Genomic DNA, 72089 nt, shown 5'->3' with positions numbered 1-72089 from the left:
AAGAACTGAAAATTCAGGACAGCCACCACACATTGCTGAAACCCCAGGTGATCTAAAATAACATAGCAACCAGGGAGGTAAGCTATACATTAGTTCACAGTGACATCATTGGCAGTGGAGAACACACATCCGTTCCATTTACAACAGGGCTTCAAATTACACACCATTTCTCTTCAGCATTAACGTCCTGACTCAGTCTACTGTGTCACCAGTTCTAATTCTGGAACATGGGACATTTCATTATCCTACTTCCAAAAAAAAGAACATTCTTGGGCGACTCTCTGTATCAGCTGGTTAATTCAATGCTTTCTCCGTCCACAACATTTGACGAGGGACTTCACCATTTACTGGACTCACTTTCAAGGACTCTTCACGTTGCTTATTTATTAATTATTATTATTAATTTCTATTTGCACAGCCTGTTGTCTTTTGCACACTGGTTGAACACGCACGTTGGTGCGGTCTGTCATTGAAATATTATGGTTATTATACTATCCTGGATTTACTGAGTATGCCCACAAGAAAATGGATCTCGGTTGTATACGGCGGCATGTATGTACTTTGAAAATAAATTTGCTTTGAACTTTGAACTTTTCAAAAACCACTTGATACTAGAATCAGAATCAGGTTTACTATCAGTGGCATACTTTGTGAAATTTGTTGCTTTGCGACAGCAGCACTTTGTAATAACTAATAATAAAAGCTATACATTTTTATTAGAGTACTGTGCTCAGTTCTGGTCACCTCACTAGAGAAAGGATGTGGAAGCCATAGAAAGGGTACAGAAGAGACTTACAAAGATGTTGCCTGGATTGGGGAGCATGCCTTACGAGAATAGGTTGCGTGAATTCAGTCTTTTCTCCTTGGAGCGACGGAGGATGAGAGGTGACCTGATAGGGGTGTATAAGATAATGAGAGGCATTGTTCGTGTGGATAGTCAGAGGCTTTTTCCCAGGGCTGAAATGGCTAACACGAGAGGTCACAGTTTTAAGGTGCTTGGGAGTAGGTACAGAGGAGATGTCAGGGGTAAGTTTTTCACACAGAGAGTGGTGAGTGCGTGGAATGGGCTGCCGGCAACAGTGGTGGAGGTGGATACAATAGGGTCTTTTAAGACACTTCTGAATAGGTACATGGAGCTTAGAAAAATAGGAGATGGGTAACCCTTAGTAATTTCCAAGGTAAGGACATGTTCGGCACAGCATTGTGGGCCGACGGGCCTGTATTGTGCTGTAGGTTTTCTATGTTTCTATAATAAGAAGTATATATAAAAAAATCAAATAAGGCATGCAAAAAGAGAGATAGTGTTCATGGATTCAATGTCTGTTCAGAAATCTGATGGCGGAGAGGAAGTTGTCCTTAAACTGTTGAGTGTGTGTTTTCGGGCTTCGGTACATCCTCCCTGCCGGTAGTAATGAGAAGAGGGCAAGTCCTGGATGGTGAGGGGGCTGAATGATGGAAACCACTTTCTTGAGGCACTACTTTTTGAAGATGCTCTCGATGCTGGGTAGGCTCGTGCCCATGATGGAGTTGGCTGAGATTTACAAACATAGGTCGCTTATTTTGATCCTATGCTGTGCCCCCTCCCCCTCCACACCAGACGGTGATACAACCAGACAGAATGCTCTCCACGGTACACCTGTAGAAATTTACGGAAGTCTTTGGTGACGTTCCAAATCTCCTCAAACTCCGAATGACGTAGAGCCACTGGTGAACCTTTTATATGTGCCTTCTGGGCCTAGGTTTGATCTCAAAGTTCAAAAGTTCAAATTAAAACTTATTGTCACAGGACATACTTGTCACCACATACAACCCTGAGATTCGTTTTCTGTGGGTATACTTAGCAAATCTATAGAGTAGTAAATGTAAACAGGGTCAATGGACAACAACCCGTACAAACGCAAATATAAATAAATAACAATAAATAACAAGCACGAAATAACCAGATGAAGAGTCTTTAAAGGAAACGGAGAGTCTGCAGAGAGACTTGGATAGATTGGAAGAATGGGCAGAGAAGTGGCAAATGAAGTACAATGTTGGAAAGTGTATGATTATGCACTTTGGCAGAAAAAATAAATGGACAGACTATTATTTAAATGGGGAAAGAATTCAAAGTTCTGAGATGCAACGGGACTTGGGAGTCCTCGTACAGGATACCCTTAAAGTTAACCTCCCGGTTGAGTCAGTAGTGAAGGAGGCGAATGCAATGTTGGCACTCATTTCTAGAGGAATAGAGTATAGGAGCAGGGCTGTGATGTTGAGGCTCTATAAGGCACTGGTGAGACCTCACTTGGAGTACTGTGGGCAGTTTTGGTTTCCTTATTTAAGAAAGGATGTGCTGACGTTGGAGAGGGTACAGAGAAGATTCACGAGAATGATTCCGGGAATGAGAGGGTTAACATATGAGGAACGTTTGTCCAATCTTGGACTGGATTCCTTGGAGTTTAGAAGAATGAGGGGAGACCTCATAGAAACATTTCAAATGTTAAAAGGCATGGACAGAGTGGATGTGCAAAGTTCTTTACCATGATGGGAGAGTCTAGTACGAGAGGGCATGACTTCAGGATTGAAGGGCGCCCTTTCAGAACAGAAATGCGAAGAAATTATTTTAGTCAGAGGGTGGTGAATCTATGGAATTTGTTGCCACGGGCAGCAGTGGAGGCCAAGTCATTGGGTGTATTTAAGGCAGAAATTGATAGGTATCTGAGTAGCCAGGGCATCAAAGGTTATGGTGAGAAGGCGGGGCAGTGGGACTAAATAGGATAAAATGGATCAGCTCATGATAAAATGGCGGAGCAGACTTGATGGGCCGAATGGCCTACTTCTGCTCCTTGGTCTTATGGTCTTATGGTCTAAAGTGGGATCATTGGTTGTGGGAACACCAGAAGTAGAATGTGTAGTTATCCCCTTTTGTTCTAGAGCCTGATGGTTGAGGGGTAGTAACTGTTCTTGAATCTGGTGGTGTGAGTCCTGAGGCTCCTGTACCTTCTACCTGATGACGGCAGCGAGAAAAGAGCCTGGCCTGGGTGGTGAGGATTTTTGGTGATGGATGCTGCTTTTTGATGGCAACATTTCATGCAGATGTGCTCAGTGGGTCTTTAGAATGATCTTCAGAGACGCCGATGCCCTGCAACCTGAAACTTCTCAAATGGATTTTACAAAACCTCCCTGATGATAGTTGATGAAAACATAGGTAATTCAGTACAAACACCTGACACATCACTGAAAGCCCAAAAAGCAGAGTTTTGGACTTGAAGATCAAAAACAAACTGAAGATACTGGATATCAAAAGTAGAACATAGGACATAGAATAGTGCAGTATGGGAAAAGGCCTTTCAACCCACAATGTCTATGCCAACCACGATGCCAAATTAAACTAGATCCCTTCTGCCTGTACATGATCCATCAGGTAGGAGGTACAGAAGACTGAAGACATACACTCAGCGATTCAGGAACAGCTTCTTCCCTTCTGCCATCCGATTCCTAAATGGACATTTTGTACTCTTGCACACTACCTCACTTATTTTAATATATAGATCACACTTCTTCCCCATTCAGACATTTGAACCTCTTGACCATGTCTGCATGCTTTTATGCATTGTGTTGCCGCCACATAATTATGTTGATTAGATATTTGCATTAACGAGCAGGTGTACAGGTGTATCTAATAAAGTGGTTGCTAGGTGTATGTAAACTATAAACACAAGAGATTCAGAAGATGCTGGAAATTCAGAGCCACATACACAAAATGCTGAAGGAACTCAGCAGGTCAGGCAGCATCTATGGAAAGGGCACCTTTCCCCTTCTAGTCCTGGTGAAGGGTCTCAGCACGAAATGTCGACTGTTTATTCCTCTCTGTAGATGCTGCCTGACCTGCTGAGTTCCTCCAGCATTTTGTGTGTGTCGCATACTCCATGGATGTGATGTGACCTGCAGGTTTCCAGACCATGGATGGTCGGTGAGTCAGCCTCACATGGATACAGTTCTTTTCGAATTGGGTTCTTTCTTCAGGAAGTTGTGTTTAATTTCTGTTTTTCATGTGAATGCTGCTTATCTGACGCTGCTGACGTGCAGACATGGACCAGTGCAGATGACAGGGAACTCCACCGTGACTCGGTATTGAAACTCACTTACCCCACACTAGACTTTGACCTGTGCATTCAATTTCAACACACTCCGTGTAAGGAACCTACTTATGATAGTCATTCAGCACTACAGCACAGAAATTAGCCCTTCAGCCCATCTAGTCCATACTGAACTGTTATTCTGTCTAGTTTCATCGACCCACATCTGGGCCATAGTGCTCCATACCCCTCCCATCCGTGTGCTTATCCAAACTCCTCTTAAATATTGAAATTGAACCCGCATCCACCTCTCCTGCTGGCAGCTCATTCCACTCTCTGAGTGAAGAAGTTTCTCCTCAGATTCTTCTTAAATATTTCACCTGTCACCCTTAACCCATGACCTTTAGCTGCAGTCTCACCCAACCTCAGTGGAAAAGCCTGCTTGCATTTACTCTAATTATCATCATCATCATTAGGTGCCATGCCCAGTTTGAGCTTTGACTGCCATGGCCCACACACTCCTGTATTGGGTCAAGTGGATCAATTCATTGGTATTCATTTCCAGTTATCTGACTGCTGTCTCCATCATCATTTGTCTTTGTCTTCCTTTTGCTTTCTTCCCTTCAATCTTTCCCATAATAACCGTGCATTCTAACTCCTCTTTTCTAATCACATGTCCAATGAAGTCACATTGCCCTTTCATGATCTCATACATTATTTCTCTTTTTGTGCTTGCTCTGTTCTTGATATCCTCATTAGATATTCGTTTCGTCCATGATATTCTTTGCATCGTCCTCAGAAACTACATCTCTGCTGCTTCAATTTGTTTCCTCATGTGACTAGATATTGTCCAACATTCTGAGCCATATAACATAACTGGATAAATGTAACATTTCAGCTCTGAGGCGGGTTGTCATGTCTAGTTTAGTGTTGGTCAGTATACTCTTCATTCTCGTAAAGGTGTCTTTTGCCATCCTTATTCTTCTTTTGATGTCCATGTTGCACCTGTCATCTGAAGTCACCCAGCTTCCTAAGTAGCAAAAGTTCTGTACTTGTTTTATGTCTTCCCCGTTTATTCTCAGCCTGCAGATAGGATTCTCCTTCTATTTGGATATCACCATACATTCTGTCTTTTTGCAATTGATAGATAGACCCATTTTTACACTTTCTTCAACAACTATATCAATTAAGTTTTGTAGTTCTTCCTCCGTACTTGCAATTAACACAGTGTCATCCGTATATCTAAAATTATTGGTGTTTTCACCGCCAACTTTGGTTCCCAAGATGTCTCTTATTTTTTGTAATATTGTACACATTAAACAAATCAGGGGAGAAAACACACCCTTGTCTAACGCCTCTCTTGATTTTTGGAAACTGACTCACTTCTCCATATTCTTACAGCGGCAGTTTGTTCCCAATACAGATTTCTGATTAGGTGGAGGTCTTTCGAATCTAGACCTAGAGTTTCCTGTAATATTTCAAATAACTTATTGTGCTTCACTTTATCAAATGCTTTTGAGTAGTCGATAAAACAAACAAATCTTTTTGCACTTGAATTGCTCATTCTGATAGTATCCTTAACATCAATATCGCGTTTCTTGTACCTTTGTCTTCCACAAAACCACATTGTTCTTTACCTATCTCAGGTTGTATCTTACTTTTAGCTCTTGTCATCAAAATTCTTATAATTATCTTGGTGATATGACTCATTAAACTTATGGTCCTATGTAATTCATATTCTATTGCTCCAGGTTTCTTAGGAAGCGTGATAAATACTGATTTTTTCATCTCTTCTGGTATTATTCCAGTCTCATAAATGTCATTGATTAAATCATTAAGTTTAACTAACGATATGCCTCATAATTTAGCAACACACATCAAAGTTGCTGGTGAACGCAGCAGGCCAGGCAGCATCTCTAGGAAGAGGTACAGTCGACGTTTCGGGCCGAGACCCTTCGTCAGGACTAACTGAAGGAAGAGTGAGTAAGGGATTTGAAAGTTGGAGGGGGAGGGGGAGATCCAAAATGATAGGAGAAGACAGGAGGGGGAGGGATGGAGCCAAGAGCTGGACAGGTGATTGGCAAAAGGGGATACGAGAGGATCATGGGACAGGAGGTCCGGGGAGAAAGACAAGGGGGGGGGACCCAGAGGATGGGCAAGAGGTATATTCAGAGGGACAGAGGGAGAAAAAGGAGAGTGAGAGAAAGAATGTGTGCATAAAAATAAGTAACAGATGGGGTACAAGGGGGAGGTGGGGTAGACATCAGTGGATAAGCTGTCTCCAGAGACAGAGACAGAAAGATCTAGAAAGGGGAGGGAGGTGTCGGAAATGGACCAGGTAAACTTGAGAGCAGACTGCATTGGCGCTGCTTCCTGCACGCATGCAGAACTCGTTGACTTTATTAACTTTGCCTCCAACTTTCACCCTGCCCTCAAGTTTACCTGGTCCATTTCCGACACCTCCCTCCCCTTTCCAGATCTTTCTGTCTCTGTCTCTGGAGACGGCTTATCCACTGATGTCTACTATAAGCCTACTGACTCTCACAGCTATCTGGACTATTCCTCTTCTCACCCTGTCTCTTGCAAAAACGCCATTCCCTTCTCGCAATTCCTCCGTCTCCGCCGCATCTGCTGTCAGGATGAGGTTTTTCATTCTAGGATGAGGGAGATGTCTTCCTTTTTTAAAGAAAGGGGCTTCCCTTCCTCCACTATCAACTCTGCTCTTAAACGTATCTCGCCCGTTTCACGTACATCTGCTCTCACTCCATCCTCCCGCCACCCCACTAGGAATAGGGTTCCCCTGGTCCTCACCTACTGACCCACCAGCCTCCGGGTCCAACATATTATTCTCCGTAACTTCCGCCACCTCCAACGGGATCCCACCACTAGGCACATCTTTTCCTCCCCACCTCTCTCTGCATTCCGTAGGGATTGCTCCCTACGCAACTCCCCTGTCCATTCGTCCCCCCCATCCCTCCCCACTGATCTCCCTCCTGGAACTTATCCGTGTAAGCGGAACAAGTGCTACACATGCCCTTACACTTCCTCCCTTACCACCATTCAGGGCCCCGAACAGTCCTTCCAGGTGAGGCAACACTTCACCTGTGAGTCGACTGGGGTGATATACTGCGACCGGTGCTCCCGATGTGGCCTTTTATATATTGGCGAGACCCGACGCAGACTGGGAGACCGCTTTGCTGAACATCTACGCTCTGTCCGCCAGAGAAAGCAGGATCTCCCAGTGGCCACACATTTTAATTCCACATCCCATTCCCATTCTGACATGTCTATCCACGGCCTCCTCTACTGTAAAGATGAAGCCACACTCAGGTTGGAGGAACAACACCTTATATTCCGTCTGGGTAGCCTCCAACCTGATGGCATGAACATCGACTTCTCTAACTTCCGCTAAGGCCCCACCTCCCCCTCGTACCCCATCTGTTACTTATTTTTATGCACACATTCTTTCTCTCACTCTCCTTTTTCTCCCTCTGTCCCTCTGAATATACCTCTTGCCCATCCTCTGGGTCCCCCCCCCTTGTCTTTCTTCCCGGACCTCCTGTCCCATGATCCTCTCGTATCTCCTTTTGCCAATCACCTGTCCAGCTCTTGGCTCCATCCCTCCCCCTCCTGTCTTCTCCTATCATTTTGGATCTCCCCCTCCCCCTCCAACTTTCAAATCCCTTACTCACTCTTCCTTCAGTTAGTCCTGATGAAGGGTCTCGGCCTGAAATGTCGACTGTACCTCTTCCTAGAGATGCTGTCTGGCCTGCTGTGTTCACCAGCAACTTTGATGTGTGTTGCTTTACAACCCTATCTACCTGTGATGCCACTTTCAAGGCAGTATGGTCCCGTATTCCCAGATCACTTTGTTCTACCAATCTCCTGCAGGCACTGCAGGAGAAGGACGTGATGGACACAGTGGGGTGGTTCCCTGAGCAGACTGTCCAGTTCATCTGGCAAAATGCCTCATCGCCAGATCTCACCAACAGGCACCAAGACCTTGCCTGGCTGGCGGTGAGAGGGGCCCTCCCAGTCAGAGTCCTCCTGTACGCCCGGAATGTCGTCCCCGCACCCCACTGCCCACGGGAGGACTGCAGTGAGGAGGAGTCTGAGTCCCACCTCTTTGCACACTGCCAGTTCGCAAAGAGGGTGTGGAGGAGGATGGACGGGCTAGTGTCACGTTTCATCCCCAGCAGCTACATAACAGAGGACTCTCTGATCTACGGGCTGTTCCCAGGGATGCACACGGAGACCAACATCCAGTGTTGCTGGCAGATCATCAACTCGGTGAAAGACGCTCTTTGGTCGGCCCGAAACTTGATGATCTACCAGCACATGGAGATGTCCGTGGGAGAATGCTGCCGACTGGCACACTCTCGGCTGCAGGAGTACGTGCTGAGGGACGCACTGAAACTTGGTGCAGCCACCGCAAGGGCCCGGTGGGGAAGGACCACAGTATAGGTTTCTCCACCCGTGGGAGTGGGAGGGGTCGGTGGGCGGGGAGTATACCCCTCAACAATGATATGCTGAGCTGAACTACTGGAGTGCCACGTGGGTGGCTATTAATACGGATATTTTACTGAGTATAATGGAAACGTATGTAAAGGATGAAAAGTTATTGAATGGTTTATTGTATATATTTATTTTTGAATAAAGTATATTTTGAAATAAAAAAAAACCAGTCTCCTCAGTGCCCTACCATTCACCGTGGAAGTCTCTCTGGCTTGTCTCTCAACATGCAACATCTCACACTTGTCTGTATAAAATTCCACCTGCAATCTTCAGCCCATCTTTCCAGGTTACCCAGATCACACTGCAAGCAATTATAGCCTTCTCACTGTCCACGGTACCCCCAATCTTGGTGTCATCTGCAAATTTGCTGATCCAGTTAACCACATTATCATCCAGATCGTTGATACAGATGACAAACAACAACAGACCCAGCACCTCTGCGGCCCTCCCCTAGTTACAGGCCTCCAGTCAGAGAGGCAAAGAGACTCTGAGCAGGGAGAACTCTCCCGTTCGGAGACGGAGACAAGTGGAGAGTGATTATCACGTGAACACCAGCTTTAACCATCTTTGCTTACAGAACAACAGGAGCAGCTGAAACAGTGAGAGCTGCAGGGAGCTTGAATATCATCAGTTCACACAGAGACACGATCCTGCAGCCACTCATATACACACAGACATTCAGACCCCCCCCCACACACACCCTTATACAGATACATACACAGACTCACACACACATACACACACACTTATACAGACACATACACAGACACACACACACACACACACACCCGCCCTTATACAGACACATACACACACACACACACACACTTATACAGACACATATACACACACACACACACACACACACGCACACAACTTATACAGACACATACACAGACACACACACACACACACACACACACACACACTTATACAGACACATGCAGACTCACACACACCCTTATACAGACACATACACAGACTCACACACACACTTATACAGACACATGCACAGACTCACACACACACCCTTATACAGACACATACACAGACTCACACACACACTTATACAGACACATGCACAGACTCACACACACACCCTTATACAGACACATACACAGACTCACACACACACTTATACAGACACATGCACAGACTCACACACACACCCTTATACAGACACATACACAGACTCACACACACACCCTTATACAGACACATACACAGACTCACACACACACTTATACAGACACATACACAGACTCACACACTCACACACACACACACACGCGGTATTCCCCGTGGCAACGGGAGGTAGTGTCCATATCAGGCAGCGGGCTGGAAGATTGCGTGGAGATGGGAAGCTCGTCAGCGGGCTGTTCGCATGGCAACCCGAGGCAGCCCTGACGGGGCCGGTGTTACCGGTGTAACGGGGAATCAATGGGGAGGTGACGTGCTGTGTGGAGAGACTCAGGTACACGGGCAGAGAGAGACTGGGGGTGTGATGGTGACGGGGAGCGGGGGGCAGGGAGCGAGAAAGGGACAGGTAGAACAATAAACAGACGTAGGGAGAATAAGAGAGAGACAGAGAGTAGAGGGAGGAGAGAAGGAGAGAAATGAGAGAGAATCACGTGGAGGAGGGAGAGGGGGACGAGACTACAAAGAAAGAGGGAGAGGGAGAGGGGGAGAGAGTTGGCCAGCTTGTCCTTTCCCCACCCCCACTTTCTTATTCTGGCTTCTTTCCAGTCCCGATGAAAGGTCTCGGCCCGAAACATTAACTCTTTATTCCTGTCCATAGGTGCTGCTTGGTTTACTGAGTTCCTCCAGCACTTTGTGTGTGTTCCTCACATTAAATGTCAGATAGCTGGGATTTTTCTTCCGGAACCACTAATGGTTACGGTGCTAGTGATCGGGGTTCTGTCTGTAAGGACATGCACATTCTCCCCATGACCATGTCCGTTTCCTCTGGCCGCGCCGGTTTTCTCCCACATCCCAAAGACATACAAGCTAGGGTTAGTTGGGGCCGGGCGTGTGGTGCCTGAAGCATTCTCGGAGTGTGTTGATCGTTGATGCAAACAGTGCATTTCACCGTATCTCTTGAAGATTCGATGTACACGTGACAATTGAAGCTAACTGACTGTAAAAGCTTTTATAGATATGTAAAAAGGAAAAGACTGGTAAAGACAAATGTAGGTCCCCTACAGACAGAAACAAGTGAATTGATTATGGGGAGCAAGGACATGGCAGACCAATTGAATAATTACTTTGGTTCTGTCTTCACTAAGGAGGACATAAATAATCTTCCAGAAATAGTAGGGGACAGAGGGTCCAGTGAGATGGAGGAACTGAGCGAAATACATGTTAGTAGGGAAGTGGTGTTAGGTAAATTGAAGGGATTAAAGGCAGATAAATCCCCAGGGCCACATGGTCTGCATCCTAGAGTGCTTAAGGAAGTAGCCCAAGAAATAGTGGATGCATTAGTGATAATTTTTCAGAACTCATTAGATTCTGGACTAGTTCCTGAGGATTGGAGGGTGGCTAATGTAACCCCACTTTTTAAAAAAGGAGGGAGAGAGAAACCGGGGAATTATAGACCGGTTAGCCTAATGTCGGTGGTGGGGAAACTGCTGGAGTCAGTTATCAAAGATGTGATAACAGCACATTTGGAAAGCGGTGAAATCATCGGACAAAGTCAGCATGGATTTGTGAAGGGAAAATCATGTCTGACGAATCTCATAGAATTTTTTGAGGATGTAACTAGTGGAGTGGATAGGGGAGAACCAGTGGATATGGTATATTTGGATTTTCAAAAGGCTTTTGACAAGGTCCCACACAAACTTAAAGCATAGGGGGTAAGGTATTGATGTGGATAGAGAATTGGTTAGCAGACAGGAAGCAAAGAGTGGGAATAAACGGGACCTTTTCAGAATGGCAGGCAGTGACTAGTGGGGTACCGCAAGGCTCAGTGCTGGGACCCCAGTTGTTTACAATATATATTAATGACTTGGATGAGGGAATTAAATGCAGCATCTCCAAGTTTGTGGATGACAGGAAGCTGGGCGGCAGTGTTAGCTGTGAGGAGGATGCTAAGAGGATGCAGGGTGACTTGGATAGGTTGGGTGAGTGGGCAAATTCATGGCAGATGCAATTTAATGTGGATAAATGTGAAGTTATCCACTTTGGTGGCAAAAATAGGAAAACAGATTATTATCTGAATGGTGGCCGATTAGGAAAAGGGGAGGTGCAACGAGACCTGGGTGTCATTATACACCAGTCATTGAAAGTGGGCATGCAGGTACAGCAGGCAGTGAAAAAGACAAATGGTATGCTGGCATTTATAGCGAGAGGATTTGAGTACAGTAGCAGGGAGGTACTACTGCAGTTGTACAAGGCCTTGGTGAGACCACACCTGGAGTATTGTGTGCAGTTTTGGTCCCCTAATCTGAGGAAAGACATCCTTGCCATAGAGGGAGTACAAAGAAGGTTCACCAGATTGATTCCTGGGACGGCAGGACTTTCATATGAAGAAAGACTGGATGAACTAGGCTTGTACTCGTTGGAATTTAGAAGATTGAGGGGGGATCTGATTGAAACATATAAAATCCTAAAGGGATTGGACAGGCTAGATGCAGGAAGATTGTTCCCGATGTTGGGGAAGTCCAGAACGAGGGGTCACAGTTTGAGGATAAAGGGGAAGCCTTTTAGGACTGAGATTAGGAAAAACTTCTTCACACAGAGAGTGGTGAATCTGTGGAATTCTCTGCCACAGGAAACAGTTGAGGCCAGTTCATTGGCTATATTTAAGAGGGAGTTAGATATGGCCCTTGTGGCTACGGGGATCAGGGGGTATGGAGGGAAGGCTGGTGCAGGGTTCTGAGTTGGATGATCAGCCATGATCATACTGAATGGCGGTGCAGGCTCAAAGAGCCGAATGGCCTACTCCTGCACCTATTTTCTATGTTTCTATGTAATCTTTAATCTTTAAACCTCCCTGTCAAGTCATTGCTAAGACCACGTTCGGAGAATTGTGAGCAGTACTGGTCCGCCCGCTATGGGAAGGATAAACGGCAACTGTTCCTCTAGCATTTTGTGTGTGTTGCTTTGGATTTCCAGCATTTGCAAAATCTCCTGTGTTTGTCATTAAGCTGGAGAACATGCAGAAAAGATTCCTGAGAATGCTACCAGGACTTCAGGGCTTGAATGATAAGGCAGCAACTGTTTTCCCTGGAGTGAAGACCTTATAAAGATTTATAAAACAATGATTTATTAAACTCTCTGGAATTCAGAAGAATGAGGAGACCTATCGAATGGTGAAAGGCTTTGATAGAGTGGATGTGGAGAGGATGTTTTCTATGGTGGGAGAGTCTTGGACCAGAGGACACAGCCTCAGAATAGAGAGGCATCCTATTAGAATGAAAATGAAGGGGAATTTCTTTAGCCAGAGACCATAAGGCCATAACACCAGAAGTAGGCCATTCGGCCCATTGAGTCTTTCAATCATGGGCTGATCCAATTCTTCCAGTCATCCCCACTCCTCTGCCTTCTCCCCATACACTTTGATACCCTGGCTAATAAAGAACTTATCTATCTCTGCCTTAAATACACCCAATGACTTGGCCTCCACAGCCGCTCATGGCAACAAATTCCACAGATTTACCACCCTCTGACTAAAGTAATTTCTCCGCATCTCAGTTCTAAATGAACATCCTTCAATCCTGAAGTTGTGCCCTCTTGTCCTGGACTCCCCTAATAAGAGGAATAGATAGAGTGGATAGCCAGCGCCTCTTCCCCAGGGCGCCACTGCTCAATACAAGCGGACATGGCTTTAAGGTACGGGGTAGGAAGTTTAAGGGGGATATTAGAGGAAGGTTTTTTACTCAGAGAGTGGTTGGTGCGTGGAATGCACTGCCTGAGTCAGTGGTGGAGGCAGATACACTAGTGAAGTTTAAGAGACTACTAGACAGGTATATGGAAGAATCTAAGGTGGGAGATTATATGGGAGGCAGGGTTTGAGGGTCAGCACAACATTGTGAGCAGAAGGGCCTGTACTGTGTTCTATGTTCTATGTTCTATGTACCATGGGAAATAACTTTGCCATATCTAATCTGTTCAGGCCTTTTAACATTCAGAATATTTCTATGAGATTCCCCCTCATTCTCTTTGAACTCCAGGGAATACAGCCCAAAAGCTGCCAGACGTTCCTCATACGGTAACCCTTTCATTCCTGGAATCATTGTTGTGAATCATCTCTGAACCCTCTCCAATGTCAGTACATCCTTTCTAAAATAGGGAGCCCAAAACTGCACACAATACTCCAAGTGTGGTCTTGCGAGTACCTTATAGAGCCTCAACATCATATCCCTGCTCTTATATTCTATACCTCTAAAAATGAATGTCAACATTGCAATGGCCTTCTTCGCCACTGACTCAACCTGGAGCGGTGACTCTGAGGAATTCTTAGCCACAGGCAGCTGTGGAGGCCAGGTCTTTATGTATATTTAAGGCAGGGGTTGATTGGTCAGGGCATGAAGGGATACGGGGTGAAGGTAGGAGATTGACACTGAGAGGTAAATTGGATCAGCCATGATGAAATGGCAGAGCAGACATGATGGAAGAAATGGCCTCATTCTGCTCCTATATCTCATGGTCTTGTGTAGATAGTCACAGTCTTTTCCCCAGGGTAGGGGAATCCGAACATAGAGGGCATAGATTCATGGTGAGACGGGAGAGATTTGAAAGATACCTGAGGGGCAACATTTTCCCTCAGAGGGAGGTCAGTAGATGGAATGAGTTACCAGAGGAAGTGGTGGAGGCAGACACAATTAAACAACACTTGGATGTGTTCATGGGTAGGAAAGGTTGAGAGGGATATGGAATAAACACAGGGAAATGGGTTTCACCCAGGTAGACATCTTGGTCAGCACAGACGGGATGCTCAGTACTTTGGGCACGGGCATTCTAAATGGGGTGCCATGTTAGCCTGGCAGCCTAAAGTCATAGGAAAGTACAGCACAGAAACAGGCCCTTTGGCCCATCTCATCTAGGCTGAACCATTTCAATTGCCTACCCTCGTTCAGTTCCGGCGTCCATAAGACCACAAGGTATAGGAGCAGAATTAGGCCATTCAGCCCATCGAGTCCGCTTTGCTATTCCATCACGGCCGATCCCGGATCCCACCCAACCCCATACACCTGCCTTCTCCCCATATCCTTTGATGTCCTGACCAATCAGGAAACTATCAACTTCCGCCTTGAATATACCTACAGACTTGGCCTCCACTGCAGTCTGCAGCAGAGCATTCCACAGTTCCACTAATCTTTGGCTGAAAAAATCCTCCTTACCTCTGTTCTAAAAGGACACCCCTCAATTTTGAGGCTATGTCCTCTAGTTCTGGACACCCCACCATATTGTTCCATTGTTTAAAAAGGGTTCTAAGAGTAAACCTAGCCATTATCGGCCTGTGAATTTGATGTCAGTGATGGGTAAAATGATGGAAAGTATTCTTAGAGATGGTATATATAATTATCTGGATAGACAGGGTCTGATTAGGAACAGTCAACATGGATTTGTGCGTGGAAGTTCATGTTTGACAAATCTTATTGAATTTTTTGATGAGGTTACTAGGAAAGTTGTCGAGGGTAAAGCGGTGGATGTTGTCTATATGGACTTCAGTAAGGCCTTTGACAAGGTTCCACATGGAAGGTTAGTTGGGAAGGTAAAATCATTAGGTATTAATATCAAAGAAGTAAAATGGATTCAGCAGTGGCTGGATGGGAGATGCCAGAGAGTAGCGGTGGATAACTGTGTATCAGATTGGAGGACGGTGTGTAGCAGTGTGCCTCAGGGATCTGTACTGGGTCCGATGTTGTTTGTCATATACATTAATGATCTGGATGATGGGGTGGTAAATTGGATTAGTAAATATGCAGATGATACTAAGATAGGTGGAGTTGTGGATAATGAAGTAGGTTTTCAAAGCTTGCAGAGACATTTAGACCACTTAGAAGAGTGGGCTGAAAGATGGCAGATGGAGTTTAATGCTGATAAATGTGAGGTGCTACATTTTGGTAGGACTAATCAAAATAGGACATACATGGTAAATGGTAGGGCATTGAAGAATGCAGTAGAACAGAGGAATCTAGGAATAATGGTGCATAGTTCCCTGAAGGTGGAATCTCATGTGGATAGGATGGTGAAGAAATCTTTTGGTATGCTGGCCTTTATAAATCAGAGCATTGAGTATAGGAGTTGGGATGTAATGTTGAAATTGTATAAGGCATTGGTAAGGCCAAATCTGGAGTATTGTGTACAGTTCTGGTCACCGAATTATAGGAAAGATGTCAATAAAATTGAGAGAGTACAGAGGAGATTTACTAGAATGTTGCCTGGGTTTCATCTCCTAAGTTACAGAGAAAGGTTGAACAAGTTGGGTCTTTATTCTTTGGAGCGTAGAAGGTTGAGGGGGAACTTGATAGAGGTATTTAAAATTATGAGGGGGATAGATAGAGTTGACATGGATAGGCTTTTTCCATTGAGAGTGGGGGAGATTCAAACAAGAGGACATGAGTTGAGAGTTAAAGGGCAAAAGTTTACGGGTAACATGAGGGGGAACTTCTTTACTCAGAGAGTGGTAGCTGTGTGGAACGAGCTTCCAGCAGAAGTGGTTGAGGCAGGTTGGATGTTGTCATTTAAAGTTAAATTGGACAGGAAAGGAATGGAGGCTTATGGGCTGAATGCAGGTCGGTGGGACTAGGTGAGAGTCAGAGTTTGGCATGGACTGGAAGGGCTGAGATGGCCTGTTTCCGTGCTGTAATTGTTATATGGTTATATGGTTACAAGAAACATCCTCTCCACGTCCACCCTATCTAGTCCTTTCAACATTCGGTAAATTTCAATGAGATCCACCCCACCTCCAACATTCTTCTAAATTCCAGGGAGTACAAAGCTGTGAAACAGTCCTCATATGTTAACCCCTTCATTTCTGGGATCATCCTCTGGACTCTCTCCAACGACAACACATCCTTTCTGAGATATGGTTTGCAAAACTCTTGCCAATACTCCAAGTTCTCTGTAAACAGTCTCCGTACATCCTCCCTATGCAATGCTGATTTTTCCTTTTTGGGTCCTCCACTTTCCTCCCACAGCCCAAAGATCTACTGGATAGGTTAATTGGTCAGAGAACATAGAAATCTACAGCACATTACAGGCCCTGTTGTGCCGACCATGTAACCTACTGTCGAGACTGCTGAGAATTTCCCTAGCGCATAGCACTCTATTTTTTGAAGCTCCATGTACCTATCTAAGAGGCTTTTCAAAGGCCCTATTGTATCCAGTTGCATCACCACAACCAGCAGAGCATTCCATGCACCCACCACTCTGTGTGAAAGATGTACCCCTGACATCCCCTTGGTGATGACAGGCATTGATCGTGTGGATATTTAGAGGCTTTTTCCCAGGGCTGAAACGGCTATCACGAGAGGGCACAGGTTTAAGGTGCTTGGAAGTAGGTACAGAGGAGATGTCAGGGGTAAGTTTTTTACCCACAGAGTGGTGAGTGTGTGGAATGGGCTGCCGGCGGCGGTGGTGGAGGCAGAAATGATAGGGTCTTTTAAGAGACTCCTGGATAGGTACATGGAGCTTAGAAAAAAAGAGGACTATGGGTAACCCTAGGTAATTTTTAAAGTAAGTACATGTTTGGCCCAGGATTGTGGATTGTGCTGTAGGTTTTCTATGTTTCAATGTTTCTATGGTACCTATTTCCAAGCACCTTAAAACTATACCCCCTCGTGTTAGCCATTTCAGCCCTGGGAAAAAGCCTCTGACTTTCCACACAATCAATGCCTCTCATCATCTTATACACCTCTATCAGGTCACCTCTCATCCTCTGTTGCTCCAAGGAGAAAGGCCAAGTTCACTCAACCGCCTCACGGCTCTTGAACTCAATCCCATGGTCGATGATTACCAACACGCCATGCGCCATGGTCATTGTAAATTGCCCCGTGATTAGGTTAGGGTTAAGTCGGGGTTTTTGTGGGTTGCTGGAGTGGTGCAGCTCGAAGGGCCGGGAGGGACTATTCTGTGTTGCATCTCTAAATAAGTAAATAACATATTTTGAAGTAAGTTTTGGGGAAAAAAATGCCAAAATGGAGTTTCTGGTCAAACACACAAGACCATGTGTGCACAGGGGCAATGACAAACGTACTTGCAGTACCACCACAGGCACAGGGCATCAGATAAGCAGAGTTCACAAGAAACACAGGAATTATACATAAATAACACAAATTCCTGTCACAAAAAAGAATATAATTAAGAAAAAAAAATCCAATTTCGTGCACTGATTAGAGTGGTCATAGTGTTGCTAAACTGTGCTGGTGACTACTAGACTGACCCACATAAAATGCTGGAGGAACTCAGCAGGTCAGGCAGCATCTATGGAGGGGAGTAAACCATCGATGTTCTGGGAGCCGAAATTCTTCTCTATTGGGATTTTTCTGGTTGGTTCCAGAACCGAATGGTTGAAGGTAGGTAGCTGTTCTAGAACCTGGTAGTGTGGGACTTCCTGTCTGATGGTAACTGTGAGAAGATGACATGGTCTGGATTTTGAGGACCTTTGATGAGGGGTGTTGCCTTCCTGAGGCGGCATTTCCTGCAGATGCAACCAGTGGTGGGAAGGGATATATCGGTGGGCTATTGGGCAGAGTCCGCCGCTCTCTGCGGATTCTCTGCATTTGAGTTGCTGCACCAGACTATGATGCAGTCAATGCATGTTTGAACAGGTACGATCAATGGCCTCTCTGTTAGATACCTCCTGTACTTAATAAAGTGGTCACTGACTGTACGTTTGTGGTCTTCTGCTGCTGTAGCCCATCCACTTCAAGGTTCGACATGTTGTGTGTTCAGAGATGCTCTCCTGCACACCTCTGCATGGTTATTTGAGTTACTGGTGCCCGCCTGTCAGCATGAGCCAGTCTGACCATTTTCCTCTGACCTCTCTCATTAACAAGGCAATTTTGCCCACAGAACTGCCACTCACTGGATGTCTTTTTGTTTTTTGCACCATTCTCTGTAAACTCTAGAGACTGTTATGCAAGAGATCAGCAGTTTCTGAGATACTCAAACCACCCCATCTGGCACCAACAATCATTCCGTGGTCAAAGTCACTTGGATCACACTTCTTTCCCATTCTGACGTTTGAACTGAACCCCTTGACCATGACTGCATGCTTTTATGAATTGAGTTGCTGTCGCAAGATTGGTTGATTAGATATCTGCATTTACGAGCAGGTGTACGGGTGTACCTAATAAAATGGCCACTAGAAACACCAGCAGATCTCCAGACACTGGAAATCCAGAGCAACACACACAAAATGCTGGAGCAACTCAGCAGGTCAGGCAGCGCCTATGGAGAGGAATACACAGTCGACATTTCAGGCAGAGACCCTTTATCAGTGAATAAATTTCTTTTTAAAAAAGAAAATATTTTCTGGGATTTGTCTATTTAGGACAGGCACTGTGTGTGTGTGTGTGTGTGGACGCAGCCCCGGGGAGAAAAAACACTTCACCTGGGACAAAGCAAATCTATTTATGTACAACTATTGTCTAAGGGAATTAAATTCTCTTCACATTCAGTGTGCAGGTTGAAAGTGCACACAGTTTGTCCAACTCTCTGTGACAGCTAGTTTACAATCTCCTGCTAGTTTTCCGAGCTATAATGATAAGTACCTGGTGTATTGCCCTGAATTCTTGCTCTAATTAACACAAAACGGCTGACTACTGTACAGCTAACCTTCTGCTGGTGAAGTGCGGCCCGGTGACGCAGCGTGTAATTATGCTAATGCAACCCTTTAACTGTCTGACTCAGCCGCTCCCCCTCAAGTCCCGTCTTCTCTCCTCTGATAGTCATTAACCCGGCTCCCTCGCACGGGCACGCGTTAACCCTTGCCCGGCCGGTTACTCCGAATCTCCGGTACTTGCCGCCGCGCTGCAGGCCCGGAGGCGCTGAAACATCGCAGGGTGGTCTGCCCGTCATTTCTGAAGCTGGGAGAATCAGGTTTATCGTCACTGACGCTTGGAACATAGAACAGTACAGGCCCTTCAGCCCTCGATACTTCGCCAACCTTTTAACCTACTCCAGGATCAATCTAACCCTTCCCTCGCACATAGCTCTCCATTTCTTCCATCATCCTGTCTATCCAGTCTTAAACATCCCCCACAAAAGGCACGGCTTTCCCCTTTGCCAAACATTTCACTGAGGTCCCCGTTCCCATCCAACATGTCCGTCCATGGCCTTTTGTACTACCACGATGAGGCCGCTCTCAGGTTGAAGGCGCTACACCCCATACTCCATCTGGGTAGCCTCAATTTCTCTAACATCTGGTAATTCCCCCCGCCCCGACTCTGTTTTCCTATTCTCCAATCTGGCTCCCTCTCACCCCTTCTCTTCCCTTCACCTGCCCATCACCTCCATCTGAAACCCCTCTCCTTCCCTTTCTCCCATGGTCCACTCTCCCCTCCCATCAGATTCCTTCTTCTTCAGTCCCTTCCACCTATCACCACTCACCACCCACCTCATCCACCCACCTGGCTTCACCTGTCACCTGTCAGCTTGTACTCTTCCCCCTCCCCCCACCTTCTTATTGTGGCTTCTGTCCCATTCCTTTCCAATCCCGATGAAGGGTCCCGTTCCAATGCCCCACTGTTACTGCTGCTGCGTTCCTCCAGCATTCTGTGTGTGTTAACTGTCCCTAATGTATGAGAATGACAAACAGGCCAATTGTATCTGCCTCTACCACCAGCCCTGGCAGCATGTTCCATGCACCCACTACTCTCTGTGTAAAAACCTGCCCCTACACTTTCTTTCGATCACTTCAAAATGAGTCATTTCCACCCTGGGAAAAAGTCTCCAGCTGTCCACTAGATCTAAGGTAAAGATTCCTTAACAGTGAGTCCATAGGTTGTGGGAACAGTTTGGTGTTGAGGTGCGTGAATTTATCCCCTTTGGTTTAAGAGCCTGATGGTTGAAGGGTAATAACTGTTCCTGAACCTAGTAGTGTGGGTCCTGAGGCTCCTGTAGCCCCCTTCTGATGGCAGCAGTGAGAAGAGAGCATGTCTTGATATGGTGGGGGTCTCTGACGATGGATGCTGCTTTCCTGTGGCAACGTTCCTTGTAGATGTGCTCAGTGGTGGGGAAAACTTTACCCAGGATGGACTACCTTTCCTCGGATTTTCCATTCAAGGGCATTGCTGTTTTCATGACAGACTGTGACACAGCCGGTCAATATAGAACCATAGAACCATAGAAACTACAGCACAGAAACAGGCCCTTTGGCCCTTCTTGGCTGTGCCGAACCATTTTCTGCCTAGTCCCACTGACCTGCACACGGACCATATCCCTCCATACACCTCCCACCCATGTATCTGTCCAACTTATTCTTAAATGTTAAAAAAGAACCCGCATTTACCACCTCGTCTGGCAGCTCATTCCATACTCCCACCACTCTCTGTGTGAAGAAACCCTCCCTAATGTTCCCTTTAAACTTTTCCCCCCTCACCCTTAACCCATGTCCTCTTTTTTTTTCTCCCCTTGCCTCAGTGGAAAAAGCCTGCTTGCATTCACTCTATCTATACCCATCATAATTTTATATACCTCTATCAAATCTCCCCTCATTCTTCTATGCTCCAGGGAATAAAGTCCTAACCTATTCAACCTTTCTCTGTAACTGAGTTTCTCAAGTCCCGGCAACATCCTTGTAAACCTTCTCTGCACTCTTTCAGCCTTATTTATATCCTTCCTGTAATTTGGTGATGAAAACTGAACGCAATACTCCAGATTCAACCTCACCAATGCCTTATACAACCTCATCATAACATAGAAACATCGAAACATAGAAACATAGAAAATAGGTGCAGGAGTAGGCCATTCGGCCCTTCGAGCCTGTACCGCCATTTATTATGATCATGGCTGATCATCCAACTCAGAACCCCGCCCCAGCCTTCCCTCCATACCCCCTAACCCCCTTAGCCACAAGGGCCATATCTAACTCCCTCTTAAATATAGCCAATGAACTGGCCTCAACTGTTTCCTGTGGCAGAGAATTCCACAGATTCACCACTCTCTGTGTGAAGAAGTTTTTCCTAATCTCAGTCCTAAAAGGCTTCCCCTTTATCCTCAAACTGTGACCCCTCGTTCTGGACTTCCCCAACATCGGGAACAATCTTCCTGCATCTAGCCTGTCCAATCCCTTTAGGATCTTATACGTTTCAATCAGATCTCCCCTCAATCTTCTAAATTCCAACGAGTACAAGCCCAGTTCATCCAGTCTTTCTTCATATGAAAGTCCTGCCATCCCAGGAATCAATCTGGTGAACCTTCTCTGTACTCCCTCTATGGCAAATAACATTCCAGCTCTTATACTCAATACTTCGATTAATAAAGGCCAATGTACCAAAAGCTCTCTTTACGACCCTATCTATCTGTGACGACACTTTTAGGGAATTTTGTATCTGTATTCCCAGATCCCTCTGTTCCACTGCACTCCTCAGTGCCTTACCATTAACCCTATATGTTCTACCTTGATTTGTCCTTCCAACGTGCAATACCTCACACTTGTCAGTATTAAGCTCCATCTGCCATTTTTCAGCCCATTTTCCCAGCTGGTCCAAGTCCCTCTGCAGGCTCTGAAAACCTTCCTCACTGTCTACTACACCTCCAATCTTTGTATCATCAGCAAACTTGCTGATCCAATTTACCACATTATCATCCAGATCATTGATATAGATGACAAATAACAATGGACCCAGCACTGATCCCTGTGGCACACCACTAGTCACAGGCCTCCACTCAGAGAAGCAATTCTCTACCACCACTCTCTGGCTTCTTCCATCGAGCCAATGTCTAATCCAATTTACCACCTCTCCATGTATACCTAGCAACTGAATTTTCCTAACTAACTTCCCATGCGGGACCTTGTCAAAGGCCTTACTGAAGTCCATGTAGACAATATCCACTGCCTTCCCTTCATCCACTTTCCTGGTAACCTCCTCGAAAAACTCCAACAGATTGGTCAAACATGACCTACCACGCACAAAGCCATGTTGACTCTCCCTAATAAGCCCCTGTCTAGCCAAATGCTTGTAGATTCTGTACTCCCTCCAGTAACTTACCTACTACTGACGTTAAACTCACCTGCCTATAATTTCCCGGATTACTTTTCGATCCTTTTTTAAACAACGGAACAACATGAGCCACTCTCCAATCCTCCGGCACTTCACCCGTAGACAGCGACATTTTAAATATTTCTGCCAGGGCCCCCGCAATTTCAACACTAGTCTCCTTCAAGGTCCAAGGGAACACTCTGTCAGGTCCCGGGGATTTATCCACTTTAATTTTCCTCAAGACAGCAAGCACCTCCTCCTTTTCAATCTGTACAGTTTCCATGGTCTCACTACTTGATTCCCTCAATTCCATAGATTTCATGCCAGCTACTCTCCACCATACAACTACAGAAGTTTGTCAGAGTTGTAGATGGCCACACAACTAAATCTAATGAGCATGGACTTCCCTGTTGTTTTGGGAGAGTGTGCAGTGGGAAGTGGAGCTAGACAAATGTGAGTTACCAGGCAACTGCAGTAAGTTGCAGATTCCTGCATGAGAGACAAAGAGGATCAAAGGATCAAAGGCTCAGTTTATTGTCAAAGCATGCATGTACAATACAATTCTGATATTCGCCTTCTCCAGATAGTCACGAAATACAGAAAAACCACTGGAGTCATTGAGAGAAAAGTCATCAAACCCTCCCCACATGAAAAAGAAATAAAACTCACAAACACCAACCCCCACCCCCTCCCTCGCACAAATACTAACAGATCACCCACCCGAAAATCAGAAGCTAGAACGTCAAAAACGGCAAGCTTCCAATTCCCTTCCTTGCAAAGACATTTGTAGACAAAGGTATCACTGCTGTTAATAGTTATTGTCCTTCTGGCACCTCCTGGAACACCAGACAGCAGATATTTCCACGAGGGATGTCGTTCCTCACCTATCAGTGGTATTGCTGAATACCCAAACTTTATAAGGCATTATTCAGACCGCACTTGGAGTATTGTGAGCAGTTTTGGGCCCCGTATGTTGGAAGGATGTGCTGGCATTGGAGAGGGTCCGGAGGAGGTTCTCGAGAATAATACCGTGAATGAAAGGGTTAACATATGAGGAGCTATTGATAGAGAGAGGGAGGCTGTGTGTGTGTGAGAGAGTGTGTGTGTGTGTGTGTGTGTGTGTGTATGTGTGAGAGAGAGAGAGAGAGAGAGAGGGAGGGTGCTTGTGTGAGCAAAAGGTGAGAGAGTGTGTGTCTGTGTGTGTGTGTGTGAGATGAAGACTGAGTGTGTGTGTACGAAGAAAGGAGATTTATTTTTTATATTTAGAGAAACAGCACAGTAACAGGCCTTTCAACCCAATGAGCCGCGTCGCCTCGTTACACCATGTGACCGATTCACCCACTGACCCGTAGTGTGGGAGGAAATCAGAGATCCTGGAAGAAACACACGTGGTCACGGGGGAGAGTGCAAACTCCTGGCAGGAACTGAACCCGGGTCACTGGTGCCGTAATAGTGTTACGCCAAACACTACCCAGGCATGTCGTCTTTAAATGGGAGCAAAAGAGGACATCCTTTTATGAGAGGATGATTGAAATCTGCAAAGTACTGTCAGTGGAGGCGGTGGAAGCAGTTACCGTCGCCACGGTTACAACGCATTTTGACAGATGGTTAAATAGGCAAAGCGTACAGTAGGGTACAAAACTAATGTGTAGAAATGGGATTACCTCAGTACTTTTCCTTTCTTTTACACTCCTTGTTTATCTTTGTTTAACATATATATATATATATATTTATTTATTATAAACTATAATGATTTTTACACATTGTACTGCTGCCACAAAACAACAAATTTCATATTTGTCAGTGATATTAATCCTGATTCTCATCATTGTCGGAAAAGGATAGCATGCAGCTGCTGGGCCGAACAGCCTGTCCCTGTGTCGTACGACCTGATCACTTTGCATGTGTGTGTGTGTGTGTGTGTCTTTATAATTATAGGTATAATGCTTAAGTTAGCATTGCTGTAAATAGTTTGCTCTTGAGAAATACAGAAACAAAACTCGAGTCAGTGAGTTTTGTAAGATAATAAAATTGCACTGTAGAACTTTGCAGGATGAATCCCCATGGTTAACCCTATCCTAACCACTCTGATTCATATTTATTTGTTTGTTTATTTATTTATTTATTGAGATACAGTGCAGAATAGGTCCTTCTGGCCCTTCGAGCTGCTCCGCACACAGCAACCTCCTACAACCCTGATTTAACTGTGATCAATCAAACCACGGGACAATTTGCAATGACCAATTAACCCACCTGGTACATCTTTGGAGTGTGGGGGGAAGCCGGAACATTGGGGGGAAGCCCGTGCGTTCACGGGGAGGGTGCACAGAGCTCCCTACAGAAGATGCTGGGATTGGACTCCAAACTCCGATACCCCGAGCCGTAATCGCGCCAAGCTAACTGCTGTGCTTATACAGGGACCTGTTGCTTGTGCTGTTCCGCCAAGCATGGTAGGCAAGCTATGATGGCACACTTGCAGGTTGCCCCAACCGTAGGATAGGCCACCCCCAAGCCTCCAATCCCTGACCCGAATTCTCAACATTGGAGCTATCATATTTGTATTATGCTAACTGCTGCTGTATCTTTAGAACAACCAGTACACCCAAGGGTCAGCATCCTGGGGTGAAGTCTGAAGCTGTAGGCCTGATGTCTCCAACTCTGAGAATTTGGGGACAAGGATTGGAGTCTTGGCAGCAATATGACCTCAATAGATTAGATTAGATTATGAGGACACTCAGTCCTCGTTCATTGTCATTTAGTAATGCATGCATTAAGAAATGATACAATGTTCCTCCAGAGTGATATCACAGAAACACAAGACAAATCAAGACTGAAGTACTGACAAAAACCACATAATTATAACATATAGTTACAACAGTGCAAAGCAATACCGTAATTTGATAAAGAACAGACCATGGGCACGGTAAAAAAAAGTCTCAAATTCTCTTGAAAGTCCCATCAGCTCATGTAGACGGTAGAAGGAAGAAAAAAAACTCTCTCTGCCATGAACCTCCAGCGCCGCAAACTTGCCGATGCAGCAGCCTGGAAGCACCCGACCAGAGCCGATTCTTGAGTCTGTCCGAAAACTCCGAGCCTCCAACCAGCCCTCCGACACTGAGCACCAAGCACCATCTCTGCCGAGTGCTTCGACCCCGGCCCTTGCAACAGGCAATGGCAAAGCCGAGGATTTGGGGCCTTCCCCTCCCGAGATTCTCGATTGCACAGTAGCAGTGGCAGCGAAGCGGGCATTTCAGAAGTTACTCCAGGTGTACCTCCGTACTTCTCACAGCTGTCTCCATCAAATCCGGATTGTGCACGGCCCCTAGTTAACAAATACGATATCACTTCGGAGCGGCCGCGCGCGCTGCGTCGCGCCGCCATCTCCTCCTCCACTCCTCCGTTGGACATCAAATGGACATCAGAGGGATGTCCATTTAGAACAGAGATGAGGTGGAATTTCTTTAGCCAGAGGAAGCATCCTCTCCATAATTACTCTATTTCAGCCTTGCAGTAATTGATAGGTTTCAATGATATCTCCCATCATTCTTCTGAACTCCAACGAGTACAGGCCAGAGCCATGAAATGCACTTCATACGTTTCTTTAACGCAGCCTACAATAATTTTAATGTTTTGCATTGTACTGCTGGCACAAGATAATACATTTCACAACATATATCAGAGATGATAAAGCTGATTGTGATTCAGATTCTCCCTCCTCAACATAATTATCCCATTCTTGACATCAAAGAACCAACACTCTCAAGCTGCTCTTGCTCTTCCTACAGGCTTCCCACCCTCTGTCTGATCCTCCTCCAACGTCCTTCTGGGAGTATAATTCCCACACTTCCACTCGAGTGCCCAGCTGATCCGCCCCCTGGCTTTGTTAACAGCTGCAGCTGATTTGTATTTACTCATTTCGAGATACAGCACAGTGACAGGCCTCTCCGGCCCAACGAGCCCACGCCGCCCAGTTACACCATGTGACCAATGACCCTACCAGCCTTTGGAATGTGGGAGGAAAGGCGAGCACCCGGAGGAAACCCACATTGTCACAGGGAGAAAGCTGTTCTTTATACATTCTGGATTTATACATAAAATTATATAAAGGAGAGTTGGGCATCTCTATCCCATAAAAACCCTGAACTACAGAAATGCCAACAGAGTCTCCGAAGACCTCATCCCAGGGAGAGGAAGGATGTTTGACGATGGGCTACGCCTGGGGACAGCTTGAGATACTGGACAGAGGACCCTGGCGTGCAGCTGTTGGTGGCCTATGTCCCAGTTGGGGTGGATGGGCTTCAGAACAACTACTACTACTACTACTACTACTATGTCGACTCAGGCCTAGGGGGCTGGCGTCGGGCACGATGACGGACTCTCCACTTCTCCCTCTTCCTCATCAGTGTGTTCAGTTCATCTACATTAGCCGCACTGCTGTCTTCTAGGAGCGTGTTGACCATAGTCTTGGGAGGGCGCCCGGGGTTCATCCTCCTGTGCTTGGGCTCCCATATGATGACTAGGCTGGCAGGTAGCTCGGGGTGGTGGAGACAGTGCCCCGCTAGTTGCAGTTTTCTCGCCTCTATTTTAGTGGAGAGCATCGGTAGGTCGTTATAGAGCTCAATGTTCGTCATGTGCTGTTGCCAACTCACGTCAAGAGCCATCCGGAGCATTCGTGTATAGCAACCATTTAGAGACTTTTGCATCGTCTTGGTGAGTGTCCACGTCTCGCATCCGTACGTGAGAATGGACTCTATGATTGCTATGAAAATCCTCTATTTAAGCCCTCTTCAGAAAGTAAGTTTTTATGTATTAGAACATAGAATATACGCCATTACAACAGAGTACCTCTTCGGCCCATGACATTGTGCCAACCTTTTAGCCTAATCTACGATCAATCTAACCCTTCCCACTTACATAGCCCTCCATTTTTCTATCATCCATGTGTCTATCTCAGTAAGGATTTCAGAGAGGCACTTGACAAGGTTCCCCATGCAAGGCTCCTTCAGAAAGTAGGAAGGCATGGGATCTAAGGGGACCTTGCTTTGTGGATCCAGAATTGGCTTGCCCACAGGAGGCAAGGGTGGTTGAAGATGGTTTGTGTTCTGCATGGAGGTTGGTGACCAGTGGTGTTCCACAGGGATCTGTTCTGGGACCCCTATTCTTTGTGTTTTTTATAAATGATCTGGATGAAGAAATAGAAGGGTGGGTTAGGAAGTTTGCTGATGACGCAAAGGTTGGAGGTGTTGTGGATAATTTGGAGGGTTGTCAGAGGTCACAGTGGACATTAATAGGATGGAGAACTGGGCTGAGAAGTGGCAGATGGACTTCAACCCAGATAAGTGTGAAGTTGTTCAATTCGGTATGTCAACTTTGAAGACAGAATATAATGGTAAGACTCTTGGTAGTGTGGAAGATCAGCAAGATCTTGGAGTCCATGTCCATAGAACACTCAAATCTGCTGTACAGGTTGACAGTGATGTTAAGAAGGCATATGGTGTGTTGGCAGTCATCAACCATGGGATTAAGTTCAAGAAATGTGAGGTAATGTTACAGCTATATAAGACCTTGGTCAGACCCACTTGGAGGTCTGTGTTCAGTTCTGGTCACCTCACTACAGGAAGGATGTGGATGCAATAGAGAGATTGCAAAGGAGATTTACAAGGATGTTGCCTGGATTGGAGCGTGCACCTTATGAGAATAGGTTGAGTGAACTTGGCCTTTTCTCCTTGGAGCGATGAAGGATGAAAGGTGATCTGATAGAGGTGTATAAGATGATGAGAGGCATTGATCGTGTGGATAGCCAGAGGCTTTTTCCCAGGGCTGAAATGGCTAACACGAAGGGGCATAGTTTTAAGGTGCTTGGAAATATAGTGGCATGCAGAAGTTTGGGCACCCCTGGTTAAAATCTTTGTTACTGTGAATAGCTAAGCGAGTAATAGATGAACTGATTTCCAAAAGGCATAAAGTTAAAGATGACACATTTCTTTAATATTTTAAGCAAGAAAACTTTTCTATTTCCATCTTTTACAGGTTCAAAATAACAAAAAAGGAAGAGGGCCCGGAGCAAAAGTTTGGGCACCCTGCATAGTCAGTACTTAGTAACACCCCCTTTGGCAAGTATCACAGCTTGTAAGCTCTTTCTGTAGCCAGCTAAGAGTCTTTCAATTCTTGTTTGGGGGATTTTTGCTCATTCTTCCTTGCAAAAGGCTTCTAGTTCTGTGAGATTCTTGGGCCGTTTTGCATGCACTGCTCTTTTGAGGTCTATTGCTTGTATTTAATTGAATCCATTCTTCCCTCTACCAGTAAATGTTCCCTGTGCCACTGGCTGCAACACAAGCCCAAAGCATGATCGATCCACCCCTGTGCTTAACAGTTGGAGAGGTGTTCTTTTCATGAAATTCTGCACCCTTCTTTCTCCAAACATACCTTTGCTCATTGCGGCCAAAAAGTTCTTTTCAAAAGGTTCAAAGGAACATCTAAACAAGCCTGATGCATTTTGGAAGCAAGTCCTATGGACTGATGAAGTTAAATTAGAACATTTTGGCTGCAATGAGCAAAGGTATGTTTGGAGAAAAAATGGTGCAGAATTTCATGAAAAGAACACCTCTCCAACTGTTAAGCACGGGGGTGGATCGATCATGCTTTGGGCTTGTGTTGCAGCCAGTGGCACGGGGAACATTTACTGGTAGAGGGAAGAATAAATTCAATTAAATACAAGTAAAATCTGGAAGCAAACATCACACCGTCTGTAAAAAAACCGAAGATGAAAAGAGGATGGCTTCTACAACAGAATAATGACCTCAAAATCCACAATGGACTACCTTGCAGCGGCCACTCCGGTGGTGATGTCTGTTATCTGTCAAGTAGGGTGCCGTGCACAATCCTGATTTGATGGAGACAGATGTGAGAGCATGGAGGAACATCTGGTGAAACTTCTGAAATGCCTGCTTCGCTGCTGCTGCTACTGTGTGGTCCAGAATCTCCGAGGGGAAGGCCTCGAGTCCTTGGCTTTGCTTGTTGCTCAGCGGCTGGGGCGCGGTTGAAGTGCTCGGCAGAGGATGGTGCTCGGAGAGGCTGTGTCATCGGGGCCGGTCGGAGGCTCGAAGTTTTCGGACAGACTCAGAGTCCGCTGCGGTCGGGTGCTTCCAATGGTGCTGCATCGACAAGTTGTCAGCACTTGGAGGTTCATGGCGGGGAGAGTTCCTCCCTTCTACCACCTGTGTGAGATGATGAGTCTATCGGGACCTTGAGACTTTTTTTTACCGTGCCCATGGTCTGTTCTTTATCAAACCCTGGTATTGCTTTGCACTGTTGTAACTATATGTTATAATTATGTGGTTTTGTTGGTTTTAGTCTTGGTTTGTCCTGTTTTTCTTGTGATATCATTCTGGAGGAACATTGTATCATTTTTTAATGCATGCATTTCTAAATGACAATAAACGAGGACTGAGTGTCCTCATAATCTAATCGAAAAAAAAGGTGCAAGCTGAAGGTTTTGCCATGGCCCTCACAGTCCCCCGACCTAAACATCATCGAGAATCTGTGGATAGACCTCAAAAGAGCAGTGCATGCAAGCCGGCCCAAGAATCTCACAGAACTGGAAGCCTTTTGCAAGAAAGAATGGGCGAAAATCCCCCAAACAAGAATTGGAAGACTCTTAGCTGGCTACAGAAAGCGTTTTCAAGCTGTGATACCTGCCAATGGGGGTGTGACTAAGTACTGACCATGCAAGGTGCCCAAACTTTTGCTTCGGGCTCTTTAAACGCAAACAGGAATTCTGCAGATGCTGGAAATTCAAGCAACACACATCAAAGTTGCTGGTGAACGCAGCAGGCCAGGCAGCATCTGTAGGAAGAGGTACAGTCGACGTTTCAGGCCGAGACCCTTCCTCAGGACTTCGTTCGGGCTCTTTTCCTTTTTTGTTATTTTGAAACTGTAAAAGATGGAAATAAAAAAGTTTTCTTGCTTAAAATATTAAAGAAATGTGCCATCTTTGACTTTATGCCTTTTGGAAATCAGTTCATCTTTTACTCGCTTAGCTATTCACAGCGACAGAAATTTTGACCAGGAGTGCCCAAACTTTTGCATGCCACTGTAGGAACCGAGGCGATGTCAGGGGTAAGTTTTTCACACAGAGAGTGGTGAGTGCGTGGAATGCACTGCCGGCGACGGTGGTGGAGGTGGATACAATAGGGTCTTTTAAGATATTCTTAGATAGGTACATGGGGCTTAGAAAAATAGAGGGCTATGTGCTATGGAAATTCTAGGCATTTTCCACAGTAGGTTACGTGGCACGACATTGTGGGCTGAAGGGCCTGTAATGTGCTGTAGGTTTCTGTGTTCTGTGTGCTGTGTGCTATGTAATTGCCCTGTTGTTGCATGTCACGTGACTGGCAAAAATGAATATAGAATTGAGTCAGGTTTTATAAAAACAAACAAACATTTATTAAACTCTGCTCAAAAATAGCGAAATGTATTTAAATGACTAACTTAACCGTAAGTTAACTGCTATACGGCAACTCTGGAACAGTTCTTAAAAGGGTAAATGCAAAAACAGTTCTTAAAGTGGTAAATTCGAACACAGTTCTTAGAATTGTAAATTCGAAAGTCCAGAAGATTTATACAGGAGAGACTTCCCTGAAGTAAAGAATCTCTCAAAGACGTGACGTTACTGCTGATCCCAGCCGGAACCTGCCTTGTCCGTAGGATTCACGACGACAGAAATAAAACGGTTTAAAGGAACTGACCTTTTCCTCTGGAGAATAGACACTGCACAATCCTTCCTACTTTAGCAGAGGATATCTCAAAATGCAGGTCACTGTTTCTTGAACGAAGATTCAATAAAGGTCGACCCTCTCTAAAACTGCCGAACGACATCAGCTTTACTCGACTCTGCGAATTCCTGTACTTTGGTAAGGTCTTCAATCTCCAATATGACTTAAGATAGAAAGTAGAACTCCACTTTAAAACGAAACTGCGTCATAAGACAAATACGCAGCATAACAGAGTATCTGACGAATTAAATAATGAACTGAACTTAAAACCCAACTGGAAAAACTAACTGTGTCACACCAGGGGTCTCCCCTTATATACCTGGTGAGAACATGTCATCATGTGACCTCACATCAGCGAAAAAATTACATCATGTGACCTTCACAAGACCATTACACCATGCTCACAAGATACCCAATTACATCCTGGTCATAAGACAGTCACACGATACCCATGGGGTATGTAACATTGCACTATACTTCTTCTGAAAACAACAAATTTCACAATGTATGTCACAGATAATAAACCTGATTCTGATTCTCAACACCAATACTGCCTGACCTGCAGAATGTTTCTGGAACTTTCTGTATTCTGAATTTCATCAAGTGCTCTCCTAATTTCTTTTCAAGATCTCTGCTGCCATCTCCTGAAGAATTGGATCCTTTCTTCCTCACAGTCTTATGCTCCAAATCTTTGCTCTTGAAAGGTCAAATTTCAAAGTAAAATTACTAATCATTGGCAAACCAGTATCCTGGCCAGAAGGTTTGCTGATGCTACTCGGGAGAGTTTAAATTAGTTTTACAAGGGCTGGGAACTGGAGCCCTAGTTCAGTAAGGGAAGGATCGGACCAGAAGATAGATGTCAGGGAAAGTATTGAAAGACAATTTTGAAATGACAGGTATGATGGGTCGAATAGTTTGAAGTGTATGTATTTTAATGCTTGGCGTATTATGTGTAAGGGTGAGAGCTTAGAGCGTGGATTAGTGCATGGAACTACGATGTTGTGGCCATTACTAAAATCTGGTTGAGAGAGGGGCAGGAGTGGGTGATTAATGTACCAGGGTTTCAAAGTTTTAGAAAAGATGGAGGAGGAGGTAAAAGAGAAGGGGGAGTTGCACTGTGAAGCAGGGACAATGGTCAGACATAGAGTTCATGTGTTGGTTCTTTGATGTCAAGAATGGGATAATTATGTCGAGGAATAAGAAGGGTGCAATCACACTGATGGGATTGTACAACAGACCCCCATTAGCTACTGTGACATTGAGCAACAGATATGTAATCATATTAAGGAAAAGTGTAAAAATAATCGGGCTGTTGCCATGGGGGATTTCAGCTTCCCTAATGTAAACTGGGACCTTCTCAGTGCAAGGGGTTTTGATGGGGTAGAATTTGTTAACCGTATCTAGGAAGGTTTCTTAAATCAATTATGTGGATGGTCCAAGGAGAGGAGGGGCTGTACTGGACCTGCTGATGGGCAATGAGCCTGGCCAGGCGACTGACCTTTCAGTGGGTGAGCAGTTAGGGAACGGTGACCATCACTCCCTAACTTTTAGAGTAGCTATAGAAAAGGATAGGCATGGTCCTTGTGAGAGAGCTTTAATTGGAGTCGGGTAAATTACGAGGGTATTAGGCAGGAACTAAGAAGAGTTAATTGGCAGCACCTGTTCCCTGGCAGGTCCACATCGGACAATTAAAGATCAATTACACAGAGCACAGGGAAGGTATATATCTGTCAGAAGGAAGGCCAGCAATGGAAAGATAAGGGAATCTTGGATGTCCAGAGAGCTGAAGAATTTAGTCAAGAAGAAAAAAGAGAAATATGTAAAGCTTCGGATGTTAGGATCAAATGAAGCACATGAATATAAGGAAGCCAGATAAACATTGAAAATGGGAATCAGGAATGCCAGGATGGGTCATGAAAAGTCCTCGGAAAGTAGGATTAAGGAGAATCCCAAGACATTCTTCACATACTGTACATCAAGAGTAAGAGGATAACTAGGGAGAGGGTGGGGCCACTCAAGAATGAAGGGAGAAACATTTGCTTTGATCTGGAAAATGTGATTGAGGTACTTAATGAGTACTTTGCTTCAGTATTTTAGATTATGAGGACACTCAGTCCTCGTTTATTGTCATTTAGAAATGCATGCATTAAAAAATGATACAATGTTCCTCCAGAATGATATCACAGAAACTCAGGACAAACCAAGACTAAAACTGACAAAACCACGTAATTATAACATATAGTTACAACAGTGCAAAGCAATACCGTAATTTCATAAAGAGCAGACCATGGGCACGGTAAAAAAAAGTGTCAAAGTCCCGATAGCCCCATCATCTCACGCAGACGGTAAAAAGGAGAAACTCTCCCTGCCATGAACCTCCAATGCACCGCAAACTTGCCGATGCAGCACCATTGGAAGCACCTGACCGCAGCGGACTCTGAGTCCGTCTGAAAACTTCGAGCCTCCGACCAGCCCCTCCGACACCGAGCACCATCCTCTGCCAAGCACTTTGACCCCGCCCCAGCCGCCGAGCAACAAGCAAAGCCGAGGACTCGGAGCCTTCCCCTCCGGAGATTCTGGATCACACAGTAGCAGCGGCAGTGAAGCGGGCATTTCAGAAGTTTCTCCAGATGTTCCACCGTGCTCTCACGTCTGTCTCCATCAAATCAGGATTGTGCACGGCACCCTACTTGAGAGATAACAGACATCACCACTGGGGTGGCAGCCGCGAGCTGCGTCGTGCCACCATCTTCTCCTCCTGCCAGTACTTACTAAGGAAAAGGATATAGAGGACCAGGAGATCAGTGTTGAGAATATAAATATGTTAGGGCACTTAGAGGTCAAGGAGGAGGAAGTGTTGGGCCTCCTAATGAGTATTAAAATGGATAAATCCCCAGGGCCTGATGGGATTTACCCCAGTCTATTGAATGAGACTGCTAGGCCCTTGACCAGTATCTTTGTATCTCTAGCCACAGGCAAGGTGCTGGAGGACTGGCGAGTGGCTAATGTTGTACCTCTATTTAAGAAGGAAACAAGGGAAAATCTTGTGAGCATAGACCAGTGAGTCTCATGTTAGTTATAGGGGAATTCTTAAGGATAGGACTTATGAGCATTTGGAAACCCCTGGGCTAATTAGGGAGAGTCAGCATGGCTTTGTGCTGAGCAGTTTGTGGCTTACAACTTGGTTTAGTTTTTTGAGAAGGTGATGAGAGAGATTGATGAGGGTAGGGCATTGGATGTTGTCCACATACATTTTAGTGTAGCCCCCCCTGGCAAACCTCAGGGTCGCTCAGCTCGCTGTCGTCCAGGGAAACAGCCCTTGGCCCCGCCAAACTGGGTAATTAGTTTGTGTGGATACTGTGTGAAGTACCCCACCCCGCCCAAATAACAGACAATACACCAGATACGATTAAATGAATTACAGTTTATAGATATTACTGGAACTATATAATTAATAGAGATAAAATATAAAAGGAAAATAAAAGGAAAAATCAAAGTTCAATCGCTTCGTGCACAAACAGTTGGAGCTCAGGACCCTTCTTCTTCACCCTGTGACCCCTCGGATCACCTCGACCGGCCGCTTGAGACCAATAACGGTGGTCGAGCAGACACTCCACATGAGTCCGTCTCCATCTCCTCTCCTTGTCAAACATCCTAGACCTCGGACTCAGGCTCAGGGTCTGACCCCGTTAGCAGACTCACAGCACCTGGTCCATCCTCTGTCTCTCTCTCTCCCGCCTTCCGCCAAAAAACCCACGCATCACAATAACTTACAGACACACAGAAAGAATAACATCTATCCCAATTGGTTTGTTCATCCTCTTATCAATAACATAATCCAAACAAACTACTAGTGGGAGGACTTTCTCAGCAGTTAACGTAACAAAGAAGCCATTTCAATGATAACGTAACAAAGAAGACACTTTAGTTAGCCTATGCAGTAACATAAAAGAAGAAACCCCTTACATTAGTAAGGTGTTTGACAAAGTCCCTCATGGGAAACTAAAATGCCGGGAGTCTGTGGCAAATTGGCTGTTTGGATTCAGAACTGGCTCGTGCACAGAAGACAGAGGGTAATGGTTGAAGGAACTTATCGAGCTGGAGGTCTATATTTAGCGGAGATTCACAGGGACGTCTGCTGTTTGTGATGTACATGAATGACCTGGATGAAAATATAGATGGGTGGGTTAGTAAATTTGCGAATGGTACCAAGATTGGTGGAGTTGTGGATGGTGCAGAAGACTGACAAAGAATACAGCACGATATAGATCAGTTGCAGATAGGGGCTGAGAAATGGCAGATGGAGTTTAACCCAGATAAATGTGGGGTGTTGTACCTGGGTAGGGCAAATACAAAGAGACAGTATATCTTTAAGGGCAAGGTCCTTAACTGTGTTGCTGAGCAGAGGGATCTTGGGGTCCAAGTTCACAGCTCCTTGAGGGTAGCTGCACGGGTTGATAAGGTGGTTAAGAAGGCTAATGGAATGCTTGGTTTCATTAGTCGAGGCACTGAGTTCAAAAGTCAGCGGGTTATGTTGCAAATTTATAAAACTCTGGTGAAGCAACACCTGGAGTATTGTGTACAGTTCTGCTTGCCCCACTATAGGAAGGACATTGAGGATTAGGAGAGGGTGCAGAAGAAGCTTACCAGAGTGCTGCCTGGTTTAGAGGGAGCATTTTATCATGAGAGGCTGGATAAACTTGGGTTCTTTTCTCTGGAGCAGCAGAGGCTGAGGGGAGATCTGACAGAGGTTTATCAGATTATGAGAGGCATAGACAGAGTAGATAGACAGTATCTGTTTCCGAGGACTGAAATGTCTCATTCCGGAGGGCATTGAAGATGAGAGGGGGTAGGTTCAAGGGGGATTTGAGGGATAAGTTTTTTACTCAGAGAGTGATGGATGCCTGGAATGCACTGCCTGGTATGGTGGTGGAGGCAAATATATTAGAGGCTTTTAAGAGACATTGGATGTAAGGAAAATGAAGGGATATGGACATTATGTAGGTCAGAGGGATCAGTGTCTGGGTGTTTTTGATTTGATTTTAGCTGGTTTGGCACAACATTGTGGGCCAAATGGCCTGATCCTGTGCTGTACTCTCAGTTCTTTAGAATGTAGATGTCACCATAAGGTACCTTAAGAGTCATTTTCTTGCAGCCATCCACAGTAGAACAGACATAAAATAAAATCACAAAGAACAGTACCTCACTATTCATTTTTTGCACTACTTGCTTAATTTAATTTTTAATATATATTTCTTCATGTAATTTATCATTATGTCCAAAGACGTACTGGTTGGTAGGTTAATTGGTCATTGTAAATTGTCCCATGATTAGGTTAGGATTAAAATTGGGATTGCTGGCAGTGTGGCTTGAAGGGCTGCAGGAGCCTATTCCGCGATGTATCACAATAAATAATAAGGCACACCAGGAGGATTGGTGAGATGGTATCATGACAAATGACAGAGCAGTAGTTGGACTGACCCTGACACTCATACAGTAGTGTTTCAGAATCAGGTTTACTGTCACTGAGATATGACACGACTGAAAAAGTTTAAATCTTCCCTTCGACGGGAGTTCAGTGAAACCCTCTCTCACTTCTCTCCCGCTGTGATCCCTGCTGCTGTCTGACTCTTTGACCACGTGCTTACCCAGACCTACCACTACAGCCATGTATCCTTTCTGGGAACATGTCGTCGCTCTTTCACTGATCAACTTCCCAGCTCTTTACTTCATCCTCCCCCCTCCCAGTTTCACCTATCACCTTGTGTTTCTCTCTCCCCTCCCCTCACCTTTTAAATCTACCCTCTAAAATTTTTTTCCAGTCCAGCCAAAGGGTTTCAGCCCGAAACGTCGACTGTACTCTTTTGTTAGATGCTGCCTGGCCTGCTGAGTTCCTCCAGTGTTGGTTGTGTGTGTTGGTGACATGAACGTTGTTTTGTGTCAGCAGTACAGTGTGTAGCCCCCCTGGCCAGCCTCAGAGTCGCTCGGCTCGCTGTCGTCTAGGGAAACAGCCCTCGGCCCCGCCAAACTGGGTAATAGTTTGTGTGGATGCTGTGTGATGTACCCCACCCCGCCCAAATAACAGACAATACACCAGATACGATTAAATGATTTATGGTTTATAGATATTACTGGAACTATATAATTGATAGAGAATAAAATATAAAAGGAAAATAAAAGGCGCCACACTTATCAAAGTTCAATGTCTTCGTGCACAAACAGTTGGAGCTCAGGACCCTCCTTCTTCACCCTGCGACCCCTCAGACCACCTCGACCTGCAGCCTGGGACCAACAACGGTGGTTGACCAGGCGCTCCTCACGAGTCCGTCTCCTTCTCCTCTCCTCGCCGAACACCCTGGACCTTGGACTCCTGCTCGGGGTCCGACCCCGTTAGTGGACTCACAGCACCTGGTCCATCCTCTGTCTCTCTCTTCCGCCTTCTGCCAAAAACCCGCACATCACAATAACTTACAGACACACAGAAAGAATAACATCTATCCCAATTGGTTTGTAACACCTTCTTATCAGTAACATAATCCAAATAAACTGCTAGCGGGAGGACTTTCTCAGCAGTGAACATAACAAAGAAGCCATTTTAATTAGACTACGCAGTAACATAAAAGAAGAAACCCTTTACAAGTGCAAGACATAAAAATAACTATAAATTACAATAAGAATATATATAAAAATCGTACAAAACGAGAACAAAATAGTGAAGTAGTGTTCACAGGTTCATAGACCATTCAGAAATCTGATGGCAGAGGGGAAACTCTTCCAGAAATATTGAGTCTATGTCTTCAGGCTCCTGTAACAGTAGCAATGAGAAGATGGGGCTCCTTAATGATGGATACCACCTTGTTGAGGCATCACCTGTCCTCGAGGCTAGTGCCCATGAGGGAGCTGGCAGAGTTTACAACGCAGCTTTTCGCTATCCTGTGAGTTGGAGCCTCCACCAGACGGTGATACAAACAGTCAGAATGCTCTCCACGGTACATTTGCACAAATTTGCTGGCGTCTTTGGTGCCATACCAAATCTCCTCAAACTCCGATTGAAATATAGTCACTGGGTGCCTTCTTCATGACTGCATCAAGATGTTGGACCCAGAATAGATCTTCAGAGATGTTGACACCCAGGAACTTGAAAACTGTTCACCCCTTCCACTGCTGAGCCTTCAACGAGGACTGTGTGTGCTCCCTCGACTTCTCCTTCCTGTCTGCAATCAATTCCTTGGTCTTACTGATGAGTGTAATGTTGTTGTTGTGACACCACTCAACCAGCAGATCTGTTAGTCTAGGTGGTGAGGATCCTTCCGCAGGGTATGAGCAGATGTTCACACCGCAGAAACTGATAACACAGGCCTGTCCGGAGGTAGTCCATAGTGTTACAAACTGCAGCTGCCCTGTGTGGAGAATGGACAACGCAAGGCAGAGGGACCGGGGCACAGACAGGGGGGTGTGTGTGCGATAAATACACACAAAAGCACCGGTGCCATCGAATGCAAAAGCCGACATAAAGCAGTGCATGCTGCTCAGTCTATCACGGGTAGAGCACTCCTGACCATCAGGCCCTTGAACCAGAGGGGATAACTTCACTCACCCCATCACCGAACTGAAAATAACCTATGGACTCACCTTCAATGACTTCACCCCAGGTTCTCAATATTTATTGCTTATTTATTATTTAGTTTTTTCTTTTGTATTCTTTTTGTCAGGTACAGCTTCTTCCCCTCTGCCATCTGATTCCTAAATGGACATTGAATCTTTGGACACTGCCTCACTTTTTTTTAAATATACAGTATTTCTGTTTTTGCACTTTTTAAAAAACGTATTCAATATATGTAATTGATTTACTTGTTTTATTTTAATTTTATTTATCATTATTATCATGAGCTCTTAAAGATAGCAGAATCAAAGGTTATGGGGATAAGGCAGGTACTGGATACTGATAGTGGACGATCAGCCACGATCACAGTGAATGGCGGTGCTGGCTCGAAGGGCCGAAGGGCCTGCTCCTGCACCTATTGTCTATTATTATTTATTATTATTATTTTTTCTCTCTGCTAGATTATGTATTGCATTGAACTGCTGCTGCTAAGTTAACAAATTTCATGTCACATGCCGGTGATAATAAACTTGATTCTGATAATCGCAGTTTGTTGTCTTTTTCACACTGGTTGCTTGTCCGTCTGTGTGTGTGGTTTTCCCCGATTCTGTTGTGCTTCTTTATACTTACTGTGAATGCCCACAGGAAAATGGATCCCACGGTTGCAAACGGTGACATATATGTAATTTCAGATGGTGGGGGCGGAGATACGTCTCTACCAAAGGAGGTATAAGGTGCTCCTTCCCTCTGCTAGCCTGCAGGTCACCCTTGGGCAAGGTGTAGTACCTGATTAACCCCCAATCAGGGTCACGTGAAGCCATGGGAGCAGGTGGTGGATGGTCGTATGAGCAGCCGGTGCAGATCACAAGTCCTGGTTATGCGACCACTGGCGCCAGGCAGACAATCTCTGAAGTGTATTGATAATGACTGGGGTTACCTGTCTTGTAGAGACACTGCCCAGAAGAAGGCAATGGCAAACTACTTCTGTAGAAAAATTTGCCAACAACAATCATGGTCAAGACTGATCACCTGCACAATACAACACGGTGCATAATGATGATGTCATACAACACAGTGCATAATGATGATGCTATACGACACAGTGCATAATGATGATGTCATATGACACAGTCCATAATGATGAGGATGACAATATGTACTTTGATAATAAATTTACTTTGAACAAAATACTGGTGAATCTTTCACGGCATTGTTAATTCCAATGTGGGATATGGATGCTAGAACAGGGCCTACAAATATTCATATTCAGATTCATTTATCACACGCACATTGAAACGCGCGGTAGCATCACGGTTCGTGTACGGTGCCTGTGTCCCAGGTTCGATTCCCGCTGCTGTCTCTACGTTCTCCCAGTGATGCTCCGGTTTGCTTCCACACTCCCAAACCTACGGGTGGGTTAATTGTTCACAGGGGCGTGACTGGGCAGTGTGAGCTCGTTGGGTCGGAAGGCCCCGCTACTGTGTTGTTTCTCCAAATGAAATAAATCAATAATGTTATGTGGTAACAGGCTGGGCTTTAGGACCCAGCGTTGCACAGCCCTCTCTGCACACTCACTGATCGTCCCGGCTCTCGAGGTCTGCTGCAGGTTATGCGGAAATCTGCAATGGTGGCGGCGGCTCAGCTGTGGGGGGCTTTCCGCTGCTCAGGCCTGGCCCTGATCTGGGTCCTGCTGTCAATCAGCCCGGGCTGTCAGTCGGCGCCATCCCCGACCCCGAGCTGGGACACCATCGATTCCCGGCCGCTGCCGCCCTGGTACGACCAGGCGAAGTTCGGCATCTTCATCCACTGGGGAGTCTTCTCGGTGCCCAGCTTCGGCAGCGAGTGGTTCTGGTGAGTGACCGGCGAGCGGTTCTGGCGAGCGACCGGCGAGCGGTTCTGGCGAGCGACCGGCGAGCGGTTCCTATTTCTGAATCAGGAAACATTTTCCCGAATAGCTTGCCTGTGTGCTTACACACCTGGAACGATGAAAGATGTAAAGTACACCTCAGCTCTAGTGACCTTCTCTGTCAGATTTAGGCTTTCTGCTAAAAAGAACTGTGAAATACTTCCCTGTGCTTAGCATCCCTAATATGTTGTGGTCCCTAAAAGAAGTAAAAGCATAAGGTGTATCCTTATTACAGGTGTGTGCCGCTTAACGTCCATTCGGACAACGTCCGATCGCATCTACGTCCGTAGTCACGCACACATATTGCCTGCAATAGTCGGGATCAGAACTTACTTTTTTACATCGAAATGGGGGGGGTTTAATTCCGCATCCCATTCCCATTCTGACATGTCTATCCACGGCCTCCTCTACTGTAAAGATGAAGCCACACTCAGGTTGGAGGAACAACACCTTATATTCCATCTGGGTAGCCTCCAACCTGATGGCATGAACATTGACTTATCTAACTTCCGCTATTCCTCACCTCCCCCTCGTACTCCATCCGTTATTTATTTATATACACACATTCTTTCTCTCTCTCTCTCTCTTTTCTCCCTCTGTCCCTCTAACTATACCCCTTGCCCATCCTCTGGGTCCACCCCCCCCCGCTTGTCTTTCTTCCCGGACCTCCTGTCCCATGATCCTCTCGTATCCCCTTTTGCCTATCACCTGTCCAGCTCTTGGCTTCATCCCTCCCCCTCCTGTCTTCCCCTATCATTTTGGATCTCCCTCTCCCCCTCCAACTTTCAAATCCCTTACTCACTCTTCCTTCAGTTAGTCCTGACGAAGGGTCTTGGCCTGAAACGTCGACTGCACCCCTTCCTAGAGATGCTGCCTGGCCTGCTGCGTTCACCAGCAACTTTGATGTGTGTTGATTGAATTTCCAGCATCTGCAGAATTCCTCGTGTTTGTGATTTTAAATGAGTGATTTAGAAGTTCTGTATCTTCAAGCTCAAGTTTATTGTCATCTGGCTGATTGTCCACAAACAAAACAACCTCTGTCCGGACCACGGTGTAGCCACAATACATATATCACGCACACCACATAAAACAATATATTACCACATTATTTAATAAAGTGTAATTCAAAATGCATATAAAGTGCGCAGCACAGGTAAACAGTTCGCTGTCCTAATGATGAGACCTCAGTGGTGGCCGGGTATTTATTAAAATCGGGGTTTCTTCTGAAAACGGCTGCACTTAAACCCAGCCCATCGCGGGCTTCGATGTACCTGTAAGTGGAAGTGTTTCAGGGAAAAGGAAAACCCGAAGAATTTACTTGCTGCGAGCGCGTTTTTAAAGATGTCTTTGCGGACGATTTTGGAATTTCGCTCCAATTTAAACCTTGCTCTAATCCCCTTTAAATCGGCTGTAAAGCCCGCCCACAGAGAAAACTGATAGGCCTACTTAGCACAAAGAGAGACCAATCAGGATGCTCTCTCTGTCACTCGCGCTCTCCCCTTCTCTCTCCTCCTCCTCCCCTCCTCCCCCTCCCCCCTCCCCCCTCCCCCCTCCCCCCTCCCCCCTCCCCCCTCCCCCTCCCCCTCCCCCCTCCCCCTCCCCCTCCCCCTCCCCCTCCCCCTCCCCCTCCCCCCCTCCCTCCCCCTCCCTCCCCCTCTCTCCGTCCCCCTCCCCCTCCCTCCCCCTCTCTCCGTCCCCCTCCCCCTCTCTCCCTCTCGCTCACTCGCTATCAAAAACGTAGATTTCCGGGAGATTGTAGGTAATTTGCAGAGGTCAGGGAGCCACTGTCGATATGCGGGAGACTCCCGGAACCTCCGGGAGGGGTTCAGCCCTGCCGGAGTATTACTCTGCCCAGTCCTATCCACCTGCATTCGGACCATGGCCCTCCTTCGGCAGTTCAAATTAAAGGTGCGTTACCGCCACCAACTGGAGTGGAGTGTGGTGTAGCGAGCTGGGAATTAAATGCCCTGGTAGGTCTTTATCAAATGAAAGCTGTTACCCCCCAGAAGCCTTGTAGATTGTAAATAGTGAAAGACAATATTGTGAATTAAGTTAAAGTCCGTAACTTAAAGTTTCAAACTATCAACCCTTAAGGAGAGTCGTGCAACCTGCATTTACTTTCTTTCAGCCTTGTATGCTTTTTTGGCCAAACAATCAACTTGCTCATTCCTTTCAACACCTCTATGTGCAGGGACTCATAAGGAGCAGACACTGAGTCTGAAGTAAAGTCTGAAGAGCTTCCAGCAGAAAATCTGACCTATTGCGAGAATGACCTGTTTTAAGACTCGTCAAAGCCAAAAAAAGAATCTGAACAAATTACAACTTTGCAAGGACAAATTTCCATCACCCACTGTCAGCCTGAAATGATAGCAACCAGCTCTGCTGTATATACTGATAAACAGTAAGACTCTTCTTGCGATGTTCCCAACAGTCTTCCAACACACTTTTAACAGGGTGATCATTCCTCTGTCCTCACAAATTAACCCAGTATGTTAGCAACGGTAACCTTTGCAACTGTAAGGGCAATTGTCCCATTTCAGCCAGTAAAGCTGAAACAGGAGATGACCTTACTGCACCACAACAGTCTTTAGGCCTGTGCTTGTATCACATCCAAACAATTTAAATTTGAAGGTGAAGCTGATCCATAAGCCACACAGCCATAATCAAGTACAAATCCAATTAAACAAATATGAATGGTTAACAGAGATTTTCATGCGGCACCCCAAGAATACCCACATAGTCACCCAAGGATATTTAATGCCCCTGTACATTGATCAATTATACTGATGTGATGTTTCCATGTCAGCTTATTATCCAGCCACATGCCAAGAAATCTTCTTCAAGAGTTCAAGAGTTTGACTATACAATTTCAAATCAAGTTCAGGTCTATTGATCCTCTTTGTAAAACACGTAATTGTGTTTGAGCTACTGAAAGCTTAAAACCCTATCTAATTGCCCATTGTTCAACCTTATTAAATGCTAGTTGCATTCTATATACAGTTAAATTGAAATTTCTACCTCTGATCCATAAAGCTCCATCGTCTGCAAAAGGTGATTTTCCCACCCCAGTGCCTATCTCGGAGAAAATAACATTAGTCATAATACAGTAGTAAACAATAAAGGGCTACAAATACTGCCTTGTGAAGTCCCATTCCCTATCTCATAGAAGCCTGACTATACCTTACCTGCACAGACATTCCAAATAAAAAACTCAGAAAAAAAATAGCTTTCCTCTCACTTGTAATTTCCATAATTCAATCAAAAGACCTTCCTTCCTCAACATACCATATGCTTTTTCTATATTAAAAATGCTGCATTACATCTTTAATTACGGTGCTTTCCTAATATCATCTTCCAAACATAAAACTCAATCCAATGTCATTCTGCCCTTCCGAAATCCACTCTGATAAAATGCTGCATCTTTTTTTTCCCAAAATATAATTCAACTACTCTATTACCATACGTTCCATAAGTTATACACAAATGGGACATTAATTATACTGGAAGGATCGGATGGGGGCTTTCCAGGTTTTAGAACAGGCACTACTACTGGCATTTTCCATGAGGAGGGAAGATGGCTTAAACTCCAAATATGATTCAAAAATTTTAATATTATCTCAAGAGAGTTGACAGCCTTATGTTCAAACATACAGTAACATATACCATCCTTTCCCGGAGCCATCTGACCTGTACTATGAATAGCTTCCATACATTCACACAAGGAAAAGTCTACGTCACTAATACTATCACTGCTACAGCTGGCTTCCAACACTTCAGGGTATTCACTTGGAGCCTTATCCCCGCATTGTTTAGCCTCTTCACTTCAATTATCTCGATTATGAATTGCAGCAAATGACTGCGTCAGTAACTCAACCTTCTGTACTTCAGTAACGATTGTATTACCTTCTTTAATCAATACTGGAATGTTGGTAGCCCTATGAACTACCCCTCCCCCACATTTTCTTAATCATTTCCCAAAAATCTTCAAGTTTAATATCCCTTCCAATGCTATCACAGTATGACCTCTAGTAAACCTTTTTCGCGACTTTCACCACTTTCCTCACCATGGCCTGTGTCCTTTTATACTTAATAAGGTCATTTGGAGAGTGATAATTCTTAACTTTCCTAAACGCCTTATTTCTCTCCCTAATTGCCTCTGCATCCTCCTCAGTCCACCATGGTACAGCCTTTCTCCTATTAATGCCTTTTTTAATAGGAATCACAGTTTGATGAGTAATGCGACATAATCTTTCATTACATAAATCCACATAATCTTCAGTATTCAGCCCTGACAGACATTCATCGCATAAATCCTTAAGCTTCTCCCAATTTGCATTACCAAATTCCACGTCCTAAAAGTGGCCTCCTGTCCCCTATACAAATCCAAACCCAAGCTAATATAGGAAAATGATTACTCTCCAATGTTTCATCTCCCATGACATCCCACTCACTCACTCCAGCCAGAATGTTCGAAACTAAAGTTAAATCTATGACAGTTTCAGAAAGATAATGAACATCAAATCTTGTACCCCTCCCATCACTAAGACACACAAGATGTGAAATATCTAAAAATTCTTCTACAATGAAACCATTACTATAATTCTGTGAACAACTCCACAGTGAACTCTGTGCGTTAAAATCCCCGCACCATATAACCCTTAGTGAGCTAGAGCTACATAGGCTTTCCAACAAATCAATCATAAGTTTTCCACCAGGGTTGTAAAAATTTACCACTTTAATACCCCTACCTGTTGAATCAAATACTTCTACAAGTGCCTCATATACTTCATTTACATCTACAACAGCCTCATATACTTCATTTACATCCACCCTAATGTCCTATTCTGTTCCTTATAAAACTTGCAACACCACCCCCTCTAGCAACTAATCTATCACACCTAATTACAATATAATCCTGCAAGGTAAAACTTAAACGTGGTTAAAAACCAGGTTTCCTGAATATATATAACATCAGGTGGATTTGATAAATCAGAAATAAACTTCTTAAAGTCTTGACCATTAGAAATCAGGCTTCTCGCATTCCACTGCAATATTCTTAATACCATTATGTACCTTCACAAGGAGACTGAAATACAGATACCCTACCCATTAGAGCTTCATTTACAGCTTTCCACATAACACCAGTTATACCCAGATACTTTTCAGCAGCTTTCACAATAATTTAAATTTTTTCGGTGCAACTAGAGGTCTGAGCAGTACAATTCACTACATCCATTATAAACATCACAAACTTCATTTGATCAGCCAGTAAAGTATCTTTAGTATTAGAAGTATGAAACCTCTGACTTCACATTCTGTTCTCTGACTGGTGATACTTTTTAATCAACATTTGGTTTAACTTTTTGCAAGGCCCCTGCATAAGACAGTCAACTGTACCTTAACCTGTTGAACTTCAACTGCCTCCTTAAGCACTTCACATCCTCTGTAAGCTGCACTACGTTCTCCTCCACAGTTACAACATTTAAACTTTATACCTTAACAATCTTTATACTTACGTTCTCCACCACACTGACTATATCTTAGTTTCCCCCGACATACTGCCGCAACAAGCCCAAACCTCTGACATTTGTAACATCTAAGCAGGGTTGGAATATTACTGCGAACCTTGTAACTAATCTACCCCAAACTAACTTTATCAGGGAGTTTCACCACATCCAAACATATCAATATAGATAAACTATCCATCCTTTCCCCATTTCTGACTACTTGCAATATCTTTACCTCCTTAACCTTGCCTCCCAACATATGAGATTTAACCTCTTCTCTGGAAATCTCCACCAGAACACCTGTTATAACACCCCTAACACCTCTATTTTCATTAAGCAACATAGACCTATCTTTTTGCTGTAAAGTCTTCAATCGTAATGCCTTCTCACACTATTTCTTATCCTTCCAAACAATTAACATGTCACCTCCTGTTGAGGTATGAGTATATTCCCTATGGCCGTTTTCAACTCTGTAGTTAATTTAATGGGATTGGTAGAAGAATGCTGTTCTGGGTCAAATTTAAACAATACCTTGAAGTCTTCTTTCTTTTTTTTCCCCAAAATATCCTGCCCTTCCTCTCCACCACTTGAAATCATTCCAATATTATGTTTCCTTTTCCATTTTCCAGATCTAGATTCAACTTCATTCAACCTCCTTCCACCAACCCACACTCATCTGAACCCTCCATTTGCAGTTCCTTTTCCAGATCCTCCTCCTGCCTGAACCAACGGTATTTCCCAACATCCCCACACCATTCACAGCCAGTGCCACCTACCACCACTGCTCCCACTTTAGAGCCCAGCCGACCGTCGAGCTGAGTGAAGAAGTTTCTCCTCATGTTTCCTTAAACATTTCACCATTTACCTTTAACCCATGACCTCCATTTATTGGCCAATAGAGATACAGTGCAGAACAGGCCCTTCGAGCTGTGTCGCCTGGCAACCCCCGATTTAACCCTGATCTATTCACGGGACAATTTACAATGACCAATTAACCTACCAACCGGTACGTCTTTGGACTGTGGGAGGAAACCGGAGCACCTGGAGAAAACCCACACCAGTCATGGGCAAAATGTATAAACTCTTTACACCTGACCTCGGGGGGAAAAAGCCTGCTTGCATTTACCCTATCTGTACCTCTCACAATTTTGTATACCTCTATCAAATCTCCACTCGTTCTTTTACACTCCGAAGAATAAAGTCCTAACCTATTCAACGGTTCTCCATAGCTCAGGACCTCAAGTCCTGGCAACATGCTTGTAAGTTTCCACTGCAGTTGGCACAACATCATGGGCTGAAGGGGCCTGCACTGTAGGGGGCAGCTGGGTAGCGGACTGGTTACCATATCGCCTTACAACACCAGCCTGCAATTACCGATTCAATTCCTGCCGTTATCCGTAAGGAGTTTGTGCACTCTCCCGGTAATTGCGTGGGTTTCCTCTTGGTGCTCTGATTTCCTCCCACAGTCCAAAGATGTACGGATCAGGGTTTGTGAGTTGTGGGCGGGCTATGTTGCTGCTGAAAACATGGGCGACATTCGTGGGATACCCAGCACAATCCTGGCTGATTTGATTTGACGCAAACGATGCATGTTTTGATGTACGTGTGATAAATAAAGCTAATCTGTAATCCTTAATCTTTGCTGTTCTATGTTCTGTACATTAATAATTCTGATTCTGACACCCTCTCATTATAAAAAGAGGACTAGTGTCTCGATAGAGGCGTGCAAGATGATAAGAGTCATAGGTGGAGTGGAGAGCCAGAGGCTTTTTCCGGGGTGGAAAGGGCTAATGTGAGGGGAATAATTTTGAGGTGATTGGAGGAAAGTATGGAGGGGATGTCAGAGGTCAGGATTTTACACAGAGAGTGGAGAGTGAATTGAACGTGCAGTCGGGTGCTGGCAGAGGCAAATACTTTAGAGACTCTTTGATAGGCACATGGATGATAGAGAAATGGAGGTCTATATGAGAGGGAAGGGTTAGATAGGTCTTGGAGTAGGTTAAAAGGTTCAAAGTTCAAAGCACATATACAACCTTGAGATTCGACTCCTAACAGTCAGCCACGAAAGAAAGAAACCCGGAAGAACCCATTCAAAAAAAAAAGGATCGTCGAACACTCAAATGTGCAGGAAAAAAAAAACAAATAATCAAAACAATAAACGCAAGCAAATAGACTGAAGTCCGCAAAGAGAGTCCATCTGCAAACTTAGTTCAGTGCAGGGCAGAGCAGCTAGCTGAACCAGCCTGTCCCTCGTCTCGAGCCCCAACATCCTGACCTTTTGCAATGCGGCCCTGCACTTAAATCAGGTTGACTCTGTGGTTAAGAAAAGTTGACTCTGTCATTAAGAAAGCATATGGTGCATTGGCCTTCATCAATCGTGGGATTGAGTTTAAGAGCCAAGAGGTAATGTTGCAGCTATATATAGGACCCTGGTCAGACCCCACTTGGAGTACTTTGCTCAATTCTGGTCAGCTCACTACAGGAAGGATGTGGAAACCATAGAAAGGGTGCAGAGGAGATTTACAAGGATGTTGCCTGGATTGGGGAGCATGCCTTATGAGAACAGGTTGCGTGAACTTGGCCTTTTTTCCTTGGAGTGACGGAGGATGAGAGGTGACCTGATAGAGGTGTATAAGATGATGAGAGCCATTGATCGTGTGGATAGTCAGAGGCCTTTTCCCAGGGCCGAAATGGCTAGCACGAGAGGGTACAGTTTTAAGGTGCTTGGAAGTAGGTACAGAGGAGATATCAGGGGTAATTTTTTTATGCAAAGAGAGGTGAGCGCGTGGAATGGGCTGCCGGCAATGGTGGTGGAGGTGGATACGACAGGGTCTTTTAAGAAACTCCTGGAGAGGTACATGGAGCTCAGAAATATGGAGGGCTACGGATAACCCTAGGTAATTTCTAAGGTAAGGACATGTTTGGCACAGCTTTGTGGGCCAAAGGACCTGTATTGTGCTGTAGGTTTTCTATGTTTCTAAATCGATGACAAAACATCAGGTTTGGTCACTTCGGTACACTCTGGGCCCTGGACCCCACAGCCTCGATTTGGCCTGTACCCAACCTTTCCGATTTGACCAATGTTGTGGGCCAGACAGCCTGTAGTGTGCTGTAGTGTTCTGTCTTCTCTGAGAATCAGAATCAGGTTGATTATCACTGACGTACAGTGACATACTGAAGTTTGTTGTTCTTTGTATGGTGCAATACATACAAAATCACTACGATTTAGTAAGTGTATAAACAACTAGTGCGAAAAGAGAGCAAAATACTGATGAGCTGTTCATAGGTTTCACGAACTGTTCGGAAATCTAAATGATGGCGAGGGAGAAGCTGTTCTTAAAATGTTGTGTGTGTGGCGTCAGGCTTCTGAACCTACACTCAGTGGCCAGCTTATTAGATGCATCTTGTTAATGCAAATATCCAATCAGCCAATCATGTGGCAGCAACTCAACGCATAAAAGCATGCAGACATGGTCAAGAGGTTCAGTTGTATTTCAGACCAAATATCAGAATAGGGAAGAAAGGTGATCTAAGTGACTTTGACAATGGAGTGATTGCACTGGGCAACAATTTTTTTCGAAAGTGTTGTTTCCTGAAATTTTTTTTGTTTATGATAGACCGCTTGAAGCTGAACTCAAATATAATTTCAGACTACTTGTATCACATAGGAATTTGGAGAAACATTAAGTTTTATTGAATATGATGTGTTTAATTGCATAACGGTGCTGATGTTTTGCAATCGTTCAACTAAGCTAAAAGTGTTTTGTTGATGGTTTTCATTTGTACTCAGTGTCTAAGGCTTCTTGCTTTAGTGTCCAACAACACTCAGCTAGCATTGACGGATGCCAGTTGCCCTGATACAGTTTCTCCATGACCACAATGTCCTGGTGAAACCTTTCACCATGCTCATCTCTGGCAGCGCCAAGATTTGCAGGGAAGAAGTCTAAATGAAAATGCAGAAAATGAATCTTTAGTGACATGTTGCACTTCATGGTTTTGTATGCTTGAAGCATGTTGTCAACTAACTACATGTAGTTGCCAAGAATATCTTTAACAACATCCTTAAAGCCTTCCATGTGGTTTTCTCTGGTCCCATTTGATCTTCTTCGAATTACCCGTCATTGATGATCTGATTGATTTGTGGACCAACAAAAAGGCCATCCTTGATCATGGCATCAGTTATTCTAACTTAAATTATGAATTGAAATAACAAATATAGATGATTTCAAGAAAATGCTGCGTGAAAGGGAAATTTCATGATGATTTTTTTGATCGGCAGCCCAAAATCCATAAGATGCACCCCAAAGTATTTAGGAAGCAAAATCATTGTTATCCAATGTTGTTGGTGCCAGACTGGGTGGTTTGAGTATCTCAGAAACTGCTGATCTCCTGGGATTTTCATACACAACAGAGTTTACAGAGAATGGTGTAAAAACAAAAAACAAAAAATAACATCCAGTGAATGTCAGATCTGTGGCTGAAAATTTTTTTAAATTTCAAAATATATTTTATTCAAAAATAAAATTATATACAATAAACCATTCAATAACTTTCAATTCTTTACATACGATTCCATTATAGTCTATACATATCCATACTTATGTCCACCCACGTGGCACTCCAGTTGTTCACCTTACCACATCATTGTTGAGGGGTATACTCCCTGCCCACCGGCCCCTCCCACTCCCACAGGTGGAGAAACCTATACTGTGGTCCTTCCCCACCGGGCCCTTGCGGTGGCTGCACCGAGTTTCAGTGTGTCCCTCAGCACGTACTCCTGCAGCCGAGGATGTGTCAGTCGGCAGCATTCTCCCACGGACATCTCCATGTGCTGGTAGATCATCAAGTTTCGGGCTGACCAAAGGGCGTCTTTCACCGAGTTGATGATCTGCCAGCAGCACCGGATGTTGGTCTCCGTGTGTGTCCCCGGGAACAGCCCGTAGATCAGAGAGTCCTCTGTTATGTAGCTGCTAGGGATGAAACGTGACACTAGCCCGTCCATCCTCCTCCACACCCTCTCTGCGAACTGACAGTGTGCAAAGAGGTGGGTCACAGACTCCTCCTCACACCAGTCCTCCTGTGGGCAATGGGGTGTGGGGATGATGTTCCGGGCGTACAGGAGGGATCTGACTGGGAGAGCCCCTCTCACCACCAGCCAGGCGAGATCCTGGTGCCTGTTGGTGAGATCTGGTGATGAGGCATTTTGCCAGATGAACTGGACGGTCTGCTCAGGGAACCACCCCACGGTGTCCATCACGTCCTTCTCCTGCAGTGCCTGCAGGACATTACGTGCCGACCACTGCCTGATGGCCCTGTGGTCAAAGGCGTTCTCCTGGAAGAACTTTTCTACGTAGGACAGGTATGCCGGCAGCAACCAGCTGACTGGGGCGTCGCGCGGGAGTGGGGCCTGACCCATCCTTTGTAGCCAGGGCAACAGGTAGAACCTGGGCACATAGTGGTACTTTGTGCCCACGTATCTGGGTTCTACACACAACCTGATGCAGCCACATACGAAGCTGGCCATCAGGGTGAGGGCGACATTGGGGACGTTCTTGCCCCCGTTGTCCAGGGACTTGTGCATGACGGTCCGTCTCACCTGCTCCATCTTGGATCCCCAGACGAATCTGAAGGCAGCCCGGGTGATTTCCGAGCTTCAGGAGCGGGGGACGGGCCAGACCTGCGCCAAGTACAGCAGCCTGAGAGCACCTCACACCTGATGACCAGGTTCTTGCCCGTTATCAACAGGGAGCGCCCTCCCCACAGTCCCAGTTTCTGTTTCACCTTGGCAGTCCGCTCCTGCCAGTTCTTGTTGCACGCCTCAGCCCCTCCGAACCAGATCCCCAACACCTTCATGTGGTCAGACCTGATGGTGAAGGGGCCGCTGGATCGGTCGGGCCAGTTGCCAAAGAGCATGGCTTCGCTCTTCGTGCGGTTGACCCTGGCCCCCGACGCTAGCTCGAACTGTTCACAGGTGCCAATCAACCTGCGAACGGACCCCGGATCAGAGCAGAAGACAATGACGTCGTCCATGTACAGGGAGGTTTTCACTTGGGTCCCTCCACTGCCTGGCAGCATCACTCCTCTTATGCCCTCATCCCTCCTGATGGCTTCGGCAAAGGGTTCAATGCAACAGGCAAACAAGACAGGTGAGAGGGGACAGCCCTGCCTGACTCCAGACCTGATGGGGAAGCTGTCTGTTTCCCACCCGTTGACCTGGACTGCACTACGGATGTCTGTGTAGAGCAGTCTGATCCAATTCCGGATTCCCTCCCCAAATCCCATTTTGGAGAGCACGTCCGCCATGTACGTATGCGATACCCTGTCGAAGGCTTTCTCCTGGTCCAAGCTGACCAGGCAGGCGTCCACCCCCCTGTCCTGCACGTAGGCGATGGTGTCCCTCAGCGGCGTGAGGCTGTCTGAGATCTTCCTGCCTGGTACAGCACAGGTTTGGTCCGGGTGGATCACCTGTCCCAGAGCAGACTGGAGAAAATGCCTTGTTAATGAGAGAGGTCAGAGGGGAAAGGGCAGACTGGTTCAAGCTGACAGGAAGGCGACAGTAACTCAAATAACCACACATTACAACAGTGGTGTGCAGAAGAGCGTCTCTGAATGCACAACATATCAAACTTTGAAGTAGATGGGCTACAGCAGCGGAAGACACTATATTACGTTGTTTAGTAACTCAAAAAGCGGCTTTTGAGTGTGTGTTTTAATTTATTGAGACAGCACGGAATAGGCCCTTCTGTTACTGTTCCTGTCTCCACCACCTCCTCTGGCAGCTCAACTACTCTCGGTGTGAAAACGTTACCTCTCAGGCCCCCCTTAATCCTCCTCCCTCTCACATTAAGCTCATTCCCTCTAGTTTTAGACATCCTGACTGTGGGGTATGGACTCTGGATTGTGCCTTCAAATGAGCATTCACGTTTGAGTTGTAGACATCGCTGTCCAGTCAAGTTACTCATTGTCCACCGGTGACTGCACTCCAGAAGGTGATGGTGAACCCCTTCTCGCAATTCCTCCGTCTCCGCCGCATCTGCTCTCAGGATGAGGCTTTTCATTCTAGGACAAGGGAGATGTCCTCCTTTTTTAAAGGAAGGGGTTTCCCTTCCTCCACCATCAACTCTGCTCTCAAACGCATCTCCTCCATTTCACGCACATCTGCTCTCAACCATCCTCCTGTCACCCCACTAGGAATAGGGTTCCCCTTGTCCTCACCTACCACCCCACCAGCCTCCGGGTCCAACATATTATTCTCCGTAACTTCCGCCACCTCCAACGGAACGGGATCCCACCACGAAGCACATCTTTCCCTCCCCCCCTCTCTCTGCATTCCGCAGGGATCGCTCCCTACACAACTCCCTTGTCCATTCGTCCCCCCCATCCCTCCCCACTGATCTCCCTCTTGGCACTTATCCGTGTAAGCGGAACAAGTGCTACACATGCCCTTACACTTCCTCCCTTACCACCATTCAGGGCCCCAAACAGTCCTTCCAGGTGAGGCAACACTTCACCTGTGAGTCGGCTGGGGTGATATACTGCGTCCGGTGCTCCCGATGTGGCCTTTTATATATTGTCGAGACCCGACGCAGACTGGGAGACCGCTCTGTCCGCCAGAGAAAGCAGGATCTCCCAGTGGCCACACATTTTAATTCCACATCCCATTCCCATTCTGACATGTCTATCCACGGCCTCCTCTACTGTAAAGATGAAGCCACACTTAGGTTGGAGGAACAACACCTTATATTCCGTCTGGGTAGCCTCCAACATGATGGCATGAACATTGACTTATCTAACTTCCGCTAATGCCCCACCTCCCCCTTGTACCCCACCCGTTATTTATTTATATACACACATTCTTTCTCTCTCTCTCTTTTTTCTCCCTCTGTCCCTCTGACTATACCTCTTGCCCATCCTCTGCGTTCCCCCCCTTTTCCTTCTCCCTAGACCTCCTGTCCCATGATCGTTTCATATCCCCTTTTGCCAATCACCTGTCCAGCTCTTGGCTCCATCCCTCCCCCTCCTGTCTTCTCCTATCATTTTGGATCTCCCCCTCCCCCTCCAACTTTCAAATCCCTTACTCACTCTTCCTTCAGTTAGTCCTGACGAAGGGTCTCGGCCTGAAACGTCGACAGCACCTCTTCCTACAGATGCTGCCTGGCCTGCTGCGTTCACCAGCAACTTTGATGTGTGTTGGGTGAACTACTGTCGTCCTTCTGGGGAAGGGGCTCCCCCTTGTGGAGGGAGTTTACTTCCAGATACAGTGCCGAACAGGCCCTTTGAACCGAGCCACCAGCTTAACCCTAACCTAAACACGGGACAAATTACAACGACCAACTAATCTATTAACCAGTATGTCTTTGGATTGTGGAGGGGCTGGCGGGGGGGGCCACCCGGAGAAAACGTATGCATTCCATGGGAGGACGTACGAACTCCTTACAGAGGATGCCGGGTCTGAACTTGAACTCCGACACCCCCGAGCTGCAATAGCGTCACGGTAAATGTTACGCTTCCATGGGTTCAAAAGTAAATTTTGTCAACAAGGTACATGTATGTCACCACATATAAGCCTGAGATTCATTTTCTTATGGGCCTACTCGATAAATCTATAGAATAATAACCATATTAGAATCAGTGAAAGACCAGCCGACCAGCGCTTTCAACCAGAGTGCAGATAACAAAAAACTCTGCAGACACAAAAAGAGTAAATAATAGATAATAAATAGTTGAGCAATAAATACCAAGAACATGAGATGAAGAGTCCTTGAAAGTCAGTTCCTAGGTTGTGGGAACAGTTCGGTGATGGGGCCAGTGAATTTGAGTGGTTAACCCCTCAGCCTCAAGACCCTGATGGTTAAGGGGTAAAAACAGTTCCTGAACATGGTGAGGTGAGTCCTGAGGCTCCTGTACCTTCCTGCTGGGAGCAGTGAGAAAAGAGCACGGCCTGGGAGCACTGGGGGTCCCTGATGATAGATTCTGATTCCCTGTTGACAGCATTTTGTGCCGATGTGCTCAGTGGTGGGGAGGGCTTTGCCAGTGATGGACTGGGCCGTATCCACCGCTATTAGTTGGGTTTTCCATTCAAGTGTATAGGTGTTTCCAGACCAGACTGTGATGCTGCTGGTCGATATACTCTCCGCTACACATCTGTAGAAGTTTAGATGTCATGCTGAATCTCTGCAGATTCCTAAGGAATTAGGGGCGCTGCCTGCCGTGCTTTCCTCGAAATTGCGGTTGCGTGCTGGTCAATAAGTATGCACACATATTCAGGTTCTCATTTCCCACAGGTTCTACTGGCAGAAGCAGAGGCTGAGGCAGTATGTGGAGTTCATGGAGAGGAACTACCCGCCTGGATTTACCTACCCGGAGTTTGCCCCGATGTTCTCTGCAACCTTCTTTGATGCAGAGGAGTGGGCTGATCTCCTGGCCTCCTCGGGAGCCCGATACGTCGTCCTGACCACAAAGCACCACGAAGGTACTAAGCTTCTCAAAGCACAGCCTCAGCTTCCTTTGCTTACTTGTAGCCTGAGTCAGGACGTTAACGCTGAAGGGAGATGGTGTGTAATTTGAAGCCCTCTGCTGTAAATGGAAAGGATGTGTGTTCTCCACTGCCATTGATGTCACTAAGGTTAACGTTCCTTGCCTCAGGTATGGTGAACTGTGTTGTCTGCGTCAAATCAAATCAGCAATGACCGTGTTGGGCAGCCCACAAGTGTCACCCGGCTTTCAGCACCAACGCAGCAAACACATAACTTACTAACCCTAACCTGAATGTGAGAGGAAACCAGAGCCCTTGGAAGAAACCTGCGTTGTCATGGGGAGAACGTACAAACTCTTTACAGTGGCGTGAATTGAACACCGCTCGCTTTCCCTGTAAAGGAATTGGGCTAGCTGCTACGCTAGTGTGTTGCCCAGTTTAGCAATGCTCTGACCAATTTGCACCAAATTGAACTTTATTTTTGTTCTGATTGTGTTCTTTCTTGTGAAAGTCGTGTTGAATTTGTGCGCCCCTTGTGAGCACTGCTGATCTGATGTTATGTGTCTGTGAGGCTGCTACAGAGATGTTGTCTCATTGTGCCTGGGCACGCGTGGCTGATGACAATAAACTCGACTTTAATTTTACAACCATAAACCGTCAGATCAGAATAGATCATTTGGCATATTAAGTCTGCCCCGCCATTCCATCGTGGCTGGTTTATTATCCCTCTCAAAACCATTCCTCTGCCTTCTCCCTGCAATCTTCGATGCCCTTACTAATTGAAAAGCTATCAGACTCCATATTAAATATACCCAGTGACTTGGCCTTCACAGCCGCATATGGCAATGAATTCCACAGATTCACCACCCTCTGGCTAAAGAAATTCCTTCTTGTCTTTGTTCTAGATGGAAGTCCCTCTATTCTGAGTCTGTGCCCTCTGGCCCTAGACTTCCCCACTGTAGGAAACATCTTCTCCAAGTCCACTCTATTTAGCCCTTTCAATATTTGATAAATTTCAATGAGATCACCCCTCATTATCCATAACTCAAGCAAGCACAGACTGGGATCCTTCAAATGCTGCTCATATGTTAACCCTTCCATTCCTGGGATCACTCCCGTGAACCCTTTGACACAGTGTGGGTTTAGACAATCGTGGTTATATTGGGTTAGTCCTGACGAAGGGTCTCGGCCTGAAACGTCGACTGTACCTCTTCCTAGAGATGCTGCCTGGCCTGCTGCGTTCACCAGCAACTTTGATGTGTGTTGCTTGAATTTCCAGCATCTGCAGAATTCCTTGTGTTTGTGTAGTTATATTGACTTTGATTTTGTGTCCCCTATAGGTTTTACACTCTGGGGGTCGAAGTACTCGTGGAATTGGAACGCTGTTGACGTGGGTCCTCACCGTGACCTTGTCGGAGAGCTGGCACAAGCTGTCCGTAATAGGACCAGCTTGAGGTTTGGCCTCTATCACTCCCTCTTCGAATGGTTCAACCCCGCCTTCCTGGAGGACGCTGCCAGCATGTTCCGGACCAACAGGTTCCCTGCCACCAAGACCCTGCCGGAACTGTACGAGATCGTGAACAAGTATCGTCCGGAGATTTTCTGGTCCGACGGGGATGGTGGAGCTCCCGATAGCTACTGGAACAGCACTGGCTTCCTCTACTGGCTCTACAACCAGAGGTATTGCACCGACACGATTTTAACCATCAGTAATTGGTTTACTGTTGTCGCGTGTACGGAAGCACAGCGAGGAACTTTGTTCAGCCAGGTCACTTCACCATGGTGGTGAATGGAGGTAGAACAAAGGAAGAACGTTGACACAATGCAGATGGAAGCCGCACAGTTGCTGAGACTGTGCAGTTCAGGCAGACAATAAGGTGCAGGGCAATAACGGGGTAGATTGAGAGGACTGTCCGCGTGGAGTTGGCACATCCTCCCTGTGATGTTCTCCAGCTTCTCCCTGGGAGAGTCTGGGACCAGAGGGCACAGCCTCAGCATATAAGGACGTCCCTTTAGAAAAGAGATGAGAGATTTGTTTAGCTGGAGAGAGATGAATCTGTGGAATTCATTGCCATAGACGTCCGTGGAGGCCAAGTCATTGGGTATATTTAAAGTGGACGTTGATAGGATCTTGATTAATAAGGGACATCAAAAGTCACAGGGAGAAGGCTGGAGAATGGGGGTTGAGAGGAATTATAATGGAATAGCAAAGCAGACTTGATGGGCCACATGTCCTAATTCTACTCCTGTGTCTTATGGTCTCATCTAAAGATCCAGAGCATGTTCACAAGAATGATCCTGGGAACAAAAGGGTTAACACAGGAGGAGCGTCTGATGGTTCTCAGCCTGGAGTTTAGACAAATGAGGGGAGATCTCATTGAAACCTTGCGAATGCTGAAAGGCCTAGATAGAGTGGATGTGGAGAGGATGTTTCCTGCAGTGACGGTGTCAGGACCAGGGGGCACAGCCCCAGAAAGGAGAGATGTCCGTCTGGAACAGAGATGAGGAATTTCCTTAGTTGGAGGGTGGTAAATCTGTGGAATTCATTGCCACAGACATCTGTGGAGGCCAAATCATTGTGTATATTTAAAGTGGAGAACGATAGGTTCCTCACAAACAAGATAAAATCTGCCGATGCTGGAAATCCGAGCAACACACACAAAATGCTGGAGGAACTCAGTAGGCCGGGCAGCGTCTATGGAAAAAAACACAGTCGGCGTTTTGGGCCGAGAGGTCGACTACATTTTTGCATGGATGCTGCCGGGCCTGCTAAGTTCCTCCAGCACTCTGTGTGTGTTACAGTGATAGGTTCTTGATTAGTAAGAGTGTCAAAAGTTGCAAGAGAAGACAGAAAAATTGGGGTTGAGAGGGATAATAACTCAGCCACTATATAATGGCAGATCAGATCCTGGTCCTATGTCTTTTCCTTTCAGTCCCGTGCGAGAGACGGTGGTAACCAACGACCGATGGGGTGCGGGTACCATTTGCAAGCACGGCGGGTACTACACCTGTGCAGATCGGTACAGCCCGGGACACCTCCTCGCCCACAAGTGGGAGAACTGCATGACCATCGACTCCAAGTCCTGGGGATACAGGCGAGAGGCCCAGCTCCGGGACTACCTCCCGATCGAGCAACTGGTGAAGGTAGAGTGCACCTGTTTCACTCATTCACTGGGCGCAGTGATGCCAGCATTTACCACCCATCCCTGACTGCTTCTTGTTGGATTTTCTCATCCTTGGGAGTCTTCCGGGAGTCAGGAATGATGAGCAGCTTTTCAGTTTATTTTAAAGTACAAACTGTGTCCGACACTGGGGATGTGACGAGACAGTGTGGAGGGAGCTTCATACCGTGTCTGACCATGGAGGATGTGACAGGACGGTGTGGAGGGAGCTTCATTCTGTGTCTGACCTTGTACATTGTGACGACTCGGTGTGGAGGGAGCTTCATACTGTGTCTGACCGTGGAAGATGTGATGGGACAGTGTGGAGGGAGCTTCACTCTGTGTCTGACCTTGTACATTGTGACGACTCAGTGTGGAGGGAGCTTCATACTGTGCCTGACCATGGAAGATGTGACGGGACAGTGTGGAGGGAGCTTCATTCTGTGTCTGACCTTGTACATTGTGACGACTCGGTGTGGAGGGAGCTTCATACTGTGCCTGACTATGGAAGATGTGACGAGACAGTGTGGAGGGAGCTTCATTCTGTCTGACCCTGGAGGGTGTGACAGGACAGTGTAGAGAGAGGTTCACTTGTTTCATAATTGTACTCTATTTGTTTTATGATGGCAACAGATTGTTTCAAAGTTAAAATGTCTTTTTCTTCAGAAATTAATGAATCTTAAATCCTAACTAGAAGTTAAAAACTTACTTATCGAAATAAGTTTTTTAATAATTTTTAGGCTGGATGGTGGACACAAGTTTTCAATTTATAGATGCCCCCTGCAGAGAAACTGGCCTTTCAGATCGAGTCATCCCGGTCAACTAGTCCTGATAACGTAGTGAGGATGAAGAGTGTGGGCCTGAAATGTCGACTGTTTATTCCCCTCCTTAGATGCTGCAGAGTTCCTCCAGCAATTTGTGTGTGTTGCTCTGGATTTCCCCAGCCTCTCTAGAATCTCTTGTGGCTCAGCATGTCTGATATGCCCAGGTTCTGGTTTGTACCCTTGAGGTGAAAACCACTTCACTCATTGAAAAATAATTGTGAATCACCTGCTGATTGTTTTAAGAGTTGGCCAATTGATAACAATCGTTCTTTCTGGCAGACGCTGGTCGAGACGGTGTCCTGCGGAGGGAATCTCCTGATGAACATTGGCCCCACTCACGACGGTCGGATCGTGCCCATCTTCGAGGAGAGGTTGAGGCAGATGGGGCAGTGGCTGCACGTCAACGGGGAGGCAATCTACAACACCAAGCCCTGGAGGAAGCAGAACGACACGGTCACACCTGGAGTGTGGTAGGACCACCAAGGGCAGAGGCTTGAATCATCCTTAGTGCCAACCATCCACATCAGAGCACCTCTGAAATTCAGTCCATTCACGTTGATCTGAAGGGGGGGCCAAATTTACCAGCATAGAACTCATTTCTAGGTCCCACTGTGTGTGCTAATAGAGTTATGGGGCCCTACAGCAAAGAAATAGGCCATTTGGCCCATCTAGTCCATGCTGAATTTTTACGCTGCCTTGGTTTGTCGACCCAAACCAGGACCATATCCCTCCATACCCCTCCCATCCAGGTACCTATCCAAACTTCTCTTAAATGTTGAATTCGAACTCACGCCTACCCCTTCCACTGGCAGCTCGCTCCACACTCGTACGACCCTCTGACAGAAGAAGTTCTCCACCCAAAATGCTGGAGGAGCTCAGCAGGGCAGGCAGCGTAAATGAAGATGAATAAACGGTTGATGTTTGGGGCAGAGACACTTCATCAGATCCTGATGAAGGATCCGGGCCCGAAATGTAGGGTGTTTCTTGCCCTCCAAAGACGCTGACTAACCTTGCTGAGTTCCTCCAGCATTTTGTTTGTGTTGCTCTGGATTTCCAGCATCTGTAGAATCTCTTGTGTTTATGAAGAAGCTCCCCTTCAGGTTCCCTCTAAATATTTTACCTTTCACCCTTAATCTCCAGTCCCATGCAACTTGAGGGGAAAAAAACCTACCAGACCCCTCATAATTTTGTGAACCTCTATCAAATCACCTCTCATACTCCTGTGCTCCAGAGAGTAAAGTCCTAACCTGTTTAACTTGTCTCTCCTGTCCCGGCAACATCCCTGTAAACCTTCTCTGTGAGGAACACACATCAAAGTTGCCGGTGAACGCAGCAGGCCAGGCAGCATCTCTAGGAAGAGGTACAGTCGACGTTTTGGGCCGAGACCCTTCGTCAGGACTTCGTCAGGGTTAGTCCTGACGAAGGGTCTCGGCCCGAAACGTCGACTGTGCCTCTTCCTAGAGATGCTGCCTAGCCTGCTGCGTTCACCGGCAACTTTGATGTCTGTTGCTTGAATTTCCAGCATCTGCAGAATTTCTGTTGGTTGCGTTTCCCTGTGAGGCCTGAGATTCAGCCGAAGTCAGGGGGTTTCGGTTCTACTCCCATGTTGGAGGCTTGAGACAGACACCGGGGTGTGTGGGGGACTCACCAGTACCGAGTAGGTTGAGTCCTGCTCTCTCGGGGTGGGGGGGGGGAAATGATGCCTGTGTTCGAGATCTTAGGCAGTGGTTCCACCTCACTTGTCATGGCACTGTTGATAGAAGAGGCAAAGCTTGCCCAGTGTCCATAAGACCGTAAAGTACAGGCCATTCGGCCCATCGAGTCTGTTCTGTCATTCCATCATAGCAGATTTATTATCCCTCTCAACCCCATTCTCCTGCCTTTTCCACGTAACCTTTGACACCTTTGCAGATCAAAAACGTATCAATCTCTGCTTTAAATATACTCAATGACTCGGCCCACACAGCCACCGGTGGCATTGAATTCGACAGATTTTCCACCCTCTGGCTCAAGACGTTTCTCCTCATTCCTGATCTAAAGGGACGTCCCTCTATTCTGAGGCTGTGCCCTCTGGTCCTAGATTCCCCCGCTGTAGGAAACATCCTCTCCACATCTACTCTATCTCAGCCTTTCAATATTTGTAGGCTTCAATGAGATCCCCCCCCTCATTCTTCTCAGCTGTAGCCAGTACTGGCCCAGAGCCATTCAGTACTGTGTAAAAGTCTGAGGTACATACAGGGTGCCTATGACTTTTGCAGAGTCCTGTATTTGTCAACGTGGAGCAGAGAGTCAGTCTGTAGCTTTGACAGGAGTAAAGGATGTTGGGAATGGCAGGGTGGAGCACCGCGGAAGAGGTGTAGGACAGGTGGCAGAGAAGGAGTGCCAGGGTGGGTGGGGCAGGAGGTGGTGGTGTGGGTGCAGACACACCCAGCCCTGAGACACCAGACAAGGCCTTTTGATTCCAAACAATTGGTTTATTGACCATTACAGAATGTCCCTCTGGTGCTTCCCACTCTCTCCCCTCTCCCTTCCCCCTTTCCCAACCATGCTTCCCCTCTACCTGCCCTCTTCCCACTCTCAGTCTGCATTAGAGACCCCTATCAGAATCAGGTTTATCATCACTCACATATGTCATGAAATTAGCTTTTTGTTGTGGCAGCAGTACAGTGCAATACATAAAATTACTCAGGACTGTGCAAACGTCTTCAGCATCCTAGCTACATAAAAGTGCCTTAGACATTTGCACATTACTATATATTAACCCTTTCATTCCCGGGGTCATTCTTTTGAACCCTCTCTGGGCTCTCTCAAATGCCAGCACCTCCTCTCTTAGAAAAGGGGCCCAAAGCTGTTCACAATACTCCAAGAGAGGCCTCACCAGTGCTTTATAAAGCCTCAGCATAACATCCTTGCTTTTATATTCTAGTCCTTCTGAAATGACTTGTGGCATTGCATTGGCCTTCCTCACCAATGTCTGGACCTGCAAATTAACCTGTAGGGAACCCTGCACAAGGACTCCCAAGTCCCTTTGCACCTCTGATTTCTGAATTTGCTCCTCATTCAGAAAGTTATCTACCCTTTTAACTCTTCCACCGGAGCGAATGACTTTTCGGTTGTAATGGGCAGCCTGGAAGGTTTTTGATTCGCAGAGGCACACGCTTTCCGTTTGGGTGAGGGTGGGTACCTCTCGACCAGTGTTGCTTTGGCACTGTATGCCGGCCTGAGTAAGTGGGTGTGGGACAAGGAGGGTGATGAGTGGGCACTGCGATGAAACCCGTCACACATACGTTAAGCAATGGGTGATGTTCGTTGTTCGCGTCAAATCAAATCGGCGTGGACTGTGCCGGGCAGCCCCTGGGTACCAGCATAGCGTGCCCACAGCGTACTGACCCTAACCCGTATGTCTTTGGAATGTTGGGAGGAAACCCACGCGGTCACGGGGAGAACGTACAAACCACGGGGGAATGGAACCCCAGTTGGTGATTGCTGGCGCTGTAAAGCGTTATGCTGATTGAAATGATCCGAAGCTGCCAGACTGTTAACTCTCCTTTTACACTCCATCTTCTAATCCATGGGATTCCAATCAGTGAACCTTCAAAATGTCTCAGCTGGGTGTGTCGTGTGTGTGTGTCGGCAGGTATACATCGTTACCGGGGAAACAGGTGGTTTACGCAATATTTCTGACCTGGCCGAAAATGGAATGGCTGCACCTCAGTGACCCCCGACCTGCTGCAGGGAAAACCAAGGTCCGAAGTATATTATTGCTTCTCTTCTTTTTATGAGTTTTTCTCCTTGGAATGAAGGCAATAGAACTTTTGAACAGTACAGCACAGGAACAGGCCCTTCGGCCCACAATGTTGTGCTGACCCAATTAAATTAGGAATCAAGCATCAACTTAACCCCTTCTTCCTACCACAATGCCCATATCCCTCCATTTTCCTCACATCCAGGTGCCTATCTAGATATCTCTTAAAAATCCCTCACGTATCTGTCTCTACACCCACCCCAGGCAGTGCATTCCAGGCACCCGCCACTCTCTGTGTAAAATAAAACGTTAAAAAATTATTTATAAAAAAGCTAATAAAGTTAGTGGTTAAAGAATAGCTATGGAATGAAATGTGTATAAATACCAGCATGTATTTACAATGTAAACAGCATTATAAAAAGTGGTTTAAAGTGTGCACGAGCAACACACACAAAATTCCGGAGGAACTCAGTGGACCAGGCACCATCTATGGAAAAGAGCACAGTCGATGTTTCCGGCCGAGACACTTCCTCTCGGCCCGAAACGTTGCTGTCCTTCTTACCTTAGATGCTGCCTGGCCTGCTGAGTTCCTCCAGCATTTTGTGTGTTTTGCTTCGATTTCTAGCCTCTGCAGATTTTCTCTTGTTTTTTAAAGTGTTTACAGTGCGTTGTTTACAGTGCGGTGTAGTGACGGATAATAGATAAGAGAGGGGTGGGGAGAGCTCAGCTAGAGTGGTTGATCAGATAACTGCCTGGGGGAGAGAGAAACCTAGGGGCATTTAAAACGTGCACGTGGGTTTTGAAAAATGGAGGGATATGTGGGATAAAAAGGTGAGATTGATCTTGGAGTGGGTTAAAGGGTCAGCACACCATAGTGGGCCAAAAGGCCTGTACTGTGCTATAATAATCCATGTAAACTCAATGATTACTCAATTAGATGCAAGAGTGGAACTTGGTGTTGTCTTTTGCTAACGTAGCCCATCAACTTCAAGGTGTGATGTATTGTGCATTCAGAGATGCTCTTCTGCACGCCACTGTTGTAACGTGTGGTTATTTAAGTTATTGTCACCTTGAACCAATCTGGCCATTCTCCTCTGATGTCTGTGATTAACAAAGCCATTCTGCCCAGGGAAGTGTTGCTTTTTTTTGCACCATTCTTTGTAAACTCTAAATTCTGTGTATGAAAACCTCAGGGGATCAGCATTTTCTGAGATACTCAAACCACCCTGTCTGGCACCATAAGACCTAGGTGCAGAATTAGGCCATTCAGCCCATTGTGTATGCTCTGCCATTCCAACATGGCTGATTTATTATCCCACTCAAACCCATTCATCTGCCTTCTCCCCAAAACATTTGACACCCTGATCAATCAAGAACCTAACAACTTTTGCCTTAAATATACCCAGTAACTTGGCCTTACACAGCCATATACGGCAACTGATTCCACAGATTCACCACCCTCTGGCTGAAGAAACTGTCTTCGTCTCTGTTCTAAGTAGACGTCCCTCAGTTCTGAGGCTGTGCCCCCTGACCCTGGACTCCCCCACTAAAGGAAATATCTGCTCCACATTCAGAGAATCCAGACCTTTCAATGACCGATGCAATCCCAACACCGACCCTTACAGAAAACATCTAGTCACCGACAGCCATCCGGAAAAGGGCCCCTTTATTCCCACTCGTTGCCTCATGGCAATCAGCCAATCTTCTATCCATTCTGTTACATGGGCTCTTATTTTGTTAAGCAGCCTCATGTGCAGCACCTCGTCAAAGGCCTTCTGAAAATCCAAATAAACAACATTCACTGATTCTCTTTTCTCTATCCTCTTTGTTATTTCCTCAAAGCATTCCAACAGATTTGTCAGGCGAGATTTCCCCTGAAGGAAACCAAACTGACTTTGGCCTGTTTTATCATGTGCCTCCAAGTACCCTGAAACCTCATCCTGAATAATGGGCTCCAACATCTTTCCAACCAGTGAAGCCAGGCTAAATGGCCTGTAATTTCCTTTCTTCTGCCCCCCTCCCTTCTCAGGAGGACTAGAAAATTGCTAATATCACTTCATTCTTCTTAAAGAATGGAGTGATAGTAGCAATTTTCCAGCCCTCTGGAACCATTCCAGAATCTAGTGATCCTTGAAAGATTGTTACTAATGCCTCCACAATCTCTTCAGCTACCTCTTTCAGAAGCTGGGATGTAGTCCAACTGGTCCAGGTGACTTACTGTATCTGCTTTCCACTTCCCAAGCACCTTTTCTTTATTAATAGCAATGACACTCACTTCTGCCTCCTGACACGCTCACATTTCAGCTTTCTGCTAGTGTCTTCTACAGTGAAGGCTGACGCAAAATACTTACTAATTTTGTCCTCCACTGCTACCTCTTCAGGATCATTTACCAGCAGTCTGATATCCACTCTTGTCTTTATATATCTGAAAGAAACTTTTGGTATCCTCTCTTATATTATTGGCTAGCTTACCTTCATATTCCATCTTTTCTCTCTTTATGGCTTTTTAGTTGCCTTTTGTTGGTTTTGAACAGCTTCCCAATCCTCTATCTTCCCACTAATTTTTGAAATATTATATTCTCTCTCTTTTGCTTTTATGCTGTTTTTGACTTCCATTGTTAGTCACAGTTGTCTCACCTTCCCTTTAAAATACTTCTTTTTCTTTGGGATATATCTTTCCTGCGTCTCTGGAATTCCCCCTAGAAGCACCAGACATTGCTGTCTTGCCGTCATCCCTGCTAGTGTCCCCTTCCACTCAACTTTGGCCAGCTCCTCTCTCATGCCTCTATAGTTCTCTTTACTCCACTGTAAACCTGATACTACCTAGTTTAGCTTCTCTTTCTCAAACTAACAGTCATTTCACGGTCAAAGTCACTCAGATCACATTTCTTCCCCATTCTGATGTTTGGTCTAAACAACTGAATGCATGCTTTTATGAACTGAGTTGCTGCCACATGATGGGCTGATTAGATATTTACGTTAACAAGCAGGTGTACGAGTGTAGCTAATAAAGGGGTCACTGACTGTAGGTATTATTTTTGAAAGCACCATTAAGTGACAGTAGCTACAGTGGCTCAGTCCAGCGATCAGAGCCCGGAGTTCACCTGTCTGCTTTTCCTACCCTGATTGGCCAGGTCAACCTTGTTGGATACTCGGAGCCTCTACAGTGGATGACGTTCGGGGAGCAGGGGATGATAGTGCTGCTGTCGAATCTTCTCCCCCACCAGCTGCCCTGTCAGTGGGGTTGGAGCTTGAAGCTCACCAACGTGTCATGATGATGGAGAGTGGCCGAGTGGAGATGAACCGTAAGGGTTTCTGGAAGATTCCTCAGCACGCCTTTACCTATTTTATATGGCAATGAAGTTCAAAGTTAAAGTAAATTTATTACCCTGAACAAAGATTTTGCTTCCTGAGTACCTCTGGGTGTATTTAATTGATTTTGGGCTGCTGATCATGAAAATCACCCTGAAATTTCCCTATCATGCACTTTTCTTTTTGCAGTCACCTTTATTTGTTATTTCAATCATAATTCAAGTCAAAGTAACTGATGCCAAGATTAAGGAAGGCGTTTTTGTTAGTCAACAAATCAAACAAGTCATCAATGACGGGCAATTCGGAGAACGTCTAGTGGAACTGGAGAAAATTGTGTAGAAGGCATACGAGGATGTCGTTAAAAATTTTCTTGGCAACTACAGAGCACCAAACTACATGCAACTGTTTAATGACATGCTTCAAGCATGCAAAACCATGAAGTGCAACATATCACTAAAGATTCATTCTCTGCATTCCCATTTAGACTCCTTCCCTGTGAATCTTGGTGCTGTCAGTGACGAGCATGGTGAAAGGTTTCACCAGGACATTGCAGTCATGGAGAAACAATATCAGGGCAACTGGAATCCATCAATGTTGGCTGATTATTTTTGAACACTTAAGCGAGCAGCCTCAGACACAGAGTACAAATGAAAATCATTAACAAAATATTTTTAGCTTAGTGAACTATTGCAAAGCTCAGCACTGTTATGCAATTAAATGCATTATATTCAATAAAAGTCAATTTACAGTCATCACCTTGGTATCTGCGGAGGATTGTTTTTCCTAATTCCTATGTGATACAAGTAGTCTGAAGTTATATTTCTGTTCAGCCTCAGGCGATCTATCATAACCAAAAAAATTCTGAGGAAACAACATAGAAATAGAAACATAGAAAACCTACAGCTCAATACAGGCCCTTCAGTCCACAAAGCTGTGCCGAACATGTCCTTATCTTAGAAATTACCTACGGAATACCATAGCCCTCTATTTTTCTCAGCTCCATGTACCTATCCAGAAGTCAATTAAAAGACCCTATCGTATCCTTCTCCCACCACCGTTGCTGGCAGCTTATTTTACGCAATCGCTACTCTTTGCGTAAAAAAAAATTACCCCTGACATCTCCTCTGTACCTACTCCCCAGCATCTTAAACCTGTGTCCTCTTGTGCTAGCCATTTCAGCCCTGGGAAAAAGCCTCTGACTATCCACACGATCAATGCCTCTCATCATCTTGTACACCTCTATCAGATCACTTCTCATCCTCTGTCATTACCAGGAGAAAAGGCCGAGTTTACTCAGCCTATTCTCACAAGATATGCTCCCCAATCCAGTCAACATCCTTGTAAATCTCCTCTACACTCTTCCTATAGTTTCCACATCCTTCCTGTAGTGAGGCGACCAGAACTGAGCACTGTACTCCAAGTGGGGTCTGACTAGGATCCCATACAGCTGCAACATTACCTTTCAGCTCTTAATCTCAGTCCCACAGTTGATGAAGGCCAACGCATCGTATGCTTTCTTAACCACAGAGAGCGCAGCAGCTTTGAATGTCCTATGGGCTTGGACCCCAAGATCCCTCTGATCCTCCACACTGCCAAGAGTCTTACCATTAATACTTTATTCTACCATCATATTTGACCTACCAAAATGAAACATCTCACACTTACCTGGATTGAACTCCGTCTGCCACTTCTCAGCCCAGTTTTACATCCTATCAATGTCCTGCTGCAACCTCTGACAGCCCTCCACACTATCCACAACACCCCCAACCTTTGTGTCATCAGCAAATTTACTAACCCATCCCTCCACTTCCTCATCCAGGTCATTTATAAAAATCACAAAGAGTGGGGGCCCAGAACAAATCCCTGAGGCACACCACTGGTCACCAACCTCCATGCAGAATAGGACCCGTCTACAACCACTCTTTGCCTTCTGTGGGTAAGCCAGTTCTGGATCTACAAAGCAATGTCCCCTTGGATCCCATGCCTCCTTACTTTCTCAATAAGCCTTGTGTGGCGTACCTTATCAAATGCCTTGCTGAAATCCATGTACACTACATCTACTGCTCTACCTTCATCAACATGTTTAGTCAAATCTTCAAAAAATTCAATCAGGCCCGTAAGGCACGACCTGCCTTTGAGAAAGCCATGCTGCCTATTCCTAATCATAATCATGCCTCTCCAAATGTTCATAAGTCCTGCCTCTCAGGATCTTTTCCATCAACTTACCAAGCACTTAAGTAAGACTCACTGGTCTATAATTTCCTGGGCTATCTCTACTTCCTTTCTTGAATAAGGAACAACATCTGCAACCATCTAATCCTCTTGTACCACTCCCGTCCCCATTGATGATGCAAAGATCATTGCCAGAGGCTCAGTAGTCTCCTCCCTCACCTCCCACAGTAGCCTGGGATACATCTCATCCGGTCCCAGTGACTTATCCAACTCGATGCTTTCTAAAAGCCCCAACACATCCTCTTTCATAATGTCTATATGCTCAAGATTTTCAATCATCCCTACAATCGCCAAGATCCTTTTCCGTAGTGAATACTGAAGCAAAGTATTCAATATGTACCTCCAGTTCCACACGCACTTTTCCACTGTCACACTTGATTGGTCCTATTCTCTCGCATCTTATCCTCTTGCTCTTCACATACTTGTAGAATGCCTTGGGGTTTTCCTTAATCCTGTTCACTAAAACCTTCTCATGGTCCCTTCTGGATCTCCTAATTTCATTCTTAAGCTCCTTCCTGCTTGCCTTATAATCTTCTAGAGCTCTATCACTACCTAGTTTTTTGAACCTTTTGTAAACTTTTCTTTTCTCTTGACTAGATTTTCAACAGCATTTGTACACCATGGTTCCTGTACTCTACCATCCATTCCCTGTCTCATTGGAATGTACCTATGCAGAACACCATGCAAATATCCCCTGAACACTTGCCACATTTCTTCCGTACATTTCCCTGAGAATATCTGTTTCCAATTTATGCTTCCAAGTTCCTGCCTGATAGCTTCATATTTCCCCTTACTCCTATTAAACGCTTTCTTAACTTGTCTGTTCCTATCCCTCTCCAATGCTATGGTAAAGGAGATAGAATTGTGATCACTATCTCCAAAATGCTCTCTCACTGAGAGACCTGACATCTGACCAGGTTCATTTCCCAATACCAGATCAAGTACAGCCTCTCCTCCTGAAGGCTTACCTACATGTTGTGTCAGGAAACCTTTCTGAACACACCTAACAAACCACCCCATCTAAACCCCTCACTCTAGGGAGATGCCAATCGATGTTTGGGAAATTAAAATCTCCCACCACGACAACCCTGTTATTATTACTCCTTTTTGGAATCTGTCTCCCTATCTGCTCCTCGATGTCCCTGTTACTATTGGGTGGTCTGTAAAAAACACCCAGTAGAGTTATTGACTCCTTCCTGTTCCTAACTTCCACCCACAGAGACTCCGTAGACAATCCCTCCATGGCGTCCACCTTTTCTGCAGCTGTGACACCATCTCTGATCAACAGTGCCATGCCCCCACCTCTTTTGCCTCCCTCCCTGTCCTTTCTGAAACATCTAAAGCCTGGCACTCTAAGTAACCATTCCTGCCCCTGAGCCATGCAAGTCTCTGCAATGGCCACAGCATCATATGTTCGAAAAATTTGTTATCTAGTGTAATTAAATCTACTGGCTGGTTGGAGCGTCTGATGGGGCTGGGATGGAGAGAGTGCTCCCTCTGCTGGGGCTCGGGGCAGGGATCAGCAACAGGGCAGTTGGAGAGAGGGAGGCTCATTTACTCTCCCAGCAGCTGGAAGTTCAAAGTTCAAAGCAAATTCATTAGCAAAGTACATATATATCACCATATACAATGCTGAAGTTCATTTTCTTGAGGGCATTCGCAGTAAATACAAAGAAACACAATAGAATAGAATCGATGGACAAACAACCAATGTCAGTACGCTGCTGTAACAGTACATTGCGCAACACTGTCCCTTTAGGAAATTGTACTCAGACTTTCAAAAGAGTGCGACGTTTTGTAAACAGCCCACAAGACATTGCATGGCTCACCAGCGCTTTCTTGGAGAGCCATACAAAATAATTTTAATGACTTCCTTTAAAAGTGCACACACATACAACACACCCCTTGACACTGCCTGTACAGAAGCCTGAAGACACAAAACTCAGAAACATCTCCTTCCCCTCTGCCATCTGATTTCTGAATGGACACTGAACCCATGAACACTACCTCACTACTTTTTATTTCTGTTTTTGATATGACTTATTTAATTCAACTAAGATATAGTGGCCAAGGGGTTAAGGTGTTCGTCTAGTGATCTGAAGGTCGCTAGTTCGAGCCTTGGCTGAGGCAGCATGTTGTGTCCTTGAGCAAGGCACTTAACCACACATTGTTCTGCGACGACACCGGTGCCAAGTTGTATGGGTCCTAATGTCCTTCCCTTGGGCAACATTGGTGTCGTGGAGAGGGGAGACTTGCAGCACGGGCAACGGCTGGTCTTCCATACAACCTTGCCCAGGCCTGCGCCCTGGAAAGCTTCCAAGGCGCAAATCCGTGGTCTCACGAGACTAATGGATGCCTATAAGATAAGATATATACTTACTGTGATTCAATTTTTTCTATTATTATGTATTGCATTGTACCTCTGCTGCAAAGATAAAAAATCTCATGATATACACTGGTGGTATTAAATCTGATTGTGATTTGACAATTGTCTTAACCAATTGCAAATTACAATAATTAGAATGAACGCCACTGTTATTAAAACATGCCAAAAAGCCCAGAGTCGTAGGAGATTACAGCACAGATGCAGACCCTTCGGCCCATCCATTGTGTTCAATCTCACAGCTGAACCTACTCTCTAGCCCTTCCACAGACAGCGTCCTAACAAGCTGCATGGCTGCACGGTACGGAAACTGCACTGCGGCGGGCAGGAAGGCTTTACAACGGGTACTCAGAACTGCCCAGCTCTTCCCCAGCACCAGCCTACCCACCATCAAGGACACACATGCAGAAAGCTGCCTGAAAAGGGGCCGGTAACATC

General features: G+C 45.7%; 1 protein-coding gene across 2 annotated transcripts; it reads left to right on the top strand.

Moving 5' to 3' along the window:
• The first annotated feature begins 40723 nt into the window (after window positions 1–40723).
• On the top strand, window positions 40724–67769 carry LOC140202129 (plasma alpha-L-fucosidase-like). 2 transcript variants are annotated; one of them, XM_072266988.1, is made up of 7 exons: window positions 40724–40957; window positions 55804–55991; window positions 57335–57674; window positions 58928–59138; window positions 60259–60449; window positions 63617–63725; window positions 66859–67769. In XM_072266988.1, exons 1-7 carry the CDS (start codon window positions 40731–40733, stop codon window positions 66997–66999), a joined length of 1407 nt encoding a protein of 468 aa, XP_072123089.1. In that variant the 5' UTR covers window positions 40724–40730; the 3' UTR covers window positions 67000–67769. The 2 variants fall into 2 exon arrangements, with proteins under 2 accessions (XP_072123089.1, XP_072123090.1); XM_072266989.1 differs by lacking the exon at window positions 63617–63725 and having other exon boundaries at window positions 66859–66988.
• The last annotated feature ends 4320 nt before the right edge of the window (window positions 67770–72089 follow it).

This window comes from Mobula birostris, chromosome 8, assembly GCF_030028105.1.
Source record: "Mobula birostris isolate sMobBir1 chromosome 8, sMobBir1.hap1, whole genome shotgun sequence".
In the NCBI taxonomy this organism is placed as follows: Eukaryota; Metazoa; Chordata; class Chondrichthyes; order Myliobatiformes; family Myliobatidae; genus Mobula; species Mobula birostris.
Note: the sequence above shows the minus strand (reverse complement) of the source record. Positions and strands in the feature narration are given on the sequence as shown.

Excerpts from the sequence above, each read along its gene's own strand:
- LOC140202129 (XM_072266988.1), top strand. The coding sequence starts at position 40,731 with ATGGTGGCGGCGGCTCAGCTGTGGGGGGCTTTCCGCTGCTCAGGCCTG. Across the intron at positions 40,958-55,803 it reads TTCGGCAGCGAGTGGTTCTG|GTTCTACTGGCAGAAGCAGA; the intron begins GTGAGTGACCGG and ends CATTTCCCACAG. Across the intron at positions 60,450-63,616 it reads ACGGTCACACCTGGAGTGTG|GTATACATCGTTACCGGGGA; the intron begins GTAGGACCACCA and ends GTGTGTCGGCAG.